We start from the raw sequence: 72089 nt of genomic DNA, 5'->3' as shown, positions 1-72089 counted from the left end.
ACGTGAGACACTTTCTTCCAATCGTCGTTGTGCGAAAATCGGTACGAGCCGTCGAAGAATGACACCGTAGAGTGCATTTTACCTAATGTGATGGAGTCCGTGTCCAAAATTTCAGACCCGAATCACCCTGTAACGACTGACGACCAGGCATATCGCTTACACGTGCAGTTACCTGACAGATGCCGGGCGCTGGCGTCGGTCCAAAGGACCTACTTGACCTCTCTTCAACACTTGCCGACGTTCTCGCCTTATTTCGCACCATCGGGTTTCAGCTGAACTGCTTCAAGAGCCAATTCATTTGTCCCGAACTTTGGCTGCTCTGGTCAGCGTTATGGTCTTTTTTCTTATTTTAAGTAATCTTTCATGCCTTAAAGTGCTCTCCTGAGATTTCCAGTGATTTCACCTTTCCCAAAATGTCCCCATTTTATGTCGGCCTCTGTTCATATTTTGGGGGATTTTTGATAGACCATTGAAACCACAGCACGGCTCCCTGACCACACTGCTCAAAAAGTCATATTATTTTTCTGAGGTCTTGTGCAAGCTTCTGCTTTCTTGCCGTTCATCAGCCTCATGATTTCCCTGTCACTCGTATCCAATTTACTGTACTGTAGCCGCGCTCTTTTTCCTCTAGCAATATGGCCGCCGGCGGCTTCACGCGCTCCCGTAGGCGGCGGCTGGGATTGGCACTCCAGAAGGCTAAGTACATAACCTCCTCGCATAGAAACGACAACATGGTTGCTAATAGACTGTTGGCTTGGATATGTTTAGCACGAGGCCCCAAGACGGTACCCTGCCTTCTAACGCGTTCTTATAAGTTTGCCTCTCTGTCTTGAAGGGACGCGTACCGTCACATGCTGCAAAGGTGCTTGCGTTGAGCGTATGTAAGGCGAAGAAACGCTGTTCTAAACTGTCTGTTCTCTAACTTGTGCAGTAAACCCATGTTTATTGTATTCCCGCAATCGCAAGAGTCACGGTCGTAAGTTGCCGCGACAGCGCAGTTGTAAACCACAGAGCCTGCCGCTAAGGAATACGCGGCGAGGTATGGCCGATGAATAATAAGTGGCATTCAGTCAACGTTTATTACCGAGAACGGCAGGTGTTTATACTACCGCAAAGGAACGGTGCTGAGCGGTGATATACGATCTTGACCGGGTGAAGTGGATCTTCAGAAACACTTCATATCTCAATGATCTCCAGTCAAAGTAGCAAGCACCGCTGCAAGTAGTGGGCCTGATATATTTTATTAAGAAACTTTAGTTCGGCCATCTATAAATACATGGGAGTGAAGAAATCGTTTTTCTCGGCAACCACTGCATCGCTTCTGATGAGGTTTGTTGCATTTACGAGATGTTAATATCTAGTGATTCTAGGAAATATGCTTTCTTTATTTAGACTGCCAATCTCTGTAGAAAAAATTCTTGAAATTTGCAAGGTCTCAAATAACTAAAGTATCAAATTTACAATTCGATAACATAGCAATAAAGAAAGGTATCACAATTTTGCTGTCTACACCTCACAATGCATCAAAAGCGGACAAAACTGATGCATTATACACCGCTCCGAAATATGCCATTAATTTTTGAGTATCGCTTTTGCAAAACCCCCGTAACCATCCTGACAACTTTGAAGCACATTTTCCTGCACCAAGGCTGCCAAAACACAGTAAAATACTTTTAAACCCGTGACGTCACGGTGACGTCACGTTCAGGTTCTGGCGCGAAATTTAAGAAAGGGAAGCTTTCGGTCTTCATTTTCTCCTGTAGTAATCAACGTTTCCCTTCAAAATGCAAAATGTTGAACGCAGAACTTTTCAAACAGTTTACGTACAGGGGCTACCGATTAAGTGTAGCTCTTAGTCCTGAAACCAAACATTTTGACGAAATCGCCTGTCTCGTTGGGTTCATTAATTATGACTTTCAAGTGGCTCCAACCAAAAAAGCAGAAGAAATAAACGTTTCGGAACCAACTTGGCTCCTTCAGGGGGGAATGACGACCCCTTGAAAGTCATGAGCTCTTGTTTGTATAATCGCTGCTTTATTTTGACCAAGCGCAAATACACACGTGCGACGGCGAAGAAAGTTCGCTTCGCCGCCGATACGCCGCCGCTGCATGACTAAGCACGAAGGTTCCCCCTTCTTACATAAGAAGAGACAAGAGTCCCGGCCATGTTTCCCTTAGCCGCGTGTTTTCCGTTATCTGAGGTTGGCACAGACAAGCCCTAGATAGCGTATCAGGCGCCACCCGACGCCGCTTATCTAATCGGGCGAGAGGACGCGTGGTTTCTCTTGCGCGGGGATATCGTGACAACGCGACTCCCTCAACCCTTCACAGACTTAGATGGGCTAGTTGGTTGCTGAGTTAATTTCTTTCAGTGTCTTTCTGGTTGCTGGCTTGGCATTCTTTCTGTGTCCTGTCCTCAAAACGCGCTGTTATAACCATGTTCCCCTCAACCCAACCTCCCAGCAGGAAAGGGGAACGCTCGATCGCCACCTCCTCCCCCTTCGCCACGACCCCCCCCAGCTCGTTTCCTTACATTGTTCTTCAAAGCAGATGATGACCGAGAACCGCAGCTTCGCTGCGACCTTCGATGGGCTCGTCGCAGGGTCGCTTTGCACTGCGACAGCCGTGCGAGCTCAGGGATCCCTGGCGTGACTCGATTGCGTGAAGGCTATAGTGACTATAGATCCAACTCGCGTCAGTGAACGACTAGGTGCAGGAGGAGACGTCGGGAAACAGAAAGGATCGACCGGTGCAACCAGAAGACCTGGCGAGAAGACTGTATACAGCCGACGAAACGGAGCATGTACAGGCGTAACGAAATAAAGAAAGAATTGTCAACCGTCCAACACGCGCACACACACACGGACAAGAAAACTATTAAGACGAGGCCAAGAAAGCGCTCGGAAGGAGCTCGTTTGTATCGGAGAAACGCACCGCTGATGTCTCCGTGGGACACGTCGGAACGGACGAAACGGCAGGGTTGATGGAAAAAAAAAGGGGGTGGGGTGGGGGGAAACGCAGCGGAAATCAATAACGAGGCATCTACGTTCATCACGGATGATAACAGCGAAAGGAAGTGCTCGCGAGTTATCCGTGCTAGTGGACATTCGTAACACGGCACCACAGCGAAGAAAGCTGCATGGAACGTTAGTCGACAAAGAAAGAAAGAAAATAAGAGAGAAGAAAGGAAGAAGTTGAATTCGGGGGTTTTATGTGTCAAAACCACGCCCGTGTTCCGTGTCGATGGTGGCACGCTAAAGATTCCCTGGTGGTCAAAATAAATCCGGAGTCCCCCCCACTGTACGGCGTGCCTCGTAATCAATAATAATAATATTTCGGGTTTTACGTGCCAAAACCACTTTCTGATTATGAGGCACGCCGTAGTGGAGGACTCCGGAAATTTCCGACCACCTGGGGTTCTTTAACGTGCACCTAAATCTAAGCACACGGGTGTTTTCGCATTTCGCCCCCATCGAAATGCGGCCGCCGTGGCCGGGATTCGATCCCGCGACCTCGTGCTGCCTCGTAATCAAATCGTGGTCTTGGCACGTAAAACCCCAGAATTCAGTTCAGCCTGCCTGGGCGCAAGCGACGCCTTTCTATTTCTTTTACAGGCTTGTGTTAACGCGAAGCTTTCTTTGCCGCACTCCCGCAGGTCGCGCGCACACGCATACTGCATTCTCAGCTCGACTTGGCGAGTGATACGCTAACGGGAACAATCGCGTGGGAGAGTGCAACGAACTGTAGAAAGGTGAAAAACAACGAGGAATGTGCAGGCACTGATCCCTTCCCGACTATAGTCGGAGGCGCGCGAAAGAGCGATAACGTTAAAGGTTGTCTGTCGAATTCATATTTAAAACACGGCAGGCGGCCGCGCGTGCGCTGTTTATGTGAACGATCGTCTGCGCGCACATGCATATGTTGGGCAAAAGCGCGCCATATGCAGGACGTTGTGAGGGACAGAAAAGCAAAAGCGTATATAAAGCAGAATTATGTGACTGCATACACCTTGCACGCTCCGCTCTGTCGCTATTAATTTAATTGGATTCTGGGGTTTTATATGCGTGCGACAGCCAATATAATGTCATTTTGAGGAACGCCGCACTTAAACGATTCATGATTAAATTTTGATCCACTGAGGTTCTTTAACGTGCACCAAAATCTATGTACGCGAGCGTTTCTTTCTTTTTTTTTAGATTTCGCCGTCATAAAAAATGCGGCCGCCGCAGCCGAACCAGCAACCTTGAGCTAAGCAGCGCAACGGCATAACCAGCTGGGGCCGCCGCTGGTACTCAATACCACTATAGGACTTGATCCGTCTTTCGCTATGCTTCCGCCCGCAGAACTAAGTTACGACGCAACCCCCCCCCCCCCCCCCCCCCCCACACACACACACACCGTTGAGTACGCACGGTCTGCCTGTTTACTGGGATGTGTCTGCTTAATACGTTTTCTCGTCTTCGGTTATCAATTGCTTGAACCCCTCTCCTTCCTGAACACACACGAGGCCACGTGGCAGTCTCGGACGGAGAGGACATATATGGGCAGAGACTTTACTCAGCTGACACTGCAAAATTATAAGTACACAGTAAAAAACGGGGGTATAAATATACGTAGACAGCACCAGTTACATGTGTCCTCCAGTTATGATCAAATAATTATAGAAATAAAACTTAAAAAAAAAGGGAGGAGCTATGAGGAGGAGTCGGCAGTATTTTTCGTGTTTAGATCATGGGAGTACATTTACTGATCAACTTGTCGAATGCTTACCTCACAGCATGTGCTGCATTTCGAATTTAGCTTACGCCGATGCAAACGCTCGCATTTCCTTATGAAAAAAGAAGAAATACTGGATGCAATCGGTTTGCGGCACGCAACGCCGCCCCGGTGCAGTGGCGTTCTGCTGTATGAACGCGAAGGTCGCGGGTTCAATGCCCGACCGCGGCTGCTGCATTACGAAGGGCGTGGCGTATGCAAGAACGCTTGTGCACCGGTACATGTACGCACGCTAAAAGGTAAAGAACCCAAGGTAATGAAAATAACTCTGAAGCCCACCACTAAGGCTCTTCTAAAAAAAAAAAACACAGAGAGAGAGAGAGAGAGAGAGAGAGAGGCAAAGAAAGTAAATGTACACATGGACTTGGGGTCTGGACATCGAATGAAATTATCAAGCTTGCTGCTTTTCATAAAACCAAGACTCGTGTACGTGGGCTTCCTGTTAGATGTGCACCATTCTTTGTAGACCAAGTCGTGCGCGCTAGGGAGAGAGAGTCCACAGAGCGCCTGCTGCTTTTGAACGGCCAGCGATGGGCACTTCAACAAAACGTGCAGTTTGAAGGGCGCATATAAGAGGCACTTCGGCCAGTCTCTCTCTCTCTCTCTCTAGGCGGATCAGCTGCTGTGCCGTTCTGTACTTGTCGCCATCGATGAGTCACAGCTGGGGTTATTGATGTCCCTGTTCTTACTCTTGCGTGAGTGCGACGGAGTTTCGTCGTGTGAGGCACGGAGATACAGCGCGGCACTTGACGGGATGGAGTGCGCCAAGGCGCCGGTGTTACCTCGCGACGTTAACAGGAAGCTTTAGCTCGGGCCCAACTCCGACGCGGCCTATTCAAATACATGTAAAACGCAAAAACGTTTTTATGAGATAACTCCTGGACCGATTTTGATGAAATTTGTTGCATTTGAAAGAGAAAGTTAAATTCTAGTGACTGTTGGAAGCGGAATTTCAATTTAGGGCTTGAATTTTCCTAAAACGATTTTCAAATATTTGACCGTTTGAAAAAAATAGAAGCACGAAGTTTACAAATTGATAGCTATGCATCAAGAACTGATATCGCGGTTCTGTAAACGGCATCGATTAGATCATCCAAAGCGGACAAATTCAATATGTCATTTTATGTCTTACATGAATTTGTTACGTTGCTTACAACGGTTTTACAAAAGTTGTATTTCCCTATGATTAAATTTTTTTATATTCATGTGTAACATATCAATTTTGTCCGCTATGGATGCACTTTTAGATGCAATTCACAGAATTGTATTATAATTTTTAGCGGTTGAGTTACAGAGTTGTAAACTTGATAGTTTCGTTTTTAGAAAATTTTTGATTTTCGCCAATTTTTAATAAAAGATTGACGACCTAACTCAAAAATTCGGAACCAACAGTCACTAGATTTTAAGTTTTTCTTTTAAATGCAACAAACCTCGTCAAATTTGGTGCAGTGGTTGCCGAGAAAAACGAATTCTCCTTTTACATGTATTTAGATAGGAGCACTCGAGCTAAAGCTTCCTCTTAAACCTCACGAATAAAATTATTATACTACAAATGCGTTTATTTCACATCCGCTTTCCTGCAGCAAAAAAAAAATAATCGGCACACGCAAACACGTTGCGAATGAAATGAAAGCCCTCTACAGCACGCAATTTCGCGCTCCGTGTAAAACTCGACGCACTGCCTCTGACCCTGCCGTGGGATAGATGTGACCCGGGCGTTATCTTCGCGTGGCTTCTAAATTTGCACTGGCTTCACTTCACGGCGACAATCGGCGGCGACGGCCTGTGATAGTGATAAGTAATCAGCGAGCACTACAGACCACCTCCGCTCCGTACATAGCAGTCAACGCTGTGGAGGCTAGAGAGAGACTTCTTGCAGTAGCTTCGCTCGCACTTGCATATAGTTCGACGTTTTGGGATCGCAATTGTTCGCAACTGTTGCTTATATACGCTCGATATTAGATAAGTTTTAATTCGTAGAAATAAACGCACTGCAGTGGTATACGGCTGCTAATGCCTTGTTTTAGATAATTTTCATTTTCGTTCCTCTTTTCGGGCTTTTCTTTATTTGCAACCCGTCGCGAGAAGCCTCACGTGCGTGCTCGCGTGAGCGCGCATCGAAGCCCGGACGGAACGCGCGGAGTGATAACGTTTCTCGACCGAACTTCTTGCGTAGCTTCCACGGCGTTGAGTGCTATGTATGGAACGGAGATAAGCTCTCAGGAACGGTCTTCGTTTGCCGCGTCATGCAAAGCCGATCCGCCAGCACGAGCGTATGTATGCCACAAGAACGGCGGCGCGTCACATTTACGAAAGTTTCCGGACATGCGCATTCGGCGTCAAAACTTAACGAACCGCGGGATTTGAGAAGACGTTGAGTCTTCGATCAGTTCGTGTCCGTTGCCAGTAAAATCGCGTCACTATGTTCCTCGCGTATACTATACAGTGCGGGTTGGAAATCCGGATACCAGGCTGCGGAAATTACCAGCTTTTGCTCAAGTCGAGTGGTCCGTAAACATTTAACACCGGCTGTAAAGACCTGAAGGGAAGGATATTGCTGAGATATGTATACAATCCGTGCAGTAGAAGTGTATGTATGTATGTATGTATGTATGTATGTATGTATGTATGTATGTATGTATGTATGTATGTATGTATGTATGTATGTATGTATGTATGTATGTATGTATGTATGTATGTATGTATGTATGTATGTACGTACGTACGTACGTACGTACTTACGTACGTACGTACGTATCAGGGGGAAAAGACCAAAAATAATTAAGAAACAAAAACAATTCGTCTCGAGATGCTTGCCCCGATAAAGACAACACCTCAGGTAAAATTTATCAAGGAACGACTAACAAAACGAAAAACAATGACAAAGTGGTTTTCAGAGTGCTCCTGAAGCGGCCCGAGCAGGACCCTCGAAAGTTCGGTTTCTGCGAGCGCCATTGATCTGGTTTCTATTCTTCTCTCGCCAACACGGCATTGGACGGTCTATCGGGACGGCCGCTAGGCACGCACTTCCCGTCAAGGACCCAGCCCGCCGGCTCGCTGATATAGAGGTGCCTGTTCAGAGAGTAATGACTTGGACTCCTTGGTACAAGCTATAGCTAAAAGATTAACAACACATTTGCTCCGTACATTTATCCTGTCTCACGCTAGGTTACTGTTTTAGCTGTTCAGCGTATGCACTTATAGCGGATACTTATTCGTATAGATCCCTTGGTAGACATAACAGGAGTGAGGCGGATGACGTAACCACGCGCGTACCTCGATAAATGATAACCTAGTTTTGTCACTAGTGCCATTCGCATTATGCCGCAAAGAAAAGTCAAGATAACAGATAGTCCGCGCGCGCATTTGACGACACATGGGTAACGCACCCAAGTGCTCGATCTCCTCGAGCAATAGGTCGGCACGGAATATACAGGACAACTGTGGCGACAGTCCATCAAGGCCCTTTGACACAAAGGTTCATATTAGGTTTCTGGAATTTTCCATCAAACCAACGTCAATTCCTCGATTTCTTGTTCGCTTATGGTGAATCAATTGGCTGACTTTTAAAACTCTTAAGATCGGAATCTATAGTGTAGCCTCGAGAGCAAAAGTGTATATGGATCAGAAAAAAAAAATTGTTTCATCGTTCCTTAGACGCACACAACAGAGAACTGACGCGTTCCCTTTTGTGTTCGTGTGGTGACGTTGGGACCACAATTGTCAATTTTAGGCAGCATTAACTAAACGCTACGAAGTCATTAAACGTTTTCCAGGAACCCGTGGTGCGAACTCTATTGATCACGGGTGTTGTACGTAACTTAACATGTGCCAGCAGTGAAATCAAGATGAAATAAGTTAAATAAATAAGTCGCCATGTCATTTTTGTTTTTGCTGTTTTGCTTAATTGAAGCTGCGATCTAGTCGTGCTCGGAAGCAGACCGACCGCCACAGCAGCGACCGCGGAGGCTACACGGACTTCTGCAGCACACACACGCTTGTTTTGCAGACATTTCCCGGCAACTTCCCAGCGTTACGCGGTACGGCGGTAACAGAATAATACGCATGCGTTCAGGCCATGAACATTAACGACACTAACACACGGGCGGTCATCTGCAAAACAAAGTTAACTTGCGAAGTGGGCTTCTCACCACAAGGCCTCTTGTTGCGGAGAAGCCACGTTTGACTTCTCAACGAGCTACGCAGGCACGCAGGGACAGCATCTGAGGTGCGTCGCAAGTGCCGCGATTGTTACGTACGGTAATACGTATAAAAGCCAATACGCATGTGAAACGATAGGTACTCACAATACCGCTTTTTTTTTCGTTAACGAGGCCTGTTAACCATCGGCCTACAGATTTACTACTATCACTACAACGACCAGCTAGCGCCCCTGCATGCCAGCAGTTATGCACGAGCGGCTTGGTAAGCGTATGATGCTCTAAACAAGAAGTCATTGACGAGACGAAATCAGAATTTGCAGGGGCTATACGTGCGGATAGGTAACCGACTGCAACTTACAGGCGCATACATCACTAAAACAAGCTCACCAAGCATTTTGTTTTTGGCGCAAAGTACGGAACATGAAGGAATGGGGAACAGGCAAGGGACCGAGGAACCAATAATATTAACTTGCGCAAAGCGCGGCACACACGAGCAGGTTTTACAATGTGCATTCATCTTCCTGCGTACTGTACAACTTGCTAATCTGTGCCGCACTTTGCATAAGATTATTGGCAAAAGCTGAGATCAAACGGCGAGGGAACTTCTAGAAGCATTCCATGTAAGAAAGAAAGTGTCGACTTGTGTCTGTGACACTTCGATCACACCGCATACCTCGGAAATGTGCTTTCTTTTATTAACATCTTTTTTGATGACATGTTTGACGCCACGCTTTCGCTCTACTGCGCGTGCTCGGAAGTCTTCCTTGTTTTGTACCTTTGACCGTTAATAAACAGTCGGTAGTTGGCGCTCCTCGGTGTCTTGACCTTTTTTTATGTTCCGTACGCTGCGCCAGAAACAACATGTTTAGTAAGTGTTGACACCAACTAGCCCAAGAACTACTTCTGAAGCTCGCCAAAGCTGGTTCCTCCACAATAAGAGGCTTCGTGGGGAGAAGCACACTTACAGAAGCTCCTTCACTGCATGTGTAACCGAGAACGTTCCAATAACGGCATACTTTGCTATTGCCAATCAAAGATAGAGAGAGATATATAAATGAGATGCGAAAGGCAGGTAGATTATTGCCAAACAAAAACGAACATACACATAACGAACACTGAAGAGAAAAGCCAGATCAACCTGGACTGTTATGCAGTTCTTTCAAGAAGTGCCTCGTCACGTTTTCCGCTGGAAAAGACTGCTCATTAAAGAACAACAGGAAACATTTCTTTTTAAATTTTTGGGCACTAAATTTTGCCTTTATGCCCAGACACATGCGGCGCCGGCGACGTAGCTGCGACGTTGTGTATTCCATTGTTATATTCGAATGTGCTGTCATCCAGTTCACTATCTCTCTCTCTCTCTCTATTTTATTTTTTTTTATGGGCCCGAAGAAGCCCTTCCATCCAAACGCCGTTCACAAAGCTGTTATTACGGTGGAGAAAGGACATTTACGTTCGCTGAAATGTGGCACCAGCGGGCAGTCGGGTATGAGATAAGCACCACTGCACATGCGCACATATCAAGCGGCTATACGCGGGCATGCACAATATACATCTCCGAGGCCGTACGCCGTACAGGACGCCGCGTGCTGACAGCTCCTGTGGGGGAATTTCCCATGGTAGATGCCGGCTGGACAGGATCTGTGTCTGCGGTCTCTATACGACTGCATGCAGCGTATATACTATAACCACACCTTCCCACATAGAACAGCCTCACCTTGCTTCCGCTGAAGGGTCTGCTGGGCTCGAGCTCCGTTGGCTGGAAGACGGTACGTCGCAGGAAACAGGTTCTCAGGCGCGCGGCCTTACTTCCGGCAGCACACGGTGTTCCCGATGCACAGGTCACACGGGAGCCCGCTTCGCATACCGGTTCGCTCCTAGCGCACGCGAAGAACGGAGCGAGGCGACGGCAAATGACGCCCCGTTGCCTCGCGAGCAGACGGCAAGAGACGCGACTCGACAGCGCCATGGTAGATCGGCTTGCGTGCAATTCGCGGAATGCGCACGCATACGCGCCGACCTCCTCGTTGATACTGAATCGGGAAGGATCAAGCCGACACGTCTCGCGTATACGTGAGATAGTGTGCAGCGCGTTTTAGTAGCCCGCGGCGTCTCGCTACCGCGGCCAGGGGCGTTTCTTCCTGCAGACGAAACAGGCGAGGCGACACTTCGGGAAGACCGCCGCGTTACCTCTGTCGGCCCCTCACCCCGCTTCAGCAGCACGTTTTTAACAGCGGACCACGGACAACATTGGATTCCGTTGGGCGCAAATGTTGCATGCAAATGGTATCTCATTCTGTATCTTCATTCCCTATATTTAAGAGTGATTGTTCAGGGAGCAATAAAACCAAAAGTTTGGTCTTCCGTTTCCTCTCCGTGTAATCAACTCTCTTCGACTCAAGTCATGCGCAGAAAATCTCGATAAGAGCAATCTGCCACTTTAGTCCGAATTTTAGCGCTGCATTTCAAGCAGCGTGCTTGCTCTGGAATACGCCACGCACTGCGAGTTCTAGGCGGTGAAGGTGAGTCTCACTTTTTTCAAACATTTTGACTGGTTCGAAAATCCCGGCTTCTCTTCCTTATACATGTGGGAGAACTGGACTGCTTCACCACAAGAGCTTCACCACACATGACTATACTGTTCGTGAACCACATAAAACACGTCGACGGGTACAGACAGCTCGGCTCCGACAGCGACGCAAGAGTTGTCCGTGTATAATGTTTTTCGTTATCTCTCTTTCTCTCGCACAAGGTTGTGTGGCGTATATGGTACTTCCTCATAAGCAAAACAGTGCAGCCTTTATCAAAGTTCACGCAGCCATTGCTCGAGCGTAGTGCCATCGGGTACCACTGTCGCCTTGAGTAGCACATCCAGGCGAGTAAAACAGTTCCTCACAATCATCGCAGATATGAAGTGGCGAAAATGGAAAATGTTCTACGAATCGGCACTGGCGAACACAACCACTGGACTCACGTTATCTTACTGCTAAGTGTTTCTTCCCTCTGGCACGCCAGGTTCAGAGACACTTACGAACAACGAAAATGCTCCTTCGCGCATATACAAGCCGCGTTGCGAATGCTGTTCCCGGATTAAAAAAAGAAAAAAAAAAGTGCCACCTTTATCTGATATTTGTTACTGAAGAGGAGGAGGGTGTTGCTAGCTACGAGCGGGACTAGGCAACGCGACATTTTTCATTATTACATACTCTCCAGCTCCTGTTTCTCTTGCTTTTAACCTACGTATTCTAAACTAGTGGTTAATGTTGCTCGCATTTTGCGTATATTATTACTTTAGCCGCCCCATTCTCCCCCAATCCCCGTTAGTGTGTCTGTGCCATATTTTTTTTTTTTATTGAAATGAAAATAAAGGAAAGAGATGTAGTCACCCTGTAATGGTGACGGGTATACTCCTCCACATCTACTACTAGCGCTGCAAAAGCATGCAGGAAAATTGCTCCGCCCGCGCTTTATTCAACGTGACCTAACCGCCGACTGTAGCTTTCTGCTGAATGCTACTTGAGAGAATCGGGGTTACGCTAAACTGATAACACTACCCTTTTTAACGAAGTGTGCGCATGTGTGTGCACCTGTGTTTTGGTTCGTTCGCTTCGGCGCACACATTTCTGCTTGTAATGAAATAAAAATAAAAACAGTGACCCCTAGAATTTTCGCGGTCTGCCGGACCAAGACGACCATTTACCGCATGTTTCTCTCTCTTCTAATATTTTTTTTTGTTTTACGAAAGCCGATTAGATGTACGACATTTCACATTATCGCCTATGCACCTTGTGCTGTTTGTCAGCGTCATCGCCCGTTTTCCACGGCTTGGCATCGCATGCGCTCGGGATGTCACCGTTGCAAGACAGACGACGACTAAAAAGCTAGCGTATATGTCACTCTGTGTACAACAGACCCTGAGCAAGGAAGGAAGTGACCAACTGTCCGCTTAACGGTTGCAACAGCACATTCCAGAACTTGGCACATTTGAAGAGAATCGCGAACTCACTCTGTCGGGAGCCTCGAGAGATGTGCGTTCAGCATTATTCCGAGAATAGTTTTATTCTTGGCGCCATTCCAGCAAGCTGGGAGGCACGTTTACAAGAGACAGCTGCTTCTCGTTCAACTAAAGCTGCGGTTACGATATGTGGTTGAAGTAACGAGGCACTGACTATTTACGAACAGACACAGACAGAGGGAGAGAGAGAAAAGGAAACGACCATCTCGTGAAAAAGAAATAAGTCACACACACACAAAACTTTCGATACTCCCTATCACGGATCCGCTTTCAATTTCGAAACCGTTCGTTTAAACAGCAGCGCGTCAGCTTGAAAACATCGGTCAGTGACCGCCACATGACGCATAACCGTCACGGCTGCAGTTTCTGCAGCGGCTGTCGTAGTTGCCACAAAAGCCGCCGTCAGACTTAACCCGAACGATGAAGACAAACGTAGAATGCTTTGGAAGGAAGACTCATTACAGTAAACACTTTCAAGTCGTACAAACCCGAAATCTTCAGAGTTATCCGCAGAAGAAGCGAAAAGGCAACTGATGTGCGGTTTTGTATGACGTATCCACACAGTGAAAATACAGGTTTAACGACGACCGGTGCAGTAAAGTCTCCGGCCTTCGTGGAACTCTACCTGAGGAGCTACTGTGTGTGTTTAGTTAAGGACGTACAGTCAGAGGTGGGTCCCAACTATTTCTAGATCCAACCAAACCTTTATATGGCATAGCAAAATTTCTTCACAGATCAGAACCGAGCTTGTTTTTTCGGCTCACTTCCTTGTTACATGAAAATTTTCTTAACTGAGACAAGGTGGAAAATGCGGTTTACGGGATCACCCGATGTTCTGACTTTGAGAGAGTCTAAAAATATCCACATTTTCTATGCTTTCACACTTTTCATACATATTTCAAACAATTTCTTTAATCAAAATAATATAAACACCATTGACTGCGCAAACCAGCAACACAAACAAGAAATGGCAAACTTGCCCTCTGAACAAGAGGCGAGAAAATGGGCCTTCTTTTTTTGGCAGTTTCTTATCGTGCCTTCTTACGGCGAGTTTCTTTGGAAATTCTTTCTGTGCATACTTAGCTACACGCCAAACGCACAGCTATGTGTATTTAGTCTCTTTTATGTACTGTTATTATTAATTCTGGCGGCAAAATATGAAAAATCGCAGAATGTCGAAAACTCGAGTTCTCGCGCGCGAATTAAAAAAAAAAAACAATTTCCGATTTCACTCATACTTACCCAGCATCATCTCCCGTCATCGTTCATTACTTTGTTCCTAGTACAAAAGAAAGCAAATGAATAGTGATATATAAAGGCTGCGGGGTTCGCAACCCGTAGCGTTCTCCTGCTGATCACGATGTCGTGGGTTCAACTCTCTACCGCGGTGGCCGTACTCCAATGGAGACGGATGCAAATACAATCCACATCCGATCTACTGCGGCCTTTCTCACATCCCCACCGGTGATTTGAGGCGATGAAAACGTTCTATCAAATGACGAGTGGAGGGATTTCGCCATATAAAAATTTCGTTCGATTAAAGAAAATATATATAAGGTATAGCCGGATTGCCTCCCCCGAGTCCTTATCTGAACACACCCTCCTGTCTTAAGTACACGGAAATGGAGAAATCGTTTTTCTCGACGCCCACGACACAGAATTTGATGAGGTTCGGTGCACATAAAAGAGAAAGCTAAAATCTACCGACTGCACAAGGAGTAGATTTTTAACCGAGGCTACCGATTTTCTAAAAGGAATTCTTTAAAATCACACACCTACACACACACACACACACACACACACACACACACACACACACACACACACACACACACACACACACACACACACACACACACACACACACACACACACACACAAAAAAAAAAAAAGGACCGCCAGCATTAACTTTACAATCTCGTAACCTAGAAATTAAAAACGATATCAAAACTGATTAAACTGCATCTATTGATACATCTAAAGACCTGCGAACTTTAATACAATTCGTAAAGAATCTCGCAGACATAACAGGTTCGGCAGGGCAAGTGATATTACAAATCCAGACACCCACGTTTTGTTGGTGATATACGCACTTTGGTAACAATGGTTTACCACCTTTATACGCAGCACTCGAGCGACAGCAAACTTGGAAGAGCAGAGACTCACAAGCAGCGCGTTGTACGAGATGACTTTAGTAGCAACTTTGCTGTTGCCGATTTTGCCTGCTATATACAAAAAACATATCTGAATAAACTAGCTCGAAGCGAGTATCCCTCTGGCGTCCTATCGGCACGAGAAGATATTTAAGAATATTTTCCGAGGTCGACCACCGAAACATTATGGCGAACGTAATTTTTCGCGAGACTTAACGCAACATTCGTGAAATCGTAGAACGACTCCAAATTCGCAAAACATCACGAAAAAAATTCGGGAGAGTTGGCAGCTATGCTAAAACGGACAAAATTAATGTAATGCACACCAGTCTGTAATATACCGCTAATCTGTAACTAGGACTTCTGAAAAACGTTCGTAAAACACTGAAACATTTTTACGTGATGCAGTTTATATGCAGAGTGGCGATATCTGTTTTTGGTACAAAGTTATGAAATTAAACTTCGTGCCTTTTTTTCATAGCTACCCGCCGTGGTTGCTCAGTGGCTATGGTGTTGGGCTGCTGAGCACGAGGTCGCGGGATCAAGTCCCGGCCACGGCGGCCGCATTTCGATGGGGGCGAAATGCGAAAACACCCGTGTGCTTAGATTTAGGTGCACGTTAAAGAACCCCAGGTGGTCAAAATTTCCGGAGTCCTCCACTACGGCGTGCCTCATAATCAGAAAGTGGTTTTGGCACGTAAAACCCCAAATATTAAAAAAAAATCATTTTTTCATAGCTGCCAAATTTCAGCAAAAAAAATTAAATAAAAAATAAGCCACAGACTAACACTCTGGTTCCTACTGCAGTCTGTAGAAGCTAGATCTCCCTCATACGTAACAAATTTAAATTGGTTCAGCAACTGTCTCATGGGACCATTTCTACGCTTCCCATGTATTTGGCCGCGAAGTTCGAAATGCTGTAAGCTACGATCGAGGGAAGCCTTATTGCGAGGGCTCCGGGTTAGCTTAGACCACCTGGATTTACAGAACGATAATTCGATGCGCGAGCATTTTACCCCTCCACCGCCACATATATATATATAGCCATCAAAAATGTGGCCCCTGTGGCAAGGAGTCAAATGCGTGTCCTCTTGGCCGCTATTGTACGCGATACCATATAGCCATTACGAAGCCACCACGGTGTGGGTTTCGCGTACCGATCTGAAAATTCAGCAGCCCCGCTAAATGTCTGGCGGAACGAACGTGCTCGGCCGATTATACGGGGTAAAAGAAAAAAAAACTTGAATTTAGCCAAGGAAAAAGAAACACAAGACACGATACGCGCGGCAATCCAATTTCTCAAGAAACAGGTTAGCGTACGAGCGAAGTCGAGCGAGCGGGAGCGCCGCGCGGAGGTCACCTTGGTCGCCTTCTCAGCAAGTCCCGGTTAATCTCCACGAGGACGAGGGTAGCGGAGGGGGATGCCGTTATCGGAGGCAGCAGCGAGCTGCGCGATAGCGGAGCGCGAGGAGCGTGGACGACGACGGAGGCCTGCCTACAGTCGGTCGTAAACAGGCAGGGCGAACACGATGACGGTCGGATAACGGAGAGTTCGGCGCCCTCCACCGCGCAAGGTCGGCGAAGGCGCCGAAGACGTGCCTTCTACCTCCTGCAGGTGGCGGGTCATTCATTCTCGCTGGCCTCGTATACGTTAGTATAGCGGAGGCACACACGCGTAAGGCGTACTATGGCGTACACGTAAGTACCGGAAGACGTATCAGACAACGGCCATCAACGGCTAAAACCCCTTAGACTTCGTGAAGTAGCGACACGCTTTGAAGACTGCCGCCTCCTACTCGCGCGCTCTTGCCGAGGCCGACGCCGCGTCGCTATTGGCCTAATAGCATCACGTGGGCTCTTGCGCCGTGCATCAGCGCCACTTTTGCTCGAGAAGCGTCTACGGAGTGGCGAGGGGTGCATGTTGGCGCCGTTGTTACGCTCGAGCAGTGTAGGCGGCGCCACGGTCGAAGAGGGAGCGTGAAAGAGAGGATAAACAAGGAGTGAAGGTGGAGGAGGAGAGTGTCGCTACTTTACGAAGTTTATAAGAGGTTTTATCAAGGGTGCCGTGGATGCGCCATCTGGCGCTTGCAGGGGGCATTTGGGACACTCTCGCCGTGCTGTACTAAGCGGCCTACTGCCCTCCCAAGTTAGTAGCGTGTGATAACACAGCGGGAACATATTAGCTTTAGCACGTCTGTGTATATATTACCCTCCACGCCTCTACGTCTCTTGACGTGGAGGCGAGAAGCCACGTTGGTGGCACCATCTTTTGGTGTAGAGATTAACCAGAGGAGAGAGGACCCTTATTGCAGCGATCAGCCACATTCCACTTAGCTGCTGGTGCGGTGTTGGCACCGATGTAATCGTTAAAATGTCGTTCCTTTTTTCTTTGTCTTCAATGTCTACACCCATGTAGCAGAAAAAAAAAAGGTCTATCACATTCTTGGGCAAAGCGTCGCAAGATGATACCACCAGCACTGCTACTGCTGTCCATGACCTGGTATTCCATAAAGCATGTGCACAGGTTGACAGCAGTATAGTGACAAATATCTTTTGAGGTTCCGACAAATGAGGACGTTGGAGTTTTACTGCGCTACTTCCTTTCAGCCACAACTGGCTGTCCAAATATGATGGTGCATTCCAAAGTGAATGTGTAGACAGAAGATAATCCAATGATAGGGCAATGGTGGCAAGATAGTGACTTTTATTTTGGCTCAGAAAAACAACTTGCTGCAACACGGCAGCATCATGATAGGCCGAGCGTGACAACACAGTGGACTGTACATATGCAACGCAAGTGAGCGCTGCACCTCAAGATCCTTAGTGGAAATGATGAGCACACGCTGCTTCCACTGATTCTGCAGTGCTCAGATATTGCTCAGGCCTACCCAGGCCAGCTCAGCATAGTAGCTGTCGGTCACAACCACTGTGCAACCATTGTACTTCAAGGATTAGATTTACATTCTGAAGAACACTTATTTAAGTACAGATAAAAGGCTTTAAATTACAGTACAGGTGCTTATGTGCAAGCTTCCTACTTTCCGCACCAACTTCAGAATGCTTTCACTGTAAACTCTTGCTCATTTCATTTATGCAGTGCCTTCTATCAATCTACCACAGATACTGAAATTAAGCTTTTAAACAAGCAATGGTTTAAAAATGCAGGCTGGAATTATAGGCTGTGTTAGTACAAAGAAAAAGGAATTCCAGTGACTTGATCTCAGTGATGACTGTCGAACATGTTTGTGTGCTTATTATTATCTCGATCACGACTGAGGTTGGGTTAGGCGCACGCATATTTACAACTCTCGACACTTCCTCTCTAATGTACACCAGCTTGCTAAGCAAAACACAACGCAACCAACCCTCGAGCTTCTTCCATGCAACTAAAAATTTCAACTATGGTAAAAGATAAAATTAAAAACCGTCCTCTCTACAAAACACCGGAAAAATGTCTTTGGAATCCTAAAACGCAAAACATGAAACAAGGCGAACGGACCACTACACCAAAAAAGAAAACCACACTGAACAAGCACAGACTTTGACACATGCACCCTGCCAGAAGAGTCCACAGGAGGCACTGCAACCGGACAAGTGGGCTCTTCACAAGAGTAGGTCTCAATGGACCAGTCCTTCCTCAACACTGCTTGCACGACGGGCGGAAACGCGGGACTAGCATTCGAACACACCACAGCTTGTTTGTCGGCATCGCACACCTCAGCCTTCCTAACCTGGAAAAAGTAGGATTTAAGCACTGTCTCAGTTGACCATCGGCAACACCACATTCAACATTATGCAGTGCAATAAAAGTCGACCATCGGCAACACCACATTCAACATTATGCAGTGCAATAACTCCGAAAAATACTTAGGTTCAACATCCCAAAGTAACACTTGGGCTATGATAAACATTAATGCTGATGATAAATGCCTAAGCCAATGAGTCAAAAAGGAAGAATGGTGATCCTGGCCGGAAAACAGCCTTGATGATCGAACAACTTTCAGCAAAGACCCTTTTCATAATTCGCAAGTGCATTCCTCTGCACTGCACATTTGCCCAGCTAATGGCAGCACCAGTCAAGGTTCAAGTGAAGACGAAGTGCTAGCTGTGCATGTTCAGGCTTGTCTCTTGCACATGGTTTCATAATGAGAGCAATGTCTACACTTTCTGTCATAATACAAGGAAACTGTGCTGGTAGACATTCTTTGCAAAAATGACTATGCCGCCATTAATAGGGCAAGCTGCCCCACAGGAAAGCTAGCTTGACAATCAAGAAAAGGGTCTAACTTTATTGTCGTAAATTTCATTTCACGTGTGTGTTTGTGTAGTCAGGGCATTTCACACAGCAAATGTGACAGGCAAAACTGAATGGTGCATTCAAGATGCCATGGCGCCAAAGCTTATTTCATAGACGTCAGCATTTTGCTATGGCAATGCTGCGTCGGCAATGCTGTGCACTTGCCAATAGTTCCAGTAGTTTATCAGCAGATGGTGCTGTCAGTGCAGCTGGCCATACACCTTTGCCTACATTTAACAGATCTGAGCTCTGTACCCATAACTGCTTATGCCTAAAATCCTGCAAGCAAGCTCATTATTTGTATGCTTTAGGAGGAAGCTTTAGCTCGGAAGCTCCTATTTGACACATGGGAGCGGAGACATAATTTGGGGTGTGCGAATAACAATTAGTAGATGTCGAATCACATACCAAATGGAACCAAGAAATAAACAAGCCAAATATCAAATCAAATAGTGAATATAGGGAAAGTTATCACAAAGTTTGTGCAAAGTTTATCACATTTTGTGCATGAAAACACGGTACTGAACATGCTCGGTAGTCTACTAGCATTGCATCACACGAACGTTGCAAGCTATCAGTAACTTGAGTACTTCGGAATCGAGATGTACAGGGTCGTCCACTCTCTCAGTACAAGCTCTGTGGAGCGCAGCCACACTGTAACGTGTTTGTGCTAAGGGAGCGGACAACCCTGTACAGAATAGTCTATTCTCATTAAAGGGAACACCAAATTAGTACGCCAGCACTGATTATAACTCAGTTCTATATGAAGGTCTGGAAAGTATCTTTTTTATCAATAGAACGTCTGTCGAATAGAATCAAGTACTTCTCTCTGAAACTGAAGAGGTAATGAAGTTGTACTGAATATCTCATGAGATTTTTAGTTTCTTTGTGGACCTCTGTTCTATGACAATCTTTTATTGCATAAGGTTTTCCTTTTGAGTTTTCCTCTAAAATACATAAGGGTTTTCCTAGTTTTGCAGGAAGGTGGGCTCATGAAGCTCAATCTGCGTGACAAATGAAAACACAGACCGTGCATCACCTGATTTGATCACTGCTTCAAGCATATTGTTGGCACTGCGCAAGTGGACCACGACTGCACCAACAGCAAAGAGCAGTGGCCTTTTTATTGTCAGGTTCAGCAACATTTGCCACCTGTCAGAGGTTCTGAAATCGGGAGGGCCATGGCAAATTCTCGTGAAGCACCCTCTCTTCGTGTCCATCTGCCAACCGTGCAGATGGTCGGGTGGTCGGCACCCTAGTCACACAATATTTCCGTGCTTGCAAATGTGAAGCTAGTCTTATAAGGGGTCGCTCGAAGCTAAAAAAATAAAGAGATTGATATAAGTCTAAGAATGGCGTCAGGAACGAGAGGGCACCGCACAAGGTGTTTTAAAGATGGCAGCTGTGTACAATGTTGGTGCCAACTCTCATTGGCGAGGCGGTTTGTCAGCTACCCGAGTCTTGTGTAGCCGCTGCGAATAAATCTGCGTTGATTCGGCAAGAAACTGCAACTTTAGTCGCTGAAGCCTCATGAAGCAAAACGCCAATGAGGCCTAATGGCCTGACTGATAGCTGTTGTAGGGGCGTTAAGGTCCACAGGCATGGGTACCAAGTTTATCTGTGCACTTAAACTCATATGAGGACACAAATCTCCAAAGTGCTTGCATGTGTGTGTGTACGTGTGTGACCATGCATATTCAATATTGCAACGCAATATTGTGTGTATTGAGTGAAGGTACTTTAATCATTTACGTTGGGCGAACTTGTGTCTTACATTAAAGGAAAAGAAACCAAGACACTTTGGCTCCCATATAGGGGTCTCGTTCAGAATCATTGTGGACAAGGCCCCCGTATGGGAGGTGAAATATCTTGGTTTCTTTTCTTTTAATGTTTTTGGTCGGCGTCCGTTTTACCCTTGACTAATAGTAACTGTCTTCTTGAATGCAAAGAATTCTGTTCAAATCAGTCCAGAATTTGTCTCACAGTAGCATTTCTGCAGTTTACTTCTATTTGAATGAGCAAATGGGAGTTGGCTGCGAGCTAAAGTTTCCTGTTAAGGATGCATGCTTGTCAACGACACATGCAACATACCATGGCCACTCAACAGAGTGAGTGCTGGTTGACTGATTGTTCACAGGAGGCCTCATAGCAGCACCAGGTCCACCAAATTTCCCTTTGGTTGTGTCATGGACTCGGGGAAGAACTCTACAATAGTGTCAAAGAGACTGGTGCGCAGATAGAACTTGTAGTCAGGGTCACCCATGTCTGAAACAGCAGAGTGAACATTGTATATTTTTTTCCCCCTTTTCCTCAAGCTTTACACACCCCAGCCCATAATCTGACCCTGCAACTCCAATGCAGAAAACTAAAGCACTGTTGAAGTTTCTGCATGACACGGAACTAGATGAGCGGCTCTAGTAGGGCAACTGCCTAATGCATGTAAGTTCTCGCCACCTCTCTCCTCCTCTATCCCAGTGCTTTTAATCACCTTCCCCCTACCCCAGTGCAGAGCAGCAGACTAGAATGCACTAGCTCAGGTTAACCTCTGTCCTTCCTATCAATAAAATCTTTCCCTCTCTCACTTTGGAGTTGGAGTACTATTGCATGAAATAGAGTGAGGGAGCACAAACAAGCTGCAGTAACAAAGAGAAATAGTGGATGTGTCAATATACACAATCCAAATAAAAAGAAAAGTAAGCAAATTCAATGGCAATTTAGTAACGAATGCAAGAGAAATGCAATATGTTGCACCTCTTTTAGGTCCCAGATCCATGATTTAAACTGGCATCAGCTAGTCGAAAAGTGCTGTTCAGGAGCTCGCTAACCACACATCCTAGCTGCCTCTTCGCAAATTTCAAATGTCTCCAAACCACTGTCAGTTGTGCGTGCACACATATGTATGCACACACACACACATACACACAAAGTGCATGCTCGCACACATACAGTAAAACCTCGTTAAACCGTACCCGCTTAAACAGTAGTTTCGGTTTAAAAGTAGTAAAGCCAATTCCCCGACTCAGCAGCCATTGAACATAATGTATTTTGCATCCGCATAAACAGTACCAGCTTATTGTGTATGCATCAATTAAAACGTAGCGTTTCCACTTTTCGTCGCGCAAACACGGCGGTGCGTCGTCTCCATCGGGCGGCCCGATAGAACAACAAGCCTCAGAGATCGGTACAATCGCCTCCAAGCGCCCTGTGCGTTTGCATGTGAAGCCACATCAACATCATTTCGACGCCGTGTGTGCCAGAGAGTGTTGTGGCGTCGTGCAAGCGAGGACTCGCATCATGCCAAAGCTCGGTTAAAAAAGACGCCAGGTGCTCAGCATAGAAGAAAAATTAGACATCGTCCGTGCTACCGAACGTGACACGAAGAAGTAGGCGCTAGCCCGCGACATGGATCTGCTGTTGACTACAGTGTGTGGCATTTGGAATGCGAAGAAGTTGCTCGGCAGCGCTGTTGCGACCGCGAAAAGGTGTCGGCTACGAGGTTCAACTTTTCGCCATCGTTGCCTTTGTTGTTGCCGAAGTGTCGACTAGCGACAGTGATGAGGACGACACGGAAAGTGACAGCACGGGTGATTCAGGCCCTACAGTGGCAGAAGCTGCACTTTACGTCAGCCTCATGAATGTAATCATCACGACGAGAACAGGGGTGCGATAACGTAATTCTATTCAAAAAGAAGAGTATTCCAAACTCCGGCGCCCCGGGACTTCTGCAGCACTACTGCGCGCGTGCACGGAGAATACGTAACGCCAACGAGGAATCTGCCCTGCGAGTGTTTGCCGAGAGGAGGGGGCTGGCTGCGAAGCTGGCATGCGGATTCAGTAAGTTTGAGGCCGCTGTCGTCATGCTAAGCCGTGGCGGCATCAAACGAAAATAACAATTTTGTCGCACGAAGTGAATAAATACTGCATGTTTTTTCCCCTTCCATCGCGCTGTCTCTGGAGTTCTGCTTTCGACAGATAAGTGGGCGATCTCATGCTATTTCGGTTAAACAGTACTACCGTTTAGTACATACTTTTCCCGAGCTTTGGCCAACTACCGTTTAATGAGGTTTCACTGTATATACCTCTATCACTTGATCAGCTTCCCACAATTCACACACATACATCTTTTTCCACTTTGACACTCCTAATGTGAAAACATCAAAGAAAAAGCAGCCAATAACTATGATAGTGCCTATGGACACAAGCATACACTGCCTACGTTTTCTGGTGAACATTTTTCACTGTCTAACCACTGTTACAAAGTTATTGCTCAGCGCATGGTAGACTGAATGTGACACTGACGCACTGAATATGACACAATTTCGGTGGAAGATAGCGCATTTTGCACAGCACTTCCGCATCCGTGTTTACTGTCATTTACTGCATGCTTCTATCATGAATAAGTTTCAACCCCTTGGGTTCACTATCCCTGTAGTGTTCAACAGCAGGTGGCAGGGTTAATAGTGAAAGCACTGGCTTACACCTGAAAATTCATGTGCCTTTTACAGAAAGAACTAGAAGTAGTAGCAATTCATCGTTTATTTAAATAATTAGGTATATAAAGGTAAACGAAGGGAAAGAAAATTGCCACTGACCACAGCCAGCAGTGAAGGAGAGAGTGGAGTGGGGACAGTGAGTGGAGTGGAGTGAGTGAAGAGGACAGAGTAAAGGATAACTATTTACATATGTATAATATAGCAATTAGGTAAAAGAATATACTACATAGTTCGCTTATGAGCAACTTCCTTGGGACAGTTTGTTACTTGGCCTTGCACATTCGCACTGTCAGTACCACATAGAGCAGCCGGGTGGTGATGCCCGCCTGCTCGAGCATGCGACACAGTGGAACTAGTGCAAATATAGTGAACCTGATGACGATTTTAGTGATGAGGAGAAACATATTCCACCATCAGATGACCAGCAAAATCTTCAGATGAGGGCACTGAAGAAAGCGTCAATGAGGACCCTACACAAAGCAGTTCTTGTGGTGATCATCCTCAATGCCATACTGGCTGGAAGCTGTACGCTGTCTAGGAGTCTCAGAAATAAAGAAAATTTTATGAAGTATGTCACTTAGTGCATGCTTGTTCACAAAAGTGCACTTTCTGCACAGCTTCCAACATGAGCAAAGCAGTTCCTGACCGAACCACCCACAAAATGAGTAAATGCTCTTGGCCGTAAAGGGTTAATGTTAGTCATCATTGTGACTATCATGACTATCAGACAAATGGTTGAGGTCTGAGCATCCCACAAAACAAAACACACAAACATGGCCCGATGAATGGCTCTCCAGAGTAGGCATGAATGCCAGTTTACACCACTACATGCCAAATACAGACAGACGTAACTGTACCTCCTAAAGGCGCTGCTGTCGTCATCTCGTCACGGTCAGTGTCAGGGTGCTTGAAGAGACTAGATGCTTGCAACTGAAACTGGAATAAAAAAAAAAAAGAACAAAGAAAAACACCTTGAAAAGCTAAACAGATCTGAGAAGTTAGCTCATTCCACATGAAAAGCCAAGGAGAGAACAACAAAAACTGATCCTGCAGGCATCATCAGATACAAAATTGAATAATTGCTGGCTATGTACCGCAATTCTTGTTGGGCTAGTTGGTGAAACATAGCTTCTAGAAGATGGGCACAAAGTGTAACACATACAGAGAAGGACAGACGAGTGCCCATTCAATGTGTGAATTTGTGCCCATAATCTAGTAGTTATATGGCCTTTGGCCATGGTGTACAATGAAGTAATTATGTGAGCCCCCACAATAACACTGCAGAAGCTGCAGTGTGTACCTTTGTAACCTTGTACAACAGTCCAGAGAGAAGATTTTCTCTCTCTCCCATAACGAAATGTATATACAGACGAACCCAGTTATAATGATTCCAGGTACCATATTTGTTAGTTTATAAGGTGAGGGTGCCAGTTGGTGTACCCAAAAAAAGAAAATATTGCCTTATGGAGCAGCTTCACGGCATCGCAGTGCACGCTGCCGCAAAGCCACACTATAAGGTGAAAGTTGCGCTGTCGCGAAGCCACGCTATACGGCGAAATTCATGCTGCCATGGAGCCACACCTAAAGGCAAAATTTGCATATATGGCACGGTGCGAGCTTTAGGCTCAAGATCCTGGGAAAATAACCTGTCCTTACATTTGAATAAATACGGTATAAGAATCTATCGATTGTGATCATAGATTGCTATATGCATTTACGTTTTTCCAACCCTGCCTATTGAAACTGCTTCTAAATGTAGCGCATGTTTTTTTAAATCACTGTAGTGTTATAATGAATGCTTCGGACCTGGCCAAGCTAAAAAGAGGGCACATGTGAAGTACCCCCCAAAGCATGGAAGTGCAACCAAACTCGGTGCACTGCAGCATGTGACCTGTTTCAGTCCAATCGCGACGATTATAAGGCTTTCGAGATAAGTGAGCGAGCGAGTGAGCACTGTGTGCGGATTTTGGAAGCCGGGAAGAATGTGCTTACAAGCCACGGTTCCAAGGAGGACCCAAAAGAGGGGTACAGCATAAACAGCATGATGCGGTGCGTGCATAGGCATGCGCGCTGACGCGATATCGGATGCCATAATGGCAAGCATTCTCGTTTGTGCGTTGCACCTATTTCAACGATTTGGCACGACCATCTATGTCCTTCCTCCATGGGAACAACGGATTCTCAAGCATTCCTTTTGTCAATATTCAAGCAACCTGAGTTGATGAGAACCCTGCACCACGCTCTGCCACCGCCCAATGTTCCAAAGTATTTGGAGTTACTCCGCTGTTATCAGGAAATTACGGTTCGGCGGCACTTCGTTTACACTTTGCCGGTTGCTGACGGTTCATGGCGACTTTCTACCTTTTGAACACTGCATTTTTTTTTGCCCTAAGTGATTTAGCTAACATAATTTTACGGCTCTTGTGTGGCCGATGCGCAGTCATAGTGCTGAGACCATGATTTTCGGGACCTTCGCAGAATGACGGCATGCCACAGTACTTTCCAAAGTTTATGCTTCTGGCCAGCTAGAGTGCTTCGCTCTCTTGCGCAGAATAGTGACGTTCCATTGGTAATAAAATATATCAAGCTTTCTAATAAAAAATGGCGGCTGTGCTTGCAATTTCAAAACGACAGGAGACCGGAACCAGGCACCATTTTGAAACAGCTAAAATGCCACCGCATTTTGTTGTTTATATGGACATATCTAACAAAAATTTGTAGGAACACACTGGGGGAAAAAATGACACTGAAAACCTGGTTTTTGGATCTAAGTGCTGCCGATTTATAACTGCTGACGCCAGCTTCAATGCAGTTATTTTTTGGGGTTTTTAAGGGTGGGCCCATGTATAAAGATCTACTGATATACCGACCCCTTTTCACAGCACTATCAAGTTCTTTACAGTAAACGGTTCTGACTGTGTTTAACCCCAGTATCGTTAGCCAGCTCTGCTTTCAACGGCCCTTTCAAACGCAAGTGTCATGTATTAGCAAACTCAGGAGCAAGCAACTGACACATGTGACACCTTTTTCAAAGCAAGTGTCAAAACATAGCAACAAAGGAAGTGCATTTCCAAGTCGAGATATCAAGTACCAAGGGAAATGCACACCTGTCTCTCTTCTTCAACATTGGAGTGGTCCACCGTGTCAGCCAGTTCGGTCTGGAGGTACCGCAGGGCCGCCAGGGGGTCCTCGAAGGTGATCTCCCGAAAACAGTGCTGCCGCACCAGCTGTCTACATCTCCTCAGCAGCTGCTCCTTGGATGGCCGACATAGCTGCAGTGGGCCAAGATAGCAGATGCTTGTAGTGCAGTGTACAAAAACAAAAGCCGAGGGTGCGGACACTTGTCAAAATCACCAGAAATCTGCAGACATTATCCAGCCTTCTCACCTTCCATTTTTTGTTGCAGAGCTCTGCAGATTAAGAGGGCCTATCTGTATGAGCTTCCATTTTGCACAGATTCTGACTTTTTAAACATGTCTTTAGTGTGTCTGAGTAACTGTAGCACATATATTCAAATTAGTGGTTTGGCTCTGCATCAGCATTACATGCTAATTATGCCGCCTTTTACTTTGTTTGCTTTCAGTCTCAATGAAACCAAATTCGGCCGATGTGGCTTTTGGCCTCAAATACAGAGAAAATGTGGCATTAAATGAAGTGCAGAAAATGCAGCACATCACATAGTTTTCATGCTCCCTCGACTCTGTCTGCAAACCCGCCATGGTGATTTAGCAGCTGTGGTGTTGCGCTGCTAATCATGAGGTCGCCAGGTCGAATCCTGGCTGCCGTGGCAGCATTTTAGTGGGGGCGAAATGCAAAAACACCCATTTCCGGTGCATTGGGGCACTTTAAAGGGACACTGAAGAGAAAAATTATTTCTTCAGTATTAGCAAATCACCCTTCCACAATGTCAAAAATTTCACTCTTACCGAAAGAAAACACTTGGTAGGCCAGAAAAGGGGCAAAAACGAAAGACTGGTGGCCATGCCGCCTTGAAGTTCCAGCAACAGTCCACCATGACGTCATAGATTCTGACGTCATCTGCTAGAGCCTAGGTGATTATTTAGCAGTAAAGTTCCACTAGATTGCGTTCTAAAGGAGCCAAAGACCTAATATGTCAAGTTTCAGAAATCTTTTAACTGGTCAATGCCGCCTAAATGCGAAAAATTACACTTTGAAATATGTGACATCACACTTATGTACCACCGCTGGTGTTTCAGCGCGAAATTTAAAATGTGAAACTTTGGCCTTCATTTTACCTTCTAATAATCAACCTATCATTACCAAATTAACGACAACAGAGTTTTCAAAGACTACTTTATCAGTCTAAACTAATTTATTGTTTCACGTTAGTGGTCCCTTTAAGGATCCCCTGCTGGTTAAAATTAATCCAGAGCCGCCTACTACAGCATGCCTCATAATCAAATAGTGGTTTTGGCACGTAAAAACCCCTGAATTCAACTCTGTCTGTAAACAGACACGAATCTGGCAAAACCGGTTGCAGGCATCCTCATTTTTAGTTAACTCCACTCATAGAGGTTGCCAGTGTGCATATACAGCATGCCAATAGTTCCGTCAGGTGAAACTGCAGTGAATAATTACTTCTTCAATTCGAAAGTTGAAGTACATGTGCTTTGGTAGAAATAACATTAAGATCTTCGTTACTGAATGAAAAATATTGCAGTTAAAGGGCAACGGCGATAGCAAGGTATTAAATAATTAACAAAGTACTGCAGCATTATTTAAAGGTACGACAGCATCCATTTGCTGGGTACAGTGCACGTCTGCTGCCTGCGCACACATTCGTAAGGGGTCAGAGTGACGCTCCACTCGTCAAATGCAACCACTCATAAACGCCAAGAGAACGAAAACGCATATTAGCTTTGAAAAAGGCGCCACTACAAGATAATGGCCGAGATGGTTGAGGACACTTGGAATTTAGTCCTGTATAAGGCATGCTGTTGGCATCACTTCACAATGAGGATTGACAAATTATCTTCAAAAATGCGCTCTCTTTCTTATGTAGTAGCCCCCTTTCTCTTTTGTTTATGTGTGTACTAGTGCCATACGAGAAGCTCCTGCGCCTGCCATCTTCATAGCACTGCACACTCAAGCATACAAACTTGCTAAGTGATGTGGATGTACTAGGTAAGTACTGCAGACACCGAGGCTTTGCACTTGCACACTGCTCATTTGCTCATTCTACTAGTCACTTGAAGTTGTATTTCAGATGTTTCAATTCTTCAACACTTTAATCACGATTTTCCAGCGATACTGACGAAACAACTTTACTATGTTTGCGAGTAGCACCAAGCATGCATTCTTAAACGGCCCCTCACCAGGTCTGGCCACTTTGAGCTGACAAGCGCAGAGCGTACAATAAGTTCTAGCGATCGTGTTTGCAAAGAAATACATCGCTATGCACCGCGAAAAGGTCGGAAATTTCAATCCGAACGCCGTTTTCCCTCGCGGCGACCGCGCTCCAAGACGGACGGTGACATACTCGTGTCCCTACGCCTACGTACTCGTGTCCACAGTATGACGTCGCTCGAGGTGACACGTGACTTTGAGAATTATTCAAGGCAACATCTGTTATTTGTGTGATCTATTGCTTGAATTGACGAATTGAAGTTTATAGAAATAATAAAACAGACAAACAGAATGGCTGCCTGTTTTTTGTTTTACTTCGCACCGAAGCAAGAGAGGTGGACTTCCGCTTCGTCTGCTTGTTCCCACGGTTGTGCTGCCATGTGCGCAGGTACCGAAACTATGCCGTTTTCTACCGTGTTCCAGCGTGTGATTTTGCTCTGCGATTTGCTTGTTCTGCCTCAGTATTCATGTTGCACTGAATTATACTGCTAGTCATGTGTCCTTGTGTACAGCACCCAAAATCGTGCGCTGCGCGAAACGAGACAATAGCTTGCGCAAACGCCATCAGTGGAAGTGCACGCGCTGAAAAAAAAAAAGAAGAAAGAAAAGCGAGGAGAAAAAAAAAGTGAAGGCGGGGCCTATGACCCATGTGTCACGCGATCCTCAAGGTCCAGTATTGGAGAACGCAGGGAAGGAATTTCACTTGCGGAGGCTAGACGGGGTGAGTGGAGAGTGTCTCGCTTGGCAGTGGAGCCCGCCTGCTGAAATCATGGGTTCGTGGCACGGAAACATTTATATCTCGGCTATTAATGAGTTGATTTGAAAAATTCTTGCGGCAGAACGCTCCCCAGAGGACACGTAACAACATCCAGCATATAAGCAAAATTTGCTATGGGGCCTGGTGAGGGGCCATTTAAAGCCCACGTTGTCCTGGTTCATTGAAGAAAGGTAATGCTTTAGTTAGCCCCAGAAATTAATAGCTGCACTACTTAGAAGCATGAGTACTCACCTGGAGTGACCAGAAGTCGTCTAGTCTGACTTTTGGCGAATTTGGCCGACCTGGATTGCCACCGAAGAGGTAGTGAACCTGCAAATGGAGGTAGAAATAATACCTTGCATCAATAGCTTACAAAATTGAGGCTTAATGGAGCACAAATATAAATTATCAGTCAAAGAAATTATACTGCATAGTTCTTGGGAGCACAGGGATATCGATGCTTGAAAACATAACGTAGTTGTAATTCAATAATAAAGCCAGTTTTCATATGCTGGACCTGCTGCATTGTTATGAAGGGACGACACAGCCCAATTTGGTAAAGTTAACTGCGATGACGTCAGCTATAAAATGAACCAAGGCGGCACAAGTCTGCCAGAGTTTCTTTGGGTTGTTATCGTGTCTGAGATTTGTGGCAATTGCAAGAGCTGAACAAGTGCATATAGGATAATGCTCGAGCTGTTCAAGGTCAGTTAGGGTGTGCTTGGAGAAAGAGCTGATAAAAGGGAACCGACCTTTTTGACATGATCGTAGACAAGTTGATGAGCGAATCGAGGGCAGGGCTCTTGCATACTCTGCTTTGACGTGGCCTGTTGTCCGTAGTCACTGTGGTAGATGCATGACCTGAAAATGCAAGGAGTCACGCGTATCACACCTGGCTTAAACTTTTTTTAGGTGACCACTTACCATTTATTTTGGTTGATGTCATAGATCCAGAAAGAGTTCTTGACATTGTCCTCCCGTTTCTCCTTGTCTTTGTTTGAGCCCGACAGCACGTGGATCTCGTTAAGCTCTGGGTCGATGGTTGCCCGCTGCGTGAACCCCGCTGCTGGCACTGTGCATGGAAAAAAAAAATACATGCCCAATGTTCAGACAAGATGTACATGTGAGTTTTTCACCAAGTTCTCTAATATTCCACCTGCACATTATCAATACATTGACCTATGACTCAACACTGCAATGGCATTCTTACATGATGAACAAGTGCTCTACAATTCATTTTACATTTCACAAGGCAAATTTTGTGCACAAACTGCTGGAGACTTCTTTCGCAGTGCTTTTTTAAGAGGCTTCATGACATAACGTATTGGGTTCTAGCACTGCTGAATCTAATGCGGCATTAGAGTGAAGATCAAAATGTGGAACACCACAAATGAAGGAACATAGGCAAAAAAAAAAAAAAAAAAAAACACACACACACACACACACGCACACACACACAGCACAACTACAGTCAAAATTTGATTATATAACAAACTCACATCAGGAATTAAATTACCGTCTTCATATTCAATCGTCATTATAGACATACATAGACATATACATAGACATAGACATAGACAAGCGTTACGAAATGCACCAACACTGCAAGCTAATGACCAACCAGCAAAGCAGCTGCTGAGTGGCCTGTCAGCCTGCTAGTACCAGTAGCCTGCAGTAACAGAACAGGACATACGAATCCATTAAAATCCGACAGCAGTCTTTACCTTCCACTTTCTGGCCATCACAGAGTATGTTCATCTGGTCTGTATCCACATTGTACGTGAAGAAGTCTGTCAAGTACTCCTTGGAGCGCTGCCCAGCAAAAATGTACAGCAGGCGGGATTTCTGGAAACAGCGCATGCACATAATAAGTGAGAATGGCGACAGGCACAAGAAGTCTGAAACCAAAGCAATGAATAATTTTTAAGCCTATTTATCTAGACAAACGTTTTCAGACTTTCTTTCAAGCTAAACAATGTCTCCTGAACGGTGACTGTGTTGGTGAAATTCACCATTGCACAAGGCAAAAAGGTGAAAACAACACAAACTCTGCTTCTGATAGTTCTTACATTATATATTCACAGTTAATCCGGAGTGAAAGAACTGGTAAGTACTAGCCTCAAATGCATTTCTACTATTTCTTCAGCAATCATGAAACTTAGTCCAATCCAGCTCATTCCTATTGTACTGTGTGTACTGCTGCTACTTACTAATTAGTTTATATCTATTTCTTGTCATACAGAAAATTTTGTGCTCCACTAAGCAATGTTTCTATACTTCCAGCAAGATGGCATACACTGACTGACTCTGTTTGGCATAGCTGGTGATGTGTTACTGGGCCTTACAAGCATCACTTCATCATACAAAGGACACTGGCTTGCTATTCATAAAACAAATAACACGTGTATAAATCCTCTGCAACATTCTTAAGGTTCTGGACAACATACCTCATGGAACAACATTGAGTGCCCTATTCTTGCCCGAACATCTTGAAGTCCATTAGTAGATGAATCGTCGCGAAGCTTGTGCCATGTGTTTGTTGGCACATGATATGTGAACAGTCCACTGAACGCAGTCTCAAGTGCTCGATCTTCCACAGGAAGAGAACTGGATGGGAACACAAAAAGAGAAATTGTTGGACACCACACTTGACGCACAATCCATACACCAAAATACGAGTCAGCATAATGTGCAGTGACTTTCACCCAACTGGAATTATGAGGGCTTCATTAACAATGTGGTTTCGCCCAGCGAATACAGTAGAACCTTGCTTATTACATTATGCAACATCATATAACATCAACAAATTTCATGTTAACACTAGCATCTACATCAAAGAAGCTCTGCAAGTGGTGGGTGCTATAACAAAGCATTGTGCCACTGGTGGTATCAATGGCGCCGGTTGGCACAATTGCACGGGATCTGCATAACCCTTTTTTTTTTTTACTTCACCTAGTGAGGATCTTGCCCCCAAAGACGTATATGGTGTTTCTCTCCACATCCATGCACATCTGGTGATCAAAGATGAGCTTTGGGCCACCCATTGCCGCAGTGTCATCCGTGATGAGCGTCCACTTGTTCCTCTCGATGTCGTAGACATAGAAGTCGCTCTGAAATGAAAGCATCTTCAGCATTAATGCACACACGACAGTAAATGTCCAAGAATTGTAAGAAATGCTCTGCTGCCAAGCTTTCACATCGTGGTTTAGTTGGTGTTTAGTTAGTTGAGGCACACTGAGGCTATGGAATGTTCAACATGAACAGTACCATGGACAAATTAGAAGTAAATAAACACAGCTGGTTATCAGATGCCAAATACTGCTACAGATGTTTATTACCGCCATCGTCACTGTAGCACCACACTTTGCTTTCAAGTGTACGTGAACATAAAGGGTGTGGGGATGCGCCACTCTCATGCGTCCCCTGGTATGTTTTCTCGTATAGCTCCCGTCTCCTGTAATCCGGCTTCGCCGCATGGCTTCACTGCGGCAGTTGGTATGCTTGCAGGGTAGTACGAGAGATGGCGCAAGTGTTGCTCTGCTAACGCCACCTAACTGTTGGGTTACTTAGGCCCAAAAAGGAGAAGGCTCTTCCTCTTTCGCTCGGGGTCGGCAAATGGCGCGGACGTTCTGCATGTGCGCCAATCCATGCTTCTGCGAGACCGTCTCGTGAGGCCTAGCCCGGAATGGACGAACACGATCGTTCGAATGTGCCACCATTCACGTGATCATAGGAATGTGCCACCATTCACGTGATCATACGCATGAACGACCAGGCATTGGTGTCCAGCATGGGCCGAACATATTTTCTCGTTATCCTATCGCGGTGAGTCGGACTTCCGCAATTTGTTGCGCGCCCATAGACATATTTTGTGGATAGCAACACGGATAGCAGGCATTAGTCTATGAAAGGTGCAATAAATGCCCTTGTGATTGTTTGCACTACTGTATTGTCATTCCTTTGTCCCAAGATCACGGGTGAGAACCCCACATCTGGCGCCCAACGTGGGGCTCTTGGGGCATCGGACGATAGATTTAACAGTTTTGCTTCTTTCGAGACCTTTGTTTGAAGCGAAGCGTAGGGCTAGTGTGGATTTTGATTGCTAGCGTCAGCGGCAAGCTTTATTGAGCGAGGCAACAGTGTCTGTACTGTGTTTGAACTTTTCAACATGCTAAGCCTTTTCGCTAATGATTTTTTTAAATGACATTTGTTGGTACGAGAGCCACGTGGTCTACACCCTGGGAGAGCAAGGCTTAGCACCCACGGGGCACAGGCACGCCTGAAGCAAGTGAGTATCGAAGCCTCATGGCCGGTCCAAATTTCTTATGTAAATAGCTTCTTCTATCTCTTTGGCTCTGATAAAGTCGCGGCTCTGGGAGTCGGGTGGCCGCAGGCCACGGTTGCCGGTACGGGCTGACTGGTATTGTGGCCTGGCACCGGGTGCTTCGACACCGTCTGGGACGGTGGGCGCCGTCAACTCGGATGCTGTGTGCATCGAGCAGGGTAGGACCACCTAACAGAGTTGACGTCTCCTCGCGGCTGCCTGTTTTACGCCCATTTTGGGTGTTGTTTTTTGGATGCCAGTTGTTGTCGGGGTAGCGACGCTTTAAGCCTAAGGCTTTGCGAAGCTGCCTGTTGCACGTGGGGGGACATAACTTGGTGGACCGTGGTGTTGAGGTGTTGCACTTTGCTTCCCTCATTCTAGTTAGCCTCGCACGAATTGAAATTACTCGTGCGACTCAAGGAAGTGAGCTTCGTTCACGTGAACTTAGCATCTGAGTAGCCGCCCAATCTTTTGCTAGCCGAGTTGAACACTGTACCACGTGGGCGATGCGCATGCAGAATTTCTTTCCCTTGCACTACTTTAGCATTTGCCGAGTGTGTTGACTGTATGCAGCATGAGTGGGGTCACCCCGGTTTGCTGTCACCTGCACATTGTCTGCGCTGTTGCCCCGGACTACGATCAAGCCACGCCGGGCAATGGTGATGCTGTGGCCACCTCGGCGCAGCGACTTCGGCGGCCATCAGTATCCGGCTCGCAACCCTTGGCGGCAGAGAAAAGAGCCGGCGGTCACCAACAGCTACTGTGGCTCTCGCCAGCAGGGTGCGTGGGTGCGAGCGATGCTTGCTCGTACCGACTACTGCGTCGCCATTTCCAGAGTCCTGGCCTGGAATCGTGCCGTCAAGTCTACAGAGCTGCTGCTTTGACCAGCGAATGCTAGCGGTGTATCCAAGGACAATGTCGGCTCGCATGTTATGGACAGCGTGTGGACATTTCCCCGGCGCGGCCACTGTTGCATGTACTACCTTGTTCGCAAAGCATGCGTTGATGTTAGACTGTGTGACATGTTTTGCCTGAATATGTAGTGATTTAAGGTTGGGGGGATGTGGGGATGCACGACTCTCACACGTCCCCTGATATGTTTTCTCGCATGGCTCCCATCTCCTGTAATCCGGCTTTGCCGCGTGGCTTTACTGCAGCAGTCGGTATGCTTGCAAGGTAGTATGAGAGATGGCACGAGTGTTGCTCTGCTAACGCCACCTAACGGCAAGGCTACTGAGGCGCAAAAAGGAGAAATTTCTTCCTCTTTGGCTCGGGGTCGGCAAGCGGCGTGGACGTTCTGTGCGTGCGCTGATCTATGCTTCTGCAAGACAGTCGCCTACCCCAGAATGGACGAACACCATCGTTCGAACGCACCGCAGTTCGCGTGACAGTATGCGCGAATGACCAGGCGTTGGTTTCCAGCATGGGGCGAACATATTCACTCATTATTCGGTTGCGGTGAGTCGGACTTCCGCGATTTGTTGCACGCCCATCGGCATATTTTGTGGGTAGCAGGCATTAGTCTATGAAAGGTGAAATAAATGTCCTTGTGATTGTTTGCACTACTGTGTTGTCGTTCCTTTGTCCCAAGAGCACGGATGAGAACCCCACAAGGGTTCTTGGACATCAGCTCATATTACCAGAATTTCTGCTTAAAGAAAGTACACTAAACCCACAGGAAACTGTGTGTCCTCTAATTTATTAATATAAGCAGGGGTGTGCAAATACCGAACAGTAGATTTTTAATCAAATATTGCATTGAATGAAGAAATAAATGCTAAATATTAAATTGAATATTGAATATGAGAAAATTTAACACAAGCTTTTATGCCACCAAATTTTGTGCAAGAAACAGTGCTGCATAGTATGCTCAGGAATCCCAGGCGCTGTCCACAACACAGGCACAGTCCTCGTCTTTTGAGCTGTGAAAACATGTTGATATTGAATCAACAACTCGCCCAAGCTTCCACCTAATCAACTCTTATCAAAGGGTATACCAAATTAGTATGCCAGCACTAATAACAACTCAGTTTGCATACAAAGGTCTGGAAGGTATTTTTTATTGATGGAATGTCTATCAAATAGAATCGAGTGCTGTTTTTCCCTCTGAAGCTGAAGAAATGGTGAAATTGTCCTACATACCAATGGGGTTTTCAGTTTAATAATGGGCCACGCTCTGCTTAATGCCAATCTTCTATTGCTTATAAAGTATTGCTTTCCAGTTTTCTTTGCCTGTGTCGCGTTAATCATTTCAACTGGTATCGTCGACCTGGACGAAACTTGTACTGATAGAGATTGTGCGCCGTGGGAACGCGGCACACGTCAGGGCATCGACCACGGCCAGGTCATTCACCGAAGGTACCAATGTTCGAGAAATCGAATATTAGATACAGACTCATGAATCGGATATTCGCACACCCCTACTCGTAAGAGCATTTACCTCAACCGAACTGGTTTTTAAAAAAATCCAGGAGTGCTTCAAAATGATGCGTTACCATTCATAGCTCGGGGTTTGGATAAGACGAAAACCAGAAAGAACTACAGCATTATGTAGCGTTCATGGTACCAACAAACACGGCAGCATAAAAGTATTGCTACTTACAATGTGAAGGTTTCAATGTTTACCTCAACCGTGAAATATGCTCGCATGTTCCATGCTCTTTATGTTTGCAATAACAAGTCAAGGGACACATTTCATGAGGGCGCTGTTGTCCGAGATCCCCTTAATGAAATTGCACCTTTAAATATCACCGGCTCTTAAGCCTGAATTTTAGAGGTACTAGTCGTGTGCAAGCATCCCACCCAGACCCGTAGAGCTGCCATTTAGCTCAAATGCTGCTTTATTCAAAACAAACTTTTCATTCTCTTGGAATTGAAAACAATCAGACCGTGCTTTATTCATTCAGCCCTACCCTGCACTAAACATAAAGTTCTCCCCTAGTTTTCCTCTTTGCAACTTGAACTGCATTTTTCTGTTTTCTGCACTGTCCACACAATGTCATCAATTAATATTGATGTGGTGATTTTATTTATTCATTAATTCTTCATTAGACATATTACAAGATGTAATTGTGTCATAACATCAGGTTCCCCTGCCACTGGCTAGTTCGAATCCCTTCAATAAATGGCAATGTCAGTGAGAAATATAACTAAGAAAAACAAAAGCACACTGCAAACAAATACCCTCAATTAACAAGCTCAACGGCACAGATGTGGACTAACACTAATAAATAATCAAAATAGCACTCACTATACTATGCAAAATACTAGGTATATGCCGACAAAACATTTAAGGACAATCATGCAGAGACAAAATGTTTCAAAGCAAAACAACTAAGTGGACATAGGTGGACAGAAAAGGTGATGTTTCAACTTCTCAAAATATTTCACTCACCTTGAGGCATTCTGTACTTCTCGCAGAGGAGTCAAGGTAGCGGCCCAGCGTGAAGACCTTCTTGCGCTCTGGATCCAGGCACATTTTGTGGCAGGAACGTGCGCTGGGGCCACCCTGCACCACCACCACCGTAAGGCACAGAGAGAGAGAGAGAGAGAGAGAGAGAGAGAGAGAGAGAGAGAGAGAGAGAGAGAGAGAGAGAGAGAGAGGACTGGAGCTTATGAACAAGCAGAATTTGGCTGGTGTGGGCTGCATAGTTGCAGCAATGTGCTGGTTGTTTAAAACATACAAAGTGGCCCACTCTGATACACGCAAGTCTGCAGCTCTCACTTTGCTGGCACTTAGTTTGCAAGTGTATGTTCTGTACTTCAGAATATCCAATTATGCTTCAGAATATTACTACTTTGAAACAGTGAAATCTCAGAACGCCGATACACTGCACAGTGATCTAGAAAGGTGCTAGCACTAGCAACCACAAATTGTCTTCTGCAGAGTTGGGTGATTGAGCACTTGAGAAAGAGAGAGAGAGAAAGACGTTCATTAATTGAAAAAGAATTGTACATATATTAAAAGGCAACTCAAGTGGTTTTTCCGGTGAGATGCCTAGATTAGGTGAATTGTTTTGCTCCTTAATACCATATTTACTCTAATCTAACACATACTTTTTACACAATAACACGGGCCCAAAAACTGCGTGTGCGTTAGAATCAAGTATGACCCTAAATCTGTGTTACCACATCGCCATCGGAATTTCAAGATGGCCGCCTTGTACACACTTCGACCCTAGCTGCCGTAGCTTCCTTCACGTGCTGTAGTATGTGTGCTTAGGCTAGTCCACCATCCAACGTCCGCCTTCCCTTTTTCTGCATTTGCTCTATCACCATGGAAGTGCCAACTGCGAAGACACGACAAGTGTTCCTCACGTTGCCGCAATTAAAAGGAATGTGATCAGCTGTGAGGAGACGGGCGAAAATCGGGCCGCATCTAGGCATCACACAGTTTACGCATCTAGGCACACCGCACTGTGTTCTTGTTGCTTAGCTTACATTGAAGTGAGAGGCCACACAAAGGTCAAATCGCTCGCTCCCGCTATACTGCACTTTCTCACTCCCAGCGTTCCGATAAAAAAATTGCCGTGGTCATTGAGTGAGATGTGTTGTGCTCGCATGACACCATGCTTGTTAATTTATAAGTGAATGTTTAAAAGTTTACACAACCGATAAAGCTACTATTCTTACTTTTCGTATAGCTGTCTGCTAATTTACTATCGCAATCGATGCTTCGCCTTCCGGGCGAAACTGCGACTTTTTTTATTTATCGCAACTTTAGTGCATTGGGAGTAAATCCTTGTTCTTTCAAATGAGAGAAAGTTGTATTTCTGTATGAAATAATGAGGTGAACGGTACTGTAAAGGACTTTTCTTTTTTCAGGTCACGGCAAATAGGTACATGTTACAATTGAGGGCATTTTTTTTTCTTTTCTTTTGGTCATGGAAAACAGGTGCGCGTTACAATCGAGGGCGCATTACAATCAAGTAATTACGGTAAGTAGAACAGCAAGCTGTCATATATAGCTTTGCAGTATTCAGGGGTCCTTCTTGGAAGCATCCAATCGTTCAGTGTAACTACTGAGCTCTGTAGCCCAGCAAGGCAGATTCTTTGCAGTGAGGATAGGTCGAACACTTGACAAAAAAAAAAAAAAAAATTAACATGTGTCTTGCACTCCTGCGTTAAATGTTTTTAACAGTGGACCAACTGTACACCAGGGTGCAATAGTAATAGAACCCAACCTTTGGATTGTGATTCTGCATTAGATCTTGGTGCAGGTTCCATTCTTTGCTTCTCATGCAGTAGTCCTGTGCCATGAATATGTCAGAAATTACAGCAATAGTTTTCTGGTCAAGGCAAAAATGTACTCTTAAACTGGCACTGGAGGTCCTTTACTTCTGCACAACAGGTTACAAGCGTGCTGATAGTACTACGCGACAAATCTGTCACAACTACAGTGAAACATGCTGCCTGATGTGTGTGTGTTTCGCAGTAGTGGTGACAGATGGCGTCACTATACCACTGCAGTGAAATGGCCATTTTTTGAGAGAAGACCCACATTTCCGATTTATTGAGAATTAAACAGTCAAGTAACACGTGTTATTGAACTCAACACACCAGGAAAAGCAAGCTCGGTGCAAAACCTTAGAATGAAAAAGCCAGCGGTGTAGCTGGAAGAGTGATGTACACCTGGTGCTCCTGCTTACATAACTGAGCCTTGTGGGTGGGTTCTTACAAGGCACACACCCCTATTGCTGCTTCCACAGCAGACTTCCAGAATGCAGTACTTCTTCAAATGGCATTTGGCCAGCACTCACCTCAGCTTCGGTGTCCCTAGACAAGCACGTCCACACGCCCGTCGATGTTTGGTACGACCACAGGTCTGCAAGGTCCTGCACGCCATCCCACCCGCCAAACAGGTACAGTGTTTCTGCAGAGGGAGCAAGAACAAGCAACAGCTGTGTGCCAATCACATCTTGGTTTTTGCCTTGGGCCAATCACACCTGCTACCACATGCTTCATGCATGTAAAAGGATGACACTTAGCAAGAGTGAGGACTGAAAAATACTTGTTATGGTGCAACAGGATGCCAAACAAATTGGCACCAAATTCGCAAACAAGCTTAAACTTGTTACGGCTGGAACTGCTCAGTGCCAGCTTTCTCTGCAAGGAGGGCATGCATGGCACACCCCACGCGTTGTCTGCTACAGTGTGTCATGGCAAGGCACAAAAGATAATCCTTGCTGCCTAATTAGGAAATACATAATAAAGAACAGCATTATTTATTTGGACGCTATATTCAGAAAGAAAATGTGGCCTCAGCTGTAATATTGTTGGATTTGTCAGTGAACTGTCGACAATGCTCACTTTCAAAAATAGAAAAATAGAGGGGGGGGGGACTAATGGTTTTGACAGTGGAAGTAAGATACACCAATTAAGTACTAAATAAAAATACTCAACATACAGGAAGGGCTCAGTTTAACAAGATGCACATATGTGGACGACAGGAAAATATGAAGACGAAAAGTCACGTTAATAATTATGTTACCTGTCTGCACGTCGATGCACATCTGATGGCCGCCACGCATTCCAGGACGATTCTTGCCTTCCGCTGAAGCCAGAAATGCAACAGCATATATTGTGAGAATTGAGACATCATAAACGAGGGGAACAAAATGCCTGCATGCAAATTAAATTCCACTACCCTCACAAAATAGGTTCAATAGACTGGCATTTCATTTTTTTTTTTCGATAGCTGAATCTACAATGGCAGCACCTTACCACTGCCAAGCTTGATACTGTGGCCACTTCTGTGGCCCAAAACTGGATTTGTGCTAAGCAATTTTCTGGCAAACCATTTTCTGAGAAACATCTTGAACATTGCAAGCTACCAAGGACTTAAAAAAACATAGATGTCTCTTTAGTCTAACTGTGAAAACACTTGCAAATTTCTGAAGACGCAAGTTCAGACAATGCGTCTACAAAACATGAAATAAGACCAAATTCCTTGTGCATTGCCTTCCAGATGGCATGAACATGCCTGCGAGGCAACATGCACTTTGCAACAACATGCCTCTATTTGCCTTTTTTTAACTACCGTATTTTCTGGTGCCCAAGTTGCACTTTTGTAAAAGATGCACCCCTACTTTACGCAACTTTCTAAGAAAAAACTGGTATATAAGACACAGCTATGCATAAGACGCACCTATATTAACTCATCCGGCACAATGAAACGTGATTACGCACGCTTGTACACTTTAGAGCATCAAATTTTCGTAAACTAAGCTTCTACGAGCTGCAAATTCTAGAAGAATGAAGCTTGAACCAATGCTCCTCTTAGGGGCAGGAAACTGATGTTGAATTCCAATGGCGGAGTCGGAGCAGCCGCCGGACTCCGCGAGCGAGCGCTTGACTCTGGTGCAGAGCAACGCCTCCAGATCCGCGAGTGGAACACAACCTGTGCCGCCGGATCAAGGCGGAAGCGGAAGTTCTATCACAGAGTTACCCAGAATACCTTGCGTGTTGTCATTTCCTTCCACTGTTTGCTCCCAGCACCGCCGCACCGGTCACTTGTCTCTTCAGCGCCGTTCACCTGTTGTTTTTTTAAAAGTGCGGAATGGATATCTCGCCAAGTGTGCAGCAGCTCCTGCTTCCTCACGAGTTGTGACCAGTGGCGCCTCCCAGCAGACAAACGTGGTAAAGGAAATACATCACACAGAGTTCCGGTCCACTCCGCCGATTTTGGCGGAGCATCTTTTTCTGCTCCACGGAGTGACTCCCGCTCTGAATCCCCTCCGACTCTGCCATTGGAACACCTTACTCCTGCCCTCACTCTGCCATTGGAACAAACTTGCTGCGAAACGAGCAGAAAAACTTGCTCCGACTCTGCCATTGGAATTCAACATGATATTTATTGCAGTTTACTTGAAGTCACTGAAGGTCTCATCCTCCGACACACTGTCAAAAAGTTCAGCTACTTTAGTTGGCAGCATTGCTGTGTTACCGTCGTTAGCCCCTGAATAACTCGTATGCAACACTGTAAGCATCTTGAAGCATGTTGCTGGTGTTGTCTCTATGGAGGGGCGTGCCCAGGGCGAACACACGAACAACAATTGCATTGCACCTACACATTACAGCTATACCTACACACTACACACACTAAAGCAAAATACCGACTGGAAGTTGAAAGAACTGCGACTACTGCCGAGGCTTCTCGAATGGGCAAATAAGTGTGGGTGAACAAGGGATGCCTCACGCTGAAATCAACGTTCTAATAAAAGGACTCATCTTTGACAAAGACAAGTCAAGTTCCCTTGCCAAAACGGCTTAAGCCTAGGGCTTCCCTTTTTCAGCCACTGTTCATCAGTGTATGCAAACCAACAGATGCAGAAAACAAAGCAACCACTACAGAAATGCTAAGACTATAAACTTTCTTTCTTGCAGTGTTATGCTCTCTTGCAGTACGCTCCCAGGTGGAGTCCACCCCTCAAATGCTCTGCACCTAAAAAGAAGTCATGTATGTAGACATACGTTTGTCGGTACAAAGGATTGGTGTCCACTTGGGCCTGTACTCCTCGTTCTTCAGGTATTCATTAAAGACGCCCTCTGAAACAAGAAAGAGGCTGTTGAGCATTTCATGCACAAGGCATGCTGCAAGCTGTCAAAAGTTCATTTGCAAAAACTGCGCATGACTTGTTAGATACAAACCCAATGAAATTGTTGGCAACTGGGCTAGCTGGTATGGTGGGAAACCACCACAGCACACCAAAAAGCACTTCAGTTTTGAGCAAACAATCTATGGACAGTTCAAGGAAAGGTAAAAGAAGTTTATTAATGTATCATACATTGAGGCCATGACAGCAGCATCATATACAGTTAAGCCTCAATATAATGAAATTCTCTATATAACAAAGCATTTAACTTTTCATAACCTCTTGTTTATAGAGCACAATGTATTTTGAACCGCAATATAACGAAGTGTGTTTGTATGTGATTTCAATATAACGAAATTTCACTGCCACCACAAAGGAATGCCGAGACAATAAATGGAAACTTTTAGGGACAGATGGTCAAATGATTGAATTACAAGCAGCTGCTTGCAAACGCACCTTTCAAATTGTGCGGGACATGAGCCACCCCCGAAGTGGAGCTGCATAGCATTCCGGATAAAGTTAAAGTGCTATAAGATTCTACCGCACCCTGCACACTATGCTTTAGGTGCGAGTGAAAGTGTGTGAGAATGAGATTAGAAAGATGGCGGCTTCACGAATTCCACCTTCTCACAGGAGCAAAGGGAAAGAAAGGGATCGGAGGTCGCTCCTGCCAGTAACATGATCAAGTGCACGCTAGGGGGCAGAGGGGGGGAGGGGAGGGGGCATGGCTGAGTGCGGGAAAGTTAGCGCGCCGAGTCTCGATTTCTGGCATGCTGCATCTGTCTCAGCTGTGGCTGCCCATGGCTGTAAGCGCAGCTGAGCGCATACCTAGCCACACACCCTGAGGTAATCTGCCGCATGTGCAAAGAGTGGGCGTGCCAAGACAGCGCAGCACCATGTAACATGTCTTACCGCACGTTTAGTATTGGAGTTTGTGTAATCCATGCTCCGTTCCATACATAGCAGTCAATGCCGAGGAAACTACGCAAGAAGTTCGGTCAAGAAACATTATCATTCTGTGCGTTCCATCTATGCTTCGTTGCACACCAACAGCGTTCGTTTGTGTGAGCATGCACGTGAGGCTCCTGGCAACGGGTTGCAAATAAAATACCCAAAGAGAACAACACAAATAAAAGCGATCTAAAACAACGCATTAGCAGCTGTATACCACAGCGTGTTTGTTTCTAAGGATTAAAACTTGTTTCATTCAATACTGAGCCTTTATAAAATACAGTTGCGCACAATTGCTGTAAAAAAAAAAAAAAAACGAACTATATCCAAGTGCAAACGAAGCCCACTGCAAGAAGTCTCTCTAGCCTCCACAGTGTTGGCTGTTATGTATGGAACGAACTATAGAGTTTCAGTGACCCGTTGGAGCGAGAGGCAGATGAAGCATTCGATTGCTCCCCTCCGCTGGCGCTTTTCCTGATAGCATCACTGTGTGGACGACGCTATCAGCCGCGGGGGCGGAGTGCACGCAAAAGGGTGGCTGGCTTCGCTTAATTCATACCGTCGAGAAAACACTGTCGACGTTCGTGGCATGAAACCATATCATTTGTCGGCGACTCTCAAATTTATCAACATGATTTTTTTTATTTACTCATACTGTTGGCCTGTTGGCTGTTACAGGGTGGGACAAAAGCAGCAATTAAACAATTGGTACAATACATAGTATTCCAATAATACATATAGCACAAAAATAGAAACAAGTCAATAGCAGTATTTCGGCACTTAGTACAGTACATGAATAAGGCGGTACATGAATAGTGTTTGAATAGGCGAACATAAGCGAACAAAAAAGATACATAAGTGAAATATTCTGCAGATACTTCGATCAATAAGACTATAAATGCAGTGTTAACAAACGAGACAGTTGAGGGACTGACACTATGTTTGGAAGCATAAATGAACGAAGCATTCATGCCAGAAAGAAAGGGCAGGAAACTTCTCTTATGTCATTGTGGGAAGCTCTGATTGCTAACAGGAAGCTGCAGAAATAAAGCCTGTGACTTGACTTGGCCTGGCAGAAAGCAGCTAATGAGATTTCCACCTAAACACGGAGGTAAATCAAACACTGATTCAGCAGTCTACGCTTGTTACAACGGACACACAAACAACAGACTTTCGGTTATAACGGACCATATTGCTGCATTTGCTTAACAATATTTCATCCTTAGTTTGCTCTACTTATTTTATTAATGCAATGAAGTTCGCTTCTAATGGACTGTGCTACAGCGAACCACCAGCTACAGTGGACAAAATTAGTGGCAATTTTTGTGAAAATTGGGCATATAAAACGCACTTTTGCCGTGTCAACATCGGCTGGCAACTGACTTACAAAGGTCAGCCCACGACTGCGGCTCAATATTGTGTGTGCGAGGGAGGGAAGAAAGTGCAGTAGAAGCGCGCCGTCTTTCACACGTGAGACACATGGGGGGGAAGAGGAGGGGTTCAACTTCGGTGGCTGCTGATAACGGTGCGGCCGTGTGGGCGCGCAGCGCCGTATCTTGAAAACGATCTGGACAAAGTATGCACCTGCGGCGTATCTTGAAAACGATCTGCAATGTGGACAAAGTGCGCACTCGCGCAGGCGCCGTATTTTGAAAATGATCTGTGATGTGGACAAAGTGCGCGCTTACGCGGGCCTCATCTTCAAAGCGATCTGTGATGGGGACAAAGTCCGCCCAGTGCAGTAGCTTCGTATGGGCTGTGCTTTCGACATTAGAGTGTTTTAGTTGAGCGTGTTTACGCTCCGCTAAGCAGCTAAGCGGAGCGGAAGCGCGAATGCGCATGCGCCGTCCGCTTAGCCGTAAGCGGGCTAGCGGAGCGAAGAACACGGTCCGCTAAGAAGCTGCCTGAGCGGAGCGTGCCGCGCAGCACTTTGGCTAGCGTTGGCGTCAGAACGGATTGGATTGGATGCAGAAGGTAAGCGCGCTGGCTAACACGTGGCGTTCCCCAAGACGGCGCTTTCTTTTCCATTGGATAAAATGGACCGGTAACGCATCACAAGCGCACGTCTAGGTACTTCATGGAGAAATAAGTTATATATATACATATATACGTTTTACTGTATAAGAGTGATCATAAAGTGTTTTTATTTTCTTTCATTACCCTGAATTTAGCCAGGGGGCACTGCAACTACGAAAGGTCCGCTACGCTAAACGTATAACTAAAACGTGAAAATCGCCCGCCGCTCCGCTGTGGTTTAGCGGGGCAGCTCGGAGCGGAGCGTACCGTAAAGACGCTCAACTAAAACACTCTATTAAGTCCGCGTTGGAAGCGAGAGACAGCACGAAGGTCAATTCGCTCGCTGTTGCTGCCATGCTTCTTCACTCCAACGTATTGACAGCGATTTTCCGTGGTCATCGAGTGAGATGTGTTCATGTTTACCTGTGCGTGTGTGACACGGCGCTTATTAGTTTACTTAGTAAGCCAATGTTTACAACTTCATACGGCCAATAAAACTACTATCCTTACTTCGCATAGCTGTCTGCTAATTTGCTATCACAATCGATGCTTCGCCTTTTGGGCGAAACCACAACTTTTTTGTTTGTTTTTTACTTTGGTCGTTCGTCACTCACTCTTTGCAATAACGTTGTTACACATTGCAAGCTAAGCTTCGGAAGTGAGGAATTTCGGATATTACATACTTCGGATAAAATGAACATTTTAGTCAGATTATCAGGGTCCGTTGTAACGAGAGTTGACTGTAGTGTGTAATGTGCTTTGCTTACCATTTGCTGCTTTTTCCAGGAGCTCTTCGCAGGCAGCAAAGTCACCTTTTTGCACCTGTAACCATTAGAAATGGGGAGGTCAAACAGTCCCCAGCCACTCTTGCTAACTAACAACACTAATTGCGTGACTAACTAATGAGCTTAAACCTCTCCCTTGCCACTTTGTTCCCTACTTATGCTAGTGGTACAGCCAAAACCGGATATATCGAATTTGAAGGACACTGCAAAAATAGTTTGATATATTGAGAATTCGAAATTTAAATATGCCTATCTGAAGCTTATCTGAACACTCCGCATGTCTTAGACAACCTCGCGAGAAAGTGAAAAGCGGGAATTCCCCGATTCCGTGCCGAGAGCCATTCAGAGAAAAGATTGAGACCCATCCATTTCTTGTGCAATGTGCGTATCGAACTAAGGTGCCTTTTGCATTCTTGAATCAGCGTGGCAATCCTCTTTCCCATAACGAACGGCCGCAGGTAGTATACTTCACCGCACGGCAGTTAGTTCTTTCCACTACTATTACGCTTCACCGCATTACATTGCTGTGATGCGGTTAAGATTACTAAACGAAATCAGGAACTATAAAGCGCCAATAAGACCCTTGATGCAAGAGCTCTCTACATTTCGAGGGACAGACCTCGCTCATTTTCCTTCCATGGCACGTAATGCCTTTTACATTCAATGCCTTGATGGCATCAGCCAAAATTAAAGTTTTGTCAGCATGAATATTTTCGATGACGCGAGAGGTGATCGAATTTTCATTAGGAGAAGCACACTTGCAGGGGCACAGTTTTCGATATAGTAAATATGGTGGTGAATGGGTGTTCAAAAATTTGGAGGACGCTCAAGCTGCACCTTTAAGACTGGAACCCGACAGCATTCAAAGATCCCCGACTGCTCCTCATGCTTCCCGGCAACTACAGCGTATGTAACCGTAATGTTTACCAGGAAATGCTTGCGGCGAGCACTGTACACAAAGGCGGGCTTTCTGGTAGAAACGCAGCCTCTTGCATGAGCTGCGATGTCGTGGAGGCGAGTGCCATCTGAAAGTGTTTCGAGGAAGCGGGCACACGCCGCTTTGTGGACTCCGAGCTATTTACGTGCTGGCGTGCGCAAATGGTGGACGCTGTCGCTGGTCTATGTATTGTAGAAACGCTGGAAAAGGGGTTTGTTTGAGTTTTCGTGTAATAGAATTATGTTTTCTTGTATATTCAATTTACAATCCGAGGACTATCATGTCTGTAGGTTGCGTGCAAGTCGTAGTTTACGATTTTTCCACGTATTTGAGCTTGAGAAATTTAATTAGTTCAGTCAATTCCTTGCGTCACATGGAGGGCCTGGGTATGCGTGGTTTGAAAATCTTTTTGCCAAAACAATGCCCGAGGCCGAACGTGGCACACCAAATTTTCTGCGACACGGGCTCATTAGCACTATCTCGTTAATGTGTGTAGAACAGTGCTATGTTACAACTGTAGAGGGGATGTTGCATCTGTTTTATGTATGCAGTAATTCGATATATCCAGATTCGACTACCGCATAACACACTTGACCATTTCAAAGCTGCAGTACGGGACAATAATATTCAATCTCTCTTTAATGGCTTGGATTAGGATGTGACGATGCCATACAGTTGGCCTTGTTAAACCACATGTCTATTAATGTTGCATGAATGAAAGCAGCAGTGGACACCCAATCTTTTTCTTCTTGTGGAAGTTCTAGTATGCTTTTTTTTTTTTTAAGAAAACAAGCTCTCAGAATCCTGCTTAACCGTAACTACATTACAATCGAACAAGCACAACTGGATCCACACGTGTAGGGGAGTAAATTCCGCAAAGCTTGGAAATGCATCTCGAAATTAATAGCTGTAAACAGTACCTTGGCAGATGGCACCTGCGATACTCTGCATGTTTATACATGTTGTATGTCTAAACTACTTGAAAATTCATATTTTTTTGTGAAACCTGTGTCCCATAAGCTTTCGGAATCGGCTATGTGACACACCCTGTGTTATTTATCATGAAAGCATGAAGGAAGAACAATTATCCCCTCAATACTATAGTTACAGCAATATGTGACTGCAAAAGCTTTATGAAGCTATAAACAGAAAATGCTGTTAACTTTCATCTTTATTTACTATTTATGTTTGAACATAATCGCGATGCCTTTTCCCATATGTAATGTTCCGTGGATCTCGACAGTGTTAGAACAATCAATCAGCTGCCATTACAGGCCACTATTAGCTATCAATAGATTATATACAAAACCTGCAAGTGCGCTTCTCCACACACCTTCGATGCAACCAAGATGATGGACCTCAGGCTAGAGCCTTAATTGAAGTACCAACATGCAGGTTGGCCACATCACTCCTGGCACCGTCCATGGTTTCAAAACGTGTCTCAGCTTTAACAGTACTGTTAGCGGGAACATGGCCATCTTGTTAAAGGGAATGACAACTGGCCAGAATGTGTTGTGAGATATTGATGGAAATGAAATGACCATGATTTATAGTGACAGAATCCAGCATGATTGTTTGCAATTTTAAGCAGGAATTATAATTTTAAATTTGCAAAGAAAGTCCCAAAATCAGTAAGTGGCGAGGCCTGGCAGCGAAATCTTGGTACCGCGGATGCAGTCTATGAGATTACTGCATGCAAGTCGGCTATTATTAAGCACAACATAATTATTGCTTCAAATTGCAGTTACTATATTATTAGATACTTGGACTTATTCTATGCTTCGGAAATCAAAAATGCAGGCATGGATATGGCAGCACACTGAACTGCATATGACATGTAAAAGTGTTTCGTTTTTGATCTGACTGGTTTCGTTTTGACTGGTTAAATACCAAAGCAGTTGGACAAGAAACGACGAAAACATGCAGCTATTATCGCAGAAATACTGCACTTTAGAAAGTATGGATCACAGGAACACTGACTTGACAGACAAACTAATACCTTCTCACAGTTACAGCTGCACTTGTCGTCTGCTTCTCACAAATTCCGCCATATAATCGCTATTATACGCTCACCTACCACGGTTTTCAGCATGCGTCCAGTGAACAACTACATCCTCACTGCAGATTGAAAATTCTGATAAAAAGTGTTCCACGGTGTTTTCCATGTTGCCACTTCATCATTAGACACTCTGACTGGTAAGCATTCCATTGCATTAAAAAAGATAGGTACCATGAAAATTCGTTGTCAGTCCCTTTAGGGGTAGTTAGCTCTGTGGGAAAGCCTGCTTACAGACTTTTGCATATTGTCTCTTGATATGCAGGATAGCCTAAACCTTGTGCACTCAAGGCTGACAACATCCATGCACCTCATTAACTAGGAACCTTGCAGAGGTTTTGAAATGGCAAATAAATCACAATTTTATCAACGACTGAAGTTATTTGTTTCACCGACACACTAACGTCAGCAACAGTTGCCGAACCTTTCACTGAGATGATAAGAAGAGCAGTGCAAAAGACAACATGTCTACTGTGTGGAGCCAGCATACCAAGAGATCATGTAACTTGGTCAGCAGTGCATCTTCCAGCTGCACCTTCGTCCTCTTCTGTAGGGACTCAAAGGCCTCTGAGTAGTTCTTCTGCCGGAAGTGCTTGAGGCACAGGCGGATGGCCTCTTTCTCCCGGTACTGAAACGCATATGTAACCAATGTAAGTGACAAGCCTCACAAAGATGCACGTACACATATTAATCGGTGGCACAGCTAGGCCAAGCTTGACCTTGTGAGACTCGTGAAAGTACATTTCTGCATTGCCGCTGCTTGTTCCATTGAGATGGCAGAGGCAACCTTACTGAATGTTAAAATATTAATGTCATCAATTACATCAACTGGCAGCATCAATTGTGATGTTGAGCATGAGGTCGCAGGTTCGATACCCGGTTAGCTAGCGGTCACATTTTGATGGGGGCGAAACGCAAGAATGCTCGCGCGCATTGATTTCAGCGCATGGTAAAGAATCCTAGGTTGTTGAAATTAACCCAAAGCTCGCCCAATATGGCATCTCTCACAAACCACAGTGCAGTTTTGGCATGTTAAACCGGACAAATTAATTGCTGATCACTTTGTCTGCATCTTCTCGTGAGCCCTTCGTCTTGTTGGGATTAATGACATAAGTGCCATAAAATTACTAAGGGCATCCTGTTACAGGTTTTAAAACTTTCAGAAACTCAGCTATGACTTCTTCAAATTTGTTTCTACCTGTGAGTGCTTCTGTGCACTGTGTGTCCAAACATTGGACCAAACAAGATGATTGCATGATAAACATGCTCTTAGCCTTCACTGGCAGGTGCTATCCATTGTGTAATAAAAGAGGAAAGAAGAAACTTACCGTGCTGAACCATCGTAGCGAAGACGTCACCAGGTCCCTGTCTTCATTTCCTTGAAGCTCAACATGCCATATGCTGAAGTTGAAACTGGGACCCCAAGATTGGATGGGCACTGCAACATTTTCATCTTTTGCAGCATGTTCCATCTCAGATGTTTCAGTGTGTTGTTTCATCTAGTTTAGGTTAACTACTTTAGACATTTTGTGATGCCATATGCTTGCTCCCAATTTGTATTGTCTCACTGATTGTGAAATTTTGTTTACTATTGTATTTTTTATGAACCACTCTGACAGAAATCCCAAAAGAGGGGATTGTAGTAATATAAATAATGGTTACATTAGCAGGTATCAGACATTACAAGAAGCTGCCAAGAGCTAGAACTGAAACACGCTCCCTGCAGTGTCATAATTTGTGAAGGCCAAGCTATTGCGCAACTCTGTGATGTCTGCATGCCAACTATAGCACTTAAATATGCAGCACAGGGCATGTCAATTTATTTGCTTATAACCAGCAGCCTTGAAAGCATTTTATTCGTAGTCATTAGTGTGCAACATACAACTCACATTTAAGTAGGCTCTCCTGGCAGCTTCTAAAATTTGTTGTTAGGTTACAAAGAATCAGAACCTTTGGATGTGGAAGGATGTGAGAAGCAGAAGATCATGCGAGTTGGTCTTTTGCCACAAGAAGCATTGTTAAAAAAAAAAATTTGGGGTTTTACGTGCCAAAAAAACTTTCTGATTATGAGGCACACCGTAGTGGAGGACTCCGGCAATTTCGACCACCTGGGGTTCTCTAACGTGCACCTAAATCTAAGTACACGGGTGTTTTCTCATTTCGCCCACATCGAAATGCGGCTGCTGTGGCCGGGATTCCAAGAAGCATTGTGCAAGTGGTGATCACTGTTAATAAGAACACAATGTAAAAAAACAGCATCCGAAATTTCTCAGTGCTTTTCCACTGATACAATGCCAGCAATGAATTAACACAACATAATAAGGCCCAGTCCTGATAAACTTGTATGAATGTGCCTATAATATATGCAAGGTGAACAACCATGATACTTGACAAATCATCAGTTACATCTGATGCCAATTCTGGGTGGATTCCAAACCTAAACAAACTGTGGGAGAAAAATGTTCTCATTACCGATTTTGATGTAACGTGAAGGGAACTGGTTGCCATTGATGGTGTGCTTAAGGGTGAATGTCTCCGTCAGGTGATCGTTCTTGAGTCCGCTGACAAGTGAGAAAAGAGATGTATGCAGTAACTGCACATAACAGATGTGAACACAGTGCATGACACAAGTACGGGAGATCCATACCTGTCAAGAAGCTCCAACATGTGCTCATCAGTCAGCCCACCATAGATCTTGAACTTCTTCATGTTGCACACGTGAGTTTTCTCGTACTTGCCAAAAGTTATTGTATGAACTATTGCAGGCCGCTCCAGCTTCAGGATCAGGAACTGTGACAAAAATTGTGCAGACACAGAATGAGGGCATGCTACTTCAACGAAGGCGCCATCCACACACGCAGCAAAAATTGCAGCATGAACCGAGACTCCTACAGACTTGAAAATAGGCATATAAATGAAGACTAGCGAATTCACTAATGGCCAGCTAGCCCTCTAGTTTGTTGGATAGCATTCTTATGGGGCCTTTTGAAAAGTACAACGAAAATGACACCCAACACTCCCTCCCTTAAGTAGAAAAATTAAGTATGTTAAAGACTTTCCCCTGACTATTGGCACAGAAGCACTAAAAGAATGAACCAGCATGCAAGCCAATGCGCAACGTCCTTCACTGTACTTTTGTTCAGTTAGAACACTGATTACCATAAAGCAAAGGAAATCGCTGTCCCCAACGGCCCTTGTTCAAATTAGGGTAAAAGATTCGATGTTGTCTCTAATGCATGACTAAGGTTATATATTACTAAGGCTGTACCATTCTGGCTACAGTTAAAAATTTTCTAGTTTCTCAAGAAACGTATAAACCTTTGTATATATATAAAGGTGACGGTGATCCTCAGCTTCCTCGCTGCAACGAAAGGCACATCTTTTATTACCATGCTGATCACTTCAGCAAACAAATTTACTTATACGACGGTATTACAAGACATCACGTGCAGTCCGCAGCTGACCTTAGCAGATAAAAAACGGACGTGTTTTGATACTTATATAAAGACAGGAAAGTTCATTATTACTTTTTCGCACTTTGTAATGAATTGCACTGCAGGATGTACGAAGACAGCAGATTATTTCAGGTGATTCGAAACAACGATTACGATAGTACGTGCGTAATACTGAAAGTATGCGGGGCCCCATCTTGCGTTGCAGATTTAAACATACTGCGTGCAGGTAAGGGACCCAGCGCGAATCTTAGAAAACAAACATTGAAAATTAAAGCGCGCAGCTTGAAATGATCAGTTCACTGACCTGGGGAGGATAATTGGAATCGGAAGACCATCTTGAATACTGGTCACCTGGCTTGTCGACGAGTATGTTTCTAAAAGGCAACATAAAGTGGAGGTAAGACAGTTGAACCCAATACAAACGCGCAGCTGACTAAAGCACCGGTAGCCACGGTAACGTTGCATAGTGTGCTCTAAGGGTAAGTTAGTGGCAAAGGTACGTCAGTTAAAGGCAAAAGTGAAATAAAATGCAGATGGAAATGCTTGCTTGTAAACGGTAGCTTCCGTCCTGCAGTGAATGAACGACGCCAGCCAAGTTTGAATGAACTGCTACACGCATGTCAACACTGCGAATTAAGCGTCATTGCCTTGAAGACGACGCTGAAAGTTACTAGAGTACTTATAAAAGCGTGCTTACTCTGGTAAGTAAGATCCCGTGTAACTTGAGCATTTGTGAATACTATACTTCAGTTTTTTGCAACCCGCGGACGCCATTTTTGGAGGTGACTGTAAACAATAACTGGACCGCGCTTACTCAACTATTTATCCGACAAAAACATAAACTAAAAGTAAAATAAGTAAAATTTGACAATTTTTAAACTTAAGTGTAGTTTTATGAAAACTTTGTTCGTAGAAAGATTGCTTTTAATAACTTCTAAGAACATTCCCGCGGCGCAAGTTTAGGCGCGAAGTTTGAGCAGGTTGAATCGTTAGTGTAGGAAGGAAGAAATGTGCTGCTGCTTTGCTAGAAGGCATCAGCAGTGCATAGCAGAAGTGGTAGTGGTGTTGGTGCTTTCTTGATTATCGAGCAGATGAAAGTGCCAACTAATGAATTATAGCGGTCGAAATAATGAAGTATCTTCCATATGTAGAGAAACAAAGTAGAAGACAATGATGCGATATGCGTAGTGAAATGAGGCGATGAAATGAAATGACGAATGAAATTGCGTCATCCATAATCATGAGCACATTGCAGCATATCACGTTTCCCTAGAAACAACTCTGGCAGCTTGACGTCATGTTTACGGGAAAATCGACTTTTTTCCAAAGCACACATATATATGAGCAGAGAATATGCTCATATCATGTCTCGAGACCTGTTTGGTGAACTTGGTGAGGGAAGAGGGCCATGCATGGTTCATTATGGAAGCTTCGCCAGCAAGTAAGCTCCATAGGGTGTTTAGTGCACTGGTGGATTCATTTAAGTCCCTAGAGGCCGAGGCTGATAATCACTGCTTCTATCGTTTTTACTTGCAGTGACGAACAACGGTCGAACAAGAGCTCAGGCCAACATTTCGACTTGTCTTTGTGAGGGCAACAGCTGCTGTCCTTGGCAGTATTTACATATCTCACGCACTTTCCTCCGCCCTCAATGGGAGAGGTGAACAAGCGGGTTCGTGCTATTTTATGCACCCGTTTATTCTGCTTCCCCATTGAGAGTTGGGGATGAGTGAGCTACTACATAATATGGCTGCCAAGGAGAGGATTTGTTGCCGGACGAAAGCAAGACGCCTTGTCAAAATTTTGGCTACAACCCTTTTTCGATCACTGTCCGTTACTGCAAATATCCACTTCTCTTCCGCAACGCGGCCTCCTTCGCATCGACAGGCTGCACCATGCCCCGGACAGAAATGTTCTTCTACCTCACCTGCACAGTCGACACATTGGTGCGGCTAGGGTGGCGTTCAGCCGGGCATGGAATCCACCAAGCCCATCGACGACTACGTCAAGTTGCAGAAAATGAAAGAAAATTTTTTTATTTAACTTAGTTACACTGCTCTAGTGCGGAAGCCCACTCCATGCAGGAGCAAGTTAACGTCTCACTTCACATCAGGACCCTCTGTCCACACTCTCGAAAAGTATCTCTTTTTAATCCCGTCGTCTTCCCTAGGCGAGTCGACTAAGGAATGTGAAGACTGTCCAGCAGCAAATCACCATCGTCGACTCCGTTGCGATACCACGCCCATGCTATCCATAATCCGCAGTAACTCCGCCTCAAAGAAACTGGTTTGGAATTTGTAAAGGAAAGAAATCATCCGGCGGCATCTGGTTCGTTCGTCGTGGCCCACCCCGTTCTTCGGTCAGTCTGGTGGGCAAGGCGCGGGCTGAGGGCCTTTCGTGGAATTCTGCAACAGCCGGTTTGCATGCTGTCTTTCTTCTTCGCTCAACCTGCAAGGTGAGGCGCGGGCTGCGGTCTTTTCGTGTGGTGATTTGACTCGTATAATTAACTGCGCTTATCCATTCGTAGTCGTGGTTCCCTCCCGTTCATCCTTTTCTCCGGTTTCTAGGTAATGGTCGGTTGAGCGCTTTTAGTTGTTGTCCATGCGGCGCTGACGTCACGTTAGGAGGTGTGGTGGTTTGACATGTGGCAAACGTTCAATTAACACCCTTGGTGGTGTTGAGACGTGGCATACACCGCGTGGGTTGATTGTGCAAACTGTGCAGGGAGGTCACGGGCCCCGTTTCGCTAGCCATTCAGCCCCGGCCGCATGAGATGCCTTTAGTGGTGACCACAGCCTTGGAAGGCCACTATATTATAAGCGGCGGCCTCCCACGTGTGCTCTGCATCAGGCCGCCACTCTAGCAGTGATGGCCTCGTAAACTGCAGCGATGAACTACTGGTAGATAATCTGCCTAGTATGTGGGAGGTACTGGGTTCAAATACCGGCGCCGCCGGAAACGCACCGGTTTTTCTTATGGGTAGAGATTGACCCCGGCCTGGTGCTCGGCTACTTGTGGGGGTTCGCATCTCGAAAGGGTGCCGATAGAGATGATGTGCGTCGTCTCTGGGGCCGCCTTGTCCAACCACAGACGGCCTCGTTGAAGAGCATCCGCCGTGGCTGTGGGAGGCATGCACACAAGAGCTGCCGCTGGGCACCTACCGGTAAAGTAGGCACACGCGCGCTCCCGGCTATAGGTGTTCGGCAATTATGGGACCCCAACGCTTCGAAAGAGGTGTTTCTCCCCAACCTGAAGGCTTCCCTACCTAATAGGTGCATTGAGATCGACTCCACATTTTTAGACTGCACTACCTTCAGGATCGGCGCAAATGCCGAGTAACAGGCAGCGAGAGGTCTGACTTGCTAGCGAAGATCTAGAGAGCTAGAGACCTGTTCTCGATCAAGCACACCGCAGACACCATGAACCCCTGGTCTGAGGGACCCAACCATCGCCCGAAGCCCCCTACATAAAGTTTATACTACTACTACATTCGGGATTGGCCCACATTTTTTGTTTAGATAGATAGCCAGAAAGAAAACTGGTCTGAAAATCCAAAGAATGCTATTCGTATATATATATATATATATATATATATATATATATATATATATATATATATATATATATATATATATATATATATATATATATATATATATATATATATCATCAGAATGAACCCATCAGGCGGTGACTGTCGACGCTAATGCGTTAACATTAAATCAACATAGCGACACAAGGTACTGCGACCATCGAAACGAGTTATGCATGAGGCCTGTAGTGCAGTGGGACTTCTCTTTCGCGCTACCCTAAGAACACTAAGCGCTGTTTAGCGGCGCCGCCGCCGCGAAGCCTAGGGTGTCATCCGAAATGCGTGGCGCGCCGGTGCGTGCGACCCCTGGGGAACGTGTTATGCGGCAGCCGTGTTCCTGTCTCGTGCTTCTGTCTGGGCACGTTGCGCCATCTAGTGGCGCTGCATAGAAGTCCGCGCGTGGCCTCCGAGATGACAAGCGTGGCGCGTCGGTGCCTGGGGACGTTGATAATTTTTCACAATTCGCTTGCCGCACACACAGTGGCACATACTCAGTGACCAAAGTTAGCGAGAGGTTCATTGAAGAGCAGACCTATCCAGTGCATTCACGACGCAGCTCGTTAAAGCGTTGGCGTGAAATGCACTCATTGATAAAGCGGCACATACAGACACTTCCTTAGTGGCGCAGCCTGCTAACGCGCCGGGTTGCTGTTGTTGAGAAGTCCTTGTGACGTGGGCTCGGTTCCGCTCAGCACCGGAGAAATTTACGGGATCTTTTTCGTCATTGTAGAGCGGCACATTCCTGCAGTGGCACCTGCCCAAGTCGTCATTAACGGCGTTCATTGAAAAGCGGCACACATCTACTGGCACTTGCCCGGTGACCCAAGTTGGCATTAATATGCTTATTGAAGAGCAGCACAGACCGAGTGCATACCGGTGCTCCAAGTCGGCGGCAAAGAGTTTCGCACTTGCCGTTTTAACTCGACAACTTTTGTCGTTTCATGTGACTTCTTGGCAGTGCCGACAGGGTGATGCAAATCGCAGATTTCCTTCTCCTGTCGACTGAGAGCATCCCTTAGCTCGTCATAGGTGTAAGACAAATGCTGAGCACATTTTTCGATGTTCTGTATCGCATCCCGTAAGCTCATGAGCCTGTCTTTGTCTGTGGTACAGAGATGTTCAAAGGTCAAGCCTGAAAGGCCGTGTGTCTGTACACGTGGCCTTCCAGGCTTGACCACAGTGGCGGCTGTTGGCGCTGGACGAAAACGTATCTTGCGCGGTGTTCCTTCGGTGACAAGTTCCTGCAACGGGCACAGCATGCGTTTAGACTACGGTGCGTTGATCTGTGTCACCGCTACTGTTGTCGCCCGCGAAGATAAGCATTCATACCTTACCATTTTTGTCTCTGATTGCGCGTTAAAGTTGCTCCTGCTATTATTGCATATACTCAGCCTTTGACAGCGATACAGAGGATTACCCTGTGGCCAGTTCCTGTGGAAGTTCCTGTCGCCAGTGTTCGTCGCCACGCCTGTAGAGTCGAGCTTGCGCTCTATTAATGCCGCTTTAGGTAAGCACGCAATTTTAGAGCGCAGCTCTTAAGCCCAGGGCCGCTATTTTGTAGCGATGCCTTATGCCTTATTCTATGCTATTCTTATCATCCACAACACACGGCCGCCTGATCGCGTTGATAATGTGTGCAGACCGTCGCTCTGACCAGTGGCCAAGCGCGAAAAGCCTGAAAAAGCATAGAATCGGAAAAGGCATCGCTACAAAATACCGGCCCAGACCACACGTACGCTTGCGGACGCGCGCAAGCTCGCACCCGCGTACCCACGCATGCGCAGACAGTGCGGCACTGCTCACGCGTCGACACGCTGCGCGATCTCTGCGAACAGCTCCTCTCTGTTATCGCCGTTGTCGTGGCTTGTGTTCACCGCAAGAACTGTAGAGGCGAGCTCACGCTGAAGTTATTAAACGATGTGGGCTTAGGCTGCGGTTGGTACCGTTTATTAGACTCATTTCGAGGCGTTGTGTCGTGGGGGTGGGCGGGCCGGCGCTGCATCGTGCGTTGACTTGTTCATACTCTTCCTCCTCCACACGCACGGCCGATGCAGCCTCAGGTGGCCTCAGGTACGCACATACAGAACTTTTCACGCTCGTTTTGTCAAGCTGTTCCTGCCTTCATTGCGGATGCGTTGACCTCGGCGGCTGTATTCAGGACCTTCCTGTGCGCTGTGTTCTAGAAATACTAGCATTGGTGTAGCCAGGGTTCATCGAAGCGCCCGTGCAGACGACGATGGGCTGACCACTGCTGCCTCAGGTAAGGATTTAACTTTTTTTTGTGATAGCAATTATATGGATAGTCCGGCCCATGTTTGCCGTCGCCGTGATGTTCCGTGTAAAGTACAAGGGCGATAACACCGTTGCAGTGCGTCGTGCGCTGTATGTGCCAGTGAAAGCACGCGAAGGAAGCCGAGGATCGCGGCTCAATCTGGCGCGCGCGAAGGAAGAAAGCGGAGAGCAAGCACGCCGTCTTCCATCGCGCGAAAGGCCGTGGGGGGTGGGTGGGAGGGATGGAGGTCGGGGCGGGTGGCGTTGCGCTCCGGCAGCAACTGCGCATTTCGCGACCGGGCGCGCGGTGAAGATAGCGGCTCAATCTCGCGCGCCATATATGGCGGAAAACGGAAGGTGGGGGGCGGCGGCGCGGGAGGGAGTGGGGGTGGCTTCGACTGCGCCAACATGCGCGTACAATCGCGATCAATTTGAAGGTGATCGCTCGAACGGCGACCGAAACTAGGAGCGGCGCCACGTTATAATATACGTCATCACCGTCAGTCAAGAGGGAAACATCAGATAGCTTCCCTCTCTCTCTTTTGCTGTTCGCTGAGCAGCTGTCACTCCCGTCGGGCAACTCGCAGCTTTTCGTCACCCTTCACGAGATAACCTGCGAATTCGTTTCGACTGCCTTATCAGCTATTGCACAGAAGCGTCATTTTTAGCCAATGTATGCATGAGGCAGGGACGCACACACACCATTGCCATGAACGGCTAACAAGCACAAGATGTGGCGAGTTACTCTTGGGAGTGACGGTTGCAGCCTGGACGAGCGTAAAAGGGGAAGGAGGCAGCGCAATTTTTATCTTCGCAGTTCCGAAATCGCCCGCTATGCTGCTTGGAAGGCCCGCCGGTCGCAGCTCGAGCGATCACCTTCAAATTGATCGCGACTGTACTTTGCACGGCCGCGCGCGGTTGCGCGCGCCCCATCTCGAAAGGGATCTGCAGTCTCATACCTTTGCGCGCGCTGTGTTCTCGCCTCTCTCGTGTTGAAGCGATAGACCGCAAGAAGGTCACTTCGCTCGCTGCTATCGCGCATGCTCGCACCGGCAAGTGTCCGCGCTCGTAAAGTGGCTCGAGTGGGATGTGTGCTTGTGCGCGCTGACACCGTCTTGTTAATTCATTTAGTAAGCGAATGTTTCCAAGTTTATATGGCCCATAAAATTATTATCCTTACTTTGTATAGCTGCCTACTAATTAGTTATCGCAATCGATGTTTCGCCTTTCGGGCGAAACTGCGACTTTTTAAAAATTCGAAACATTCTGAATCTCTGGATACACACCGTATATGATGCTTTCCGCAAAGCCAGACGATCTGGATAGGCGACCGCGATCATTGCCCGCCGTGGATGCTTATAGTGGCTGTGGTGTTGAGCTGCTAAGCACGAAATTGCGGGATTGAATCCAGGCCACGCTGGCCGCATTTCGACGGGGGCGAAATGCGAAAACACCCGTGTACTTAGATTCAGGTGCACGTTAAAGAACCTCAGATGGTCCAAATTATTCAGGAGTCTCCCACTGCGGCGTGCCTCATTATCAGATCGCGGTTTTGGTACGTAAAACCTCAAAATTTTATTCTAACTAACCACGATCATTACATAAAATCTTACGAAAAAAATTGCGACACACTGCCGTACGCGCAATAGTACAGATTCTTGAAAATTCAGGAATATATAACAAAAAATTAGGCATTACGCGTGCTGTGGGAATCGGTTTCGAAGCTTTCACTTGAATTTGCAAAGAATGACGTTCCTGATAAGCACGTAGATATCACACGACCGACTCGGGCACGTTTTCACTGTACACGCGTCTCAACATAGGCTTGAGACGCTCGACAATGCCCGTGCCGCACGTGACGACGACTGCGATGACGACCAGGGGATGACGATGCTGGAGTGACGACAACGGCGCAACAACGACCGCGTGACGACAATGTGATGCACATGCTGGAAAGATGCCGATGGTATGACGACGGGGGCGTGGCGGTGGGATGACGGAGCTTGAACGACGATGACGTCATCACAATGAGATGCTTGACGACGCTAAAATTATTACAATGGTACGACGACATCGGCACGACGACACTGGCGACGGCTGTACGATAACGACACCGTGTCGACGGCGGCACGACGACCACGGAGGAAGGAAAACGATAGGAGGCAGTATACCAGAACGCGATTGAAGCCAAACCTGGTGGCCCAACGCGTGATCGCACGTCAAAGTGCGCGGTTGGTTTTAGTGTTCCCGCTCTGCAGGCAGAGCCAGGACAGGGCAGCTGAACAAGCGCACCGAATGAAAACTACTGGCGTAGATACTGGGAACCAAACGTCTCAGGAAACATCGATTCTTGCTCCGTGATCTCGACGCAAGAGGTCACGTGTTGGGCCACCACTGCAGCTTCACGGAGCGCTCGCTTGCCAAGGCTGGCTGCGTGACGTAGTGTTTTTCCTTCTTCTGTGATGACAATGGGATTGCGAAGGTGGAATAACGATGACGGAACGACGACAGCGGAATCCGTACGACAGTATGACGTCACGATGGAACGACCACGACGGCATAACGGTGACTGTGTGACGAAAACGAAATGGCGGCGACGAACCGACGATGAAGGTTTGACGACGACGACGACTCACGGATGGCAGCGTGACGACGGTGATATGATAAAGCAGCGATGGCGACAGAGTGAAGACTGCGGAAGGAAGGCGGTGGTACACGACCGCGAAGGAACGATTACGATGGTATGAAGGCAATGAAATGACGACGCCGGCGTATTGGTGTTAGAGCTCAGGTTCGCGCTTATGTGCATCACCTGCTGCCACCTGCTGTCACAGGCTGCCTCACAGGCTGCCTCGATTAGCATTATATCCGGGGTTCGTTTGCACAGTGCCTGACACAGGTCAATCGTGCAAGACTGTAGCCAGCAGCCAGCAGGGATATAACAATAATACGACGACGACAGCATCACGATCGCAGCATGACGACAAAGGTGTGACGACACTAGGAGGACGACGGTGAATTCGTATGTTCGACGACAGTGCGAAAACGACGGCATGACGTCATGACAACGATGGAATGACGGCGACGGCTTAACTACAAAGGATGTAGGAGTGCCTTCCCGTAGTATCAGCTATTGGGCAAGACAGTAGTACCTGGAAAGTTTTTTTATTTTATTGTGATGTAATTTGACTTTACGACATAATGTTTCGCGTGTATTTTATATGTGCTGTGAAACAGTGTTTTTTGTGTATCTATTGTCATGCACCCAGCGATCACAGCTGGTTGCGGCACTGTAGCGGAGGCCAGCTTGCAGTAGGAGACGGAAGCCTTCCGCCTACAAGCGTGGAGACGTGCATAGTAAGCGGTAGGCATGTGCTCCTCTCACTGGAAAGGGACAGTTTGGACAATTGCTCGTATGCTTGTTTCAGTGTTTGCTTGTGTCTTCGTGTTTTCCCATGGAGCTTGTGTCCGTGTTCGCGATGTGTTGTGCTTGGAATGTGGCACTCAAGAGGGTTCTCACTTGCACGTGCCCATGAACACATATATTGCTTGAACTCCTGGGAACATTTGTTCTCTTTAGATATGATGGAACGCTTTCTTTTTTTACGTCAAGTTCAGGAATGATGTCAAAGTATTTTTCTTTATGATCGTGGCTTCTATTATGATCTTAGTTTTTAGCATAATTATCATTTAAAAGAAGAGTCGCTGGCGCCACGTGCTGGCACTAACATATTCTTGAATAATAATAATAATAATAATAATAATAATAATAATAATAATAATAATAATAATAATAATAATAATAATAATAATAATAATAATAATAGTGGTAGTAAAGGTGGGAGAATATATACAGAAGGTTGTTGGGAGAATCGGGAATGCAGTATCGGAAAACTTGTAGTGCGTTATTTTCTTTTTTTTCTTTGTTTCATTAAAGGAAATCTGAGATCGTTTAGCCGTACAGAATCGCGTTAAGCTGATGTGCGTTACGGCGAACAAGGCCACGTCTATGCACCTTTCATGAGTGGTCGACTAGGGGGCTGCTGGACTCTTCCATGTGACGCTCAAGTTGGTACTTCACCGGCACGGACCCCACAATTTTATGCCCCTCCTTCCGTGATTTCTTTAATTTTTTTTTTCTTTTCTTCTTTTTACGAATTCTAATGGTTCCGCCCTTTACGTCGGTCGATCCCGGCTCCTTGTCATTAATTTTCTTCACGTTTTCCCGTCGCCTTCCCACGGGCTGTCTCTCTGGCGTGACAGTCGCAGCGCTTCGGATTTCAGCATTCACACCAGATTCCTTTTCTTTTCTTTTTTTTTTCTTTTTTCTTTAACGGAACCACCATAGAAAGAAGTCGTAGGAAACTGATCGCCAATCCGCCATGCATCGCAAGGACCATCTTTCGAATTCTAAAATATATAGTAATAATAACAAAAAAGTAAGCTAAAGGGAAAAGAGCTAGGGGATTCGTTCTCTTTATTGACCTAGCCGGACACTCGACATGATTAATAGATTGCTAGAGAAGAAGCACTGGTGCGTTTAAATAAAAAAAAAAGAAAGGAAGAAACAGGAAAGGGAAGCGGTGTGGAATAAGCGGGACGCCAAGGCACAAGAAGACGGGGCCAAGTCCAGTTCGAGCTCCGTGCTATAGTCGACCGTTTGTCGGGCACTGGGCTCGGTTAAATTGTCGGCGACTCTGGGGGGACGCTCCACGAGCGCGCGCGCCAGGGCGTAGCAAATATAAATGGCTCCTGCGATCGCTTCAGAGTGGGCCGCTGAACGAAGTGCGAGCAGCGAAGTTGCGCGTGCGTGGCAGCGGGGCAAAGGACCTCTTTCGCGTGCGCGCTGGTGATGCATTGTGGCCGATGCGCGGCGCGACAGGTCGTTTAATGCTTTTCGACCAAGCGTGGCCGACCTTACTTTTTTCACCTTCGTGTCGTTGCCTTTCCCGGCTGCCAGGCCTTCAATTATTCGTGGCACCACCACGCGCTGTGCATATTTAAGAATCAGTGGAATATGCGGAACGTGCGGAATGGATGGAGCGCTTAAATGGTTAGGCTCGTTTAAGGCGTCCGACTGTACGCGATAATTACGCAACGCCTCTTTCGCAAGGGAAGCGTCATCAATCAGTCTTGATCAACGTGGACTCGCGCAAGAAGCTGCTTCGGCGTTTTTATGTTCCTTATCACGCGTCGCTTGAACGAATATTAAATTGTCTGCTTAAATATTCAAGAATCCTACCGGCGTCTTGAAGTATTACAAAAAGCAAAGAAAGAAGAAAAGGAAAATGTTCTGTTATTCGGGACCCAGATGCCGCGCAGGCTAATGCGTTATCAGTCCAATATACGTTCTCTTACCCTAACTTGTACATGCTGTGTTGTGCAATGCGCGTATTTGAACTGTGTGTAAGCTCAGCGCGAGTGCCTTACCATTCTGCACCCCCCCCCCCCTCTGCCCGTTGTTTGAAATCGATATTTGTTCTTTAATTCTTTGTTTGCGAACCTAAGACATAGTTAAAAAAATAAAGTAGCCGGTGTCGTCCACATTCACAACATCTTGTACACATCAACGGAGGCATAATCAAAGAGGGGAAATATAAATAAAAAACAATATACGCGATTTTTTTTCCCGAATGGATACAGTTCTATGAGGGCGGCTATGTAGTTTATACATTGGAAGATGATATGAGGCAACGGACATAGAAGAAATAGCAGGAAAAGACTGGATGACGAGACATGCGCCACTAACAACTTAACTTTCTGATGGCAGTGCTACAATACATGTGTACTGCCAATACAGTGCAAGCTCATCATGCCAGTGCCCGAGCTCCCCATCATGACATCACACTGGAAACAGTTCTTGCTACCGCATACCAGCAGGAATACAAATATATTTGGGAATATCATAAAATTGTTTTAATGTGATATCGTGTAAAATATGATGTTTAATTTGATATAAGCTTGAGCACTGGCATGGGTGCGCTTGTGTTGGAAGCAGTATCTGTGTCTTGCGCCGCCTTCTTCAGAAAATATATTAGTTAGTGACTCCTGTCCTGTCGTCCAGTCATTAATTAGTGCCGTCTTCTTCTGTGTCATTCCTTCTTCGAAGATAGACTCCTGCCAAGTAGGCGAACGACGCTATACCCAAAAATTAGGTTGCGAAGGCTCCGTGTCGGGGTGGCATAATATAGGTCGGCTGTGCAGCGTCTTCCGGTCACGACGATAGCTTGGCCCATGTGGTTCTTCGAGCCCGTTCTTCGCAACAGCTCTGTTGTACAAACGTACAAACGTGAATCTGACACACTCGCTGTGGATTTGTTCCCGACTTCATCGAGCTTGCCTTCTCCACCTCCGTTTGACAGACCTTCGCCTTGTACACCCTCTCAGCCTCGCACGATTCGCAGACCTTCTCTACAGTTCTCTATAAGACTCTATAAGACTCTATAAGAAGCGAATCTGCTTGTACACTAGCGTGCGCTTGCTATCCTTGTATTATGTGTAAAGGCAGGCTTTCAAAAAAAAATAATAATAAGTCACGAATTGACACGTGTCCCTTTTACATTTCCTATTCTCTTACAATGCTACATATTCTAGATGATGCTGCAGAAAATCGAATAGCATGGTTATTCTGAATTTAAATGCTGCAATTTATACTGATGGTCCTGCTATAGCGGCGTATGATGCTTACGTCAACTTCGGAAAAGTGAAAAGGCGACAATTTATGCTGATGTTCGATATATTGCCCGTATTTTACACGCAAGTGCTGATGATTCCGTGCCTCTGCAGAAGCGGCATGCAACTAGCGTTCACGGTCCATCCTCACAAAAGTCATTATAGAGATGCTGTTATGTTTCTACTGGCTTTATGCTGCCTTCAGTATGATGTCTGTTGAGATGCAATTGAAAACCGTGTGTTATTTCTGTAAGGTAAAGGACGTTCCGCAGCTCGAGGCACTAGTAACGATGCCTACGGCGACCCAAAATAGTGTACTCTTGCACCGCAAGCGATTAAAGTGTCATAGTCACTGTACAAGACGAGAGCCTCTCCCTGCTGTATCGCGTTTTTGGTTTGATCCAGGGGCGGAGTGCTACTTGGCCCGTCCTCTTTTGAATAGTACTGAGAATGCTCATCACGTGCTTCTGATTTCAACGATCTTCTTTGGTCTCCAACTCAAATAGTCGTGCACGTTTTGCTAAGCTTTTTCCGGCGTCTTAGGAAGGGTGGTGAAATATAGAACGAAACCGAGTTTAGCCAGAGTTGCTCTGTTGTAACGGCTGGGTAGTAATGTGATCGAACAATGACGTCTGTCGAGGTTGCCGCCAGACCTCACCAGGAGGATCACGTTCTCCATCCACGACTCTGCGGGATGCGTTCAGCGTGCGCCCGTGCATGCGAAATCATGTCTGCGGTTCATGTTGGAGTGGTTTTACTCAACCGTGGCCTGTTGTATCGCTCTGTATACAAGAGTGAACACACGGCCGCGTCGTGTACTCTTTATACGCTCGATGCTTTTACGTTGTCTCTATATATACGCCTTCTTCGCGCTGATAATGCTGCCCGCCTCCGGAAGAATTCTCCCAACAGCTCGACCGAGAGAGTGGTGCGTGGTGGTTCCAGTGAAGCATTAACGTGATTGGCTTTCTTCTCTTTGACTTGGGAACGTTCAATCACGGTAAGTGTCGTGGCGTTGCCCCGGCTTTCCTATGGCGCGGGGCTACCTGTGTCCATGCAAAGTGTCGTGACGTGAATATTGTATGCAGGGCTGAGATTTTGCCGCGTAGCCCTTTCGTGAGATTGCCGCGCCGAGCACGTGTATACTACTCTGCCGTGCGCGCGCGGGAGACAGGACGCTACGTAGAAGGCTCCGCACGCTGCAGTCTCGTCTTTCTTCGCATACTTCTCAGAAAATCTGACCCGGTACGTACTATAAAAGTTCCCGTTTTTTGCTTGAGTTTCGTGTCTTTATACGCGGTTGGTTTATACACTCCTCAAGAACGCAGTGGACCCCGTCTTTAAGAGTCAGTGCACAGACCAAGGTGCCCTTCTTAGACGACATTGGCTTGAAGTGTAATGGAGCAGACGCGCCCCTACAGCTGTGTTTACCGTGGCACATTGAACAATGAGAAGAAGGCGAAGTCCCGTGCCGTGATTGCGTGAAAGTGCGCGTTGCTTGCTGACACTGCGAGTGCCTTTCATGAGTTATCGTCTTTGATAGTAAACCTCCTTATATCTGGTAGAGGATGCTGAGTATCGATCCCAGTATACCTTCCAGTATATTGAATTTCTACCCGCGTTTTGTGGTATAGGCCCATTTTTCTTCGAAGCGCTATATACATCCAGGTATGAATAGGCGTGTTGGCATCAGTCTTTGCATTTGGTAAAGTGTAAGTTATTTCCTATGAGTCGTCTCTGTCCAGGGCTTTCCCCTCAAGATTTGAATGAGCGAAGTTTTTCGCGCGGAACTGGGCCAGGACAGGGCATTCGCAGGTGTTTCGCTAATGGAGCTGCAGCCGTTTGCGGAAAAAAATACTTTCCCTTAGTACGTTCGCAAATTTTCTATGACAGCTGTTTCGAGCCACCGCGAAGGGTCAATGACTGTTGTACTCAGCCGTTGGGGAATGAGGTCTCGGGTTTGACTTCCGACCCGAGTTTTGCTATATACGTACGAGGAATGCAGGAAAAAAAGAAATGCGCCTTGTACTAATATCTCTGGTTATCCGTGATATTTGGAACCTCGTAACTCAAGTGCGTATGCAGAGCAGTTTATCGCGGCCGCGGCGTAGATTGCGCAACAAGTTGCGAAATCCACGAGCTCGCGACCCTCGGTTCGCGTCTCGTTCGGCATGATAGCACCCGTCGCTTCTCCATCTGAAATAAATACCTCTGTTACTCTGAGTACAGGTACTTGATAAGGAAGAACTGATTTCAGTTGCGTGCTTCGGAGCAAACCAATCGCAAGGAGAATACTTTAACGAAGATGATATATTACGTAGATTACACGAAAATGAGCAACAGTTAACACGCGCTCTGTGGCGGCGTCTCGACAGAGAGGCGAACGCCGGGTTGAAATAAGAACTGCACAGGGAAAAGTAAAATTCCTACCAGACGATGCAGTACTTCGCACCCATTTCTCCCCTTTCTCTCCCTTTTAAAATTCTTGACTGGAATGAACCTTCGATAGCAACACCTGCAGAATAGCGCAATAAAGAAAAAAGTCTGCGTGTGTCGCGTAAGAGAATGCATACTAAATCTCCAAGTCCTGTGCGAAAATAAATTTAAGAAGAGTGAGCTCCTTTATCCATGTTTCTGAAAGCTTAGAGAGGGCGCGATTGATTTGCCAAGCACGATTACTTTTTTTCTTCTTCTTCATTAGCTCCACCGTGTGCTTGTTCCAACATCATCGTTAGAGAATTTCGCAAGGCGCATTACCTTTTGACCCAGCTAGACTTCAAAAACGTGGGTCCTTACCAGCTCGACCGTGCCTGTGCCTTCAATCTGAGCCAATATTTGAACCTGTAATTACGCCCTGGGGAGCCCGGCGAACACACGCGTTCGACCTCGCTTCATTCATTCATTGCTCTATATATTGCGCTGCGAGTAACTTCCAATCGTGTTTGGCGGACGACGTCGTGTTTCACGTGTGACGAAAATCGGGATTGTGTACATGTGCGCGCGACCCGCGCACACACGTGTAAACGAGGTTACGAAATTTTACCTCAAATCAGGGTTTCGATCGTAATTAGGCTCGGAGTACTTTTCAGCACTCGAGAACAGCAGTTCAGCGAACGCGTGCCACGCATTCGGCGACACTGCTGCGATTACGCGCGCGCTGCTCGATGTATTCACCGCGAACCAAACAAGGCGAAGCTGCTGTAGCAGAAGAGGGGCGCACATCGATACACATGCGCAGAGAGGGACAGACAAGACAAGCGCCAATCGAGCGTCCTTCACGGCGTATGTGTGTCACTTCGGGCGTCTCTCCTACAATGCCTACGTTTTCACCAACTAGCACAGCGAGAAGTACTCGGAACAAGGCAGAGATTCGCAGGAAAATGGAGTTGGTGTGAGCGACAGCGGCCGAACAAAGGCGCAGTGCCCTTTTCATGAGGCAATTTGTAGCCTGCGTCTGTGTGTGTGCGTGCGTACATGAAAGTGAGTGAGTGAGTGAGTGTTAAGAGCAGGCGTTTCTTTTTATGCAGAACAGAAAACGATTTTCTTTTTAATAAAGAGAGTCATATCTTGATCCCTTCCGTTCTTGCGTATAGGCTACATGGCTTCAGGCGGACATTATCAGCAAGAAAAATTTGAAACGATAGTTTCGCTAACTAACCAAATAGGGCTAATTACATTTATAATGACTGACTTTAAAACACCCATCGTATTTGCGTAATTGAAACCGAGTAGTGGCACAGTGAAGTCGGCTTTGCAGAAATATTCAAACAATTAAAATCGTAGAAACAATTAAGACGAATAAGACGAATTTCTTAGCACGTCATCATTATGATCACTATCACCTAGCGACTCTTCCCTAAAACACACTATTCGAATGGCTAAATAATAAGTTACTTTGCCTGAATCAAGACAACAAATTCGCATATAGGCTGCCCCCCCCCCCAAAAAAAAAAAAAAACAATCCGAGGACACGTAAGCACTTCTTATGAGTTGCGAAAGCACTAATGTCCAATTGAACACCGTTGAGCGGTCCTTCGAGTTGTATAAACAGCTCTCGTGCAAGAGAGCGCGTTGACACGCTTGGCCAACGCCCACTAGATAGCGCAAGTCCACTGCACTTTGCTTGACTGCTACATGATCTAACGGGGACGCTCCCGAGTAAGCCGCGGTGATCTTGACGTCACCGCTTTCGTCACGCCGGGCTTGGCAATGAAAATTCCCGTCCAAGTAGCGTGGTGTGATAAAGCAGAGTAAAGCAGAGTGCACAGTAGGCCTGCCATCTAGGAGGCGCTGGCTAAATCCAGTGCGCAAGACATTCGGCGTCTGAGCGTGAAGTAGGTCCGAAACTCGCTGTGATTTTATACATTAATTTCCTTATAGCCGTTACCGAGGCGACGCTAGAACGCAGGCGAGAGCTTGCGCGAACAAGGAAGTCGCGGATAACACAGACCTTCGAGAGCGATTGTGACGTGGCGTCGCAGCGATTCCCTCTCCCCTCACGCAACACCTGGCGCGCCAGCACTGCAGCAGGTGTGCCCTTTCGCCCCCTCTGCTCCGTTGAGGCGCGCACGTGGCGTGGCGTCGCAGCCAATGGGAATTAGATGCCGTTTCGCTGTTGCAGACGCCGGATCTTTCGCTCGACGGGCCATTTGATGCCTTCGCATCAAAACGAGGCATTCTTATTGAATGACTGGAAACCATTGAGGGAATGTCATCTGCCCCTTGCGTTTGTTCAGGAACTGGTGCAACAATTCGAAACAGTCTTCCTTCCTTCGCTCTCTCTCCTTTCAGACTCCAACAAGCGTTGTTATTGAAATATTCGAAAGAAACGAATATTCGACAATTTCGAACAGCGCATTCTCAAGTTGAACAACTGAATTAAGATTAGGTTCTGGGGCTTTATGTGTCAAACTACGACATGATTGTGAGGCAGGGCGTAGAGGGAACTCCGAATTAATTTCGACCACCTGAAGTTCCACCACCGATGCACGGTACACGGGTGTTTGCATTTCGCCGCCATCGAAATATGGCCGCTGCGGCCAGGATTCGAACCCGCGACCTCGGGCTTAGCAGCGCAACGCCCCTATGCCACCACTGCGGCCGGATACGAAACAAATAGCAGTTAAATATTGACTATTTGATTCGCTTTTGAAATGTATAATATTCATACACCCCTGCTTTTTGCTATCAGCAATTTTTCGTGGAATGTGTCAGGCAGATATCCAAGAACGTCTTGCTTAAGATCCATCTATTTCGCTAATCTCAAAATAAGAAAAGGTAACCCGTACTGAGAATAACCAAAAGTAACAAAGCTCCTACGCCTCCTTAATCCCCGCTACCCTCAGTCTTCCAACGCCACCTATACACTAGCCCACTATAATCCGATCCTGCATGTCGAGTACATTCTAGTTGCTAGTGATGCCTGGAGCTGTAGCAGCTCCTACGCCTTGAAGCAAATATGGAAAGGCGTGCCTCCGAACAAAGGCAATTGTCAGTAAAGCCACGACGTGTAGAGACGGATCGACACGGTTGCCCAACAATGGCGCACAACGTTGCCGCCACGCACTTGCAGCGCTAGCGGATCGTATACACCGGGGATTGCCGACACACCTACAAATCAACGTCCCTAGCTGCACGCCACACTGATCTATAGTCGGGTCGGCTCCAAAAAGCTGCTGCTTTAACTGCTCAAACCTTCAATGGATTCCGCTTTCTGTGCAGTCTTTTAAAGATGGACTGAATTGCCACGGCGAATTACCACAGCAGAAGCTGAAAGCACCTAATTTCGAGGCAGCTTGTTGTCCTTTTTTCTAGCCGTTTTTCATTTCCAATTCCGGTACGTCCGCGCATCGTCAAACGAAAAGTCGACCGAGTTCAGCAAACAATAGTTTGTGTCGAGGCGGCTTTATTGCCGACGCACGTTTAAAATTCAGAGCGCGGGCGCATTACCTGCCTGGACAAGACTATGCACAGAGAAAGCTGCGTACTGACTGCAGCTTGGCCTTCGTTAGTGATTGGGCTTCTCTGCGTAGTAATCGCTTCTGCGTCCCAAGCAGCTGGCTTTCACGCCCGAGGCTTCGGTAACATCACCGAAAGGTCAAAGAGTGGTGATGAGCTCATTCAAAGCGCGCACAAACACACATGCACACTGGCGTTGTCTGTGTCTGTCGCTCCTGCTACCTGTCGCTACGACCACATCTGCGCAGGCGTTGCAGCTGATGCGGTAGACACGCGCGGTTAGATGAAGTGGGGGTTTTTGAAATAGAAGTGCTGATAATTGTGTAGAAAGTTGCTTTATGTATTAATGACAGAGCTGGTGAAACTGCGGCAGCAACGTGAGCTGTGCATAATAATTGTATTCTCAGGTGTGGGAATACTTTCTGATTATCCCATTATTATTAAGAAAAAAGAAATC

The 72089-nt window shown here is 46.1% G+C and overlaps 1 protein-coding gene across 2 annotated transcripts; it reads right to left on the bottom strand.

Moving 5' to 3' along the window:
- Positions 1-17794: 17794 nt before the first annotated feature.
- Positions 17795-53943, bottom strand: muskelin (muskelin 1). 2 transcript variants are annotated; one of them, XM_075696404.1, is made up of 22 exons: positions 53837-53928; positions 53687-53707; positions 53444-53513; positions 52332-52474; positions 52157-52245; positions 51013-51122; positions 50175-50312; positions 46674-46728; positions 42818-42892; positions 40836-40898; positions 40105-40217; positions 37740-37853; positions 32974-33131; positions 32469-32628; positions 31746-31866; positions 30946-31093; positions 30774-30882; positions 30274-30351; positions 27005-27169; positions 24755-24833; positions 21496-21669; positions 17795-18838 (listed from the first exon to the last, which is right to left on the bottom strand). In XM_075696404.1, the coding sequence occupies exons 1-21, from the start codon at positions 53911-53913 to the stop codon at positions 21548-21550; spliced, it is 2208 nt and encodes a 735-aa protein (XP_075552519.1). In that variant the 5' UTR covers positions 53914-53928; the 3' UTR covers positions 17795-18838; positions 21496-21547. The 2 variants fall into 2 exon arrangements, with proteins under 2 accessions (XP_075552519.1, XP_075552520.1); XM_075696405.1 differs by lacking the exon at positions 53687-53707 and having other exon boundaries at positions 53837-53943.
- Positions 53944-72089: the final 18146 nt, after the last annotated feature.

Source organism: Dermacentor variabilis, chromosome 6 (assembly GCF_050947875.1).
Source record: "Dermacentor variabilis isolate Ectoservices chromosome 6, ASM5094787v1, whole genome shotgun sequence".
Lineage (NCBI taxonomy): Eukaryota > Metazoa > Arthropoda > Arachnida > Ixodida > Ixodidae > Dermacentor > Dermacentor variabilis.
The sequence above is the reverse complement of the archived record's forward strand: the minus strand, read 5'-3'. Positions and strand labels throughout refer to the sequence as shown.

What these genes read in the sequence shown, in the direction of transcription:
- muskelin (XM_075696404.1), bottom strand. Translation starts at nt 53,913, where the DNA reads ATGGCGTCCGCGGGTTGCAAAAAACTGAAGTATAGTATTCACAAATGC. An exon ending in ACGGAAGCTACCGTTTACAA is followed by an intron (nt 53,514 to 53,686) that starts GCAAGCATTTCC and finishes GTTGCCTTTTAG; the next exon opens with AAACATACTCGTCGACAAGC. An exon ending in GACAGCAGCGCCTTTAGGAG is followed by an intron (nt 21,670 to 24,754) that starts GTACAGTTACGT and finishes CTGCTGTTTCAG; the next exon opens with ACATGGGTGACCCTGACTAC.